Source organism: Lissotriton vulgaris, chromosome 4_1 (genome assembly GCF_964263255.1).
Source record: "Lissotriton vulgaris chromosome 4_1, aLisVul1.2, whole genome shotgun sequence".
Taxonomy (NCBI): Eukaryota; Metazoa; Chordata; class Amphibia; order Caudata; family Salamandridae; genus Lissotriton; species Lissotriton vulgaris.
The window spans coordinates 101,025,387-101,097,475 of record NC_141691.1 but is presented as its reverse complement, the minus strand read 5'-3'; the positions used below and the strand labels follow the sequence as shown (position 1 = coordinate 101,097,475).

Below are 72,089 nucleotides of genomic sequence, written 5' to 3'. Positions count from 1 at the left end.
ACCATATAGTATTGCTCTATTTGAAAGGTAAATATGCCATTTTGGAGTCAGACAATTATATGAAATTCTAGTGGCCAGAGCACACGCACTGGATCTGGGAACAGTGTCCCAGTGACAGAGAAAAAAGACCTGCAGCGTCAATCGAAAACAAATGAGGACGATCATGCCGAAAATGGCAGTCTCACAATTCTTCTGCTCCATAGTGCCATTGTTCATTGTTGGAAAGTGGGATATTGGTAGAGGTAAGTATTCCTCTACCACCAACAATGAGGCCACTAACACAATACAAGGTCCAGTAGAGGTCTCATAAATTAGTCCATTGCTCAACCCTGGGTAGCTGGCTGTGAGCAGGTATTTGAAGCATTTAAAAACATCAATATAATAAATAAGTAACACACAATTAAAATCCTTCACCAATTCATAAAAATAGGTAATATTGTTATATTTAAACTGACACCAAAACAACAAACCTCTTATGTAGGGAACTATAGATATGGATTTTTATAGACTAACCACTTTATAGTGCCTAAAAATATATATATATCGCTCACTTGGGACATCAGGTTGTGCTTGACTGCGACAAAGTCAAAATGTGTGGCCTGGTCAGAAACACTAAGTGGGAGGCCCTGATCAAAATATTACTGTCACACTTAGAAACTTTTCTGGAGCTTTTTCTCCTGACTTCAAGCAAGTCACTTCGTCAGGCTGGATTCAGTGCGGGTTCGCCAGCTTGAGTTTCTGCGAGGTCCCGGTCAAATCCTGATCTTTGGAGCTTTCGGCAGGGCGAACCTGAAATCCAGGCCTGTGGAGGTTGAAGGTTGCAGGCTTGACTCTCGCCTTCAGGTCAGACACCTTAAGGAGCTTGTTGACAAAAGTTCTCAAAACGTCTCCAACCCCATAGAAATCCTTCCAGAAGGTCTCCTAGTAGGTTTAAGGTGTCCAGAACACCATTTCAAAGGTCTAGAATCTCCTAGATGGACTCTGGGATTTCTAGACTACAATTCCAATGCACCAGGCCAAATCCTTAAAAGTCCATTGGCCTGGGGACTGTTGGTGGAGATGATGCAGGTGTGCTCTGTTAAGACAGGCAGGCAGACCACTCCTTAATCCTTGTAAGAAGGCTAAGTCCTTTGGGCTGTAGTACCTGGCAGTACAGCAGGTGCAGTCAGTCAGAATGCAGTCCTATGGGTGCAGATTCAGCTTTCAGCATGGCAGTCCTTTTTCTCCTTGTGGTTTCATGCAACAGATCTGAGAGCTATGTAGCTCTCACATATTTTATTCTCATTCTGGGGCGACAAGCTGGGGGCACCTCTGTCCAATGTGGTGTTAGGTGCCACCCAAAAGCTTCTTCCAACGTATAGCATCTTCCTGTAAAACAAAAAGCACTGCACTTCCAAAATCCAAAATGAAGGAATTCTCTCCAAAGGAGTAAGAGCTAGCTAAACCAGCCCACAGTGTGGCTCATTCCATTAGCTCTCCTCCTCCTGACCTCTGCAATTTCCTGTCCCAAGTCTGCCATCTGGCTTGGGGTACGGGATGTGGAGGTAGGTAGGCCTGGCATTCCTATACTGTCTTCCTCTCTTTGAAGCCCATGGTTTATTGCCCACCCCCTGCATAGCCTGGTCTTTGCAGCTGCAGAACTCCAGCCATCAGATAACTGCTGCTCCGGCCAGGCCACTTATCACTTCATCAAAGCGGCCTGGCTAAGCCTGTTAGAGCTGACTAATAAGGGGGACTGCTAGGAGGCAGAATTTTGACTCACAGAAAAAAAAGTCGTAGGACTTCTTTCCGGTACTAGGTATGACAAATTCAACAGTGGCAAGTTGTTGAGTTCATTAATACCAAGCTTTTAAGAACTTGAATGACGTGTTTCCTCCTTTCTTAGCAATAGTTATACTTAAATAAAATAGTGCAATGTTAGCCTTTAGAGCTAAGTATCTACAATGGTGAAAAACTAAATGGGCAGCTTCCCTCTCACCAGGGCATATAGCACATCGTTTTTAAGGCCCCTGCTTATAGTTAGAAGCCCCTCACACATGAGACACCAAGGGAAGACCTTAAAGGTGACTAATATGATACAATAAGGTAGATTATCACTTTTAGAGTGCCCATACCACCAAAGTTGAATTTACTCAGAATTTACTTTTAAAAACTGCAGAGCAAGGCTACCTTTAAAATTACATCAGGCACTTAGCAGTGCACATATGCAAGTGCAGGAAATCTACTAGTCCTCTAAACTTCCATGCCGTATTATAAATCGGGGACTTATAGGTAGTTTGAACTCCATAGCCCAATTATATACTAAGGATTTATAGAGCCTTCCAGTACCAACTGTGAGAATTTACTTTTAACGACAGGCTGCAAGGCAGGGCTACCTTACAAATGACAGCAGGCACACAGCAGTGCACGCATATATAAGTGTAGGAAATTTGCTGGGCCTCTAAACCTCCATTACCTACTAAGGATTCTCCTTGCCTTGTTATATAGCAGGGACTTACAGGGGTCTGTCATTGCTAAAGGTAAGTGTACCCAATTACATGTATATTTTTAATCAGAGCACTGGCCCTGGACCTGGTGAGCAGAGCCCAGGGAACAGTCAGAGTCAGTTACCACCAGTACCAGTCAGCACAAAAATGGGGGTGAACAGGGCAAAGATATCTTTCGTCTAACATGCATTGAAAAGAGCTCCAAAAATTAAATCTGCGGAGAAAAGTTGTACATACATTTTCAAGTGTGAGTGTATTCGATTACAGTGAAAAGTATCTCACTAAGTGGTTACAATGATACTGCTATGGGAAGAAAACTTGCAAGTGCAAAGGTGAACTAAGAAATGGTGCACTTTTTGTGAACTGTGAATATTGAGAACATTGCAAAGCCTTTTCAGCAATGTCAGCATACATTGTACACACCTTTTGCTCAAACATAATACTGTACACCAGAATCAGGTTGGTTTCCACCATGTCATGGTTTATAATGTTGACCTACAATAATATTAACTCCTCTGCATTCACCTTTACATCACAGGAAAGCAAATATAAACTATTCCTAAAACCACATCTGCTTACCTACAGTTAACTTGTGATTTGTGGGAAGGTTGCTGTTGTGGATGCATGGAGACTGAGCTTGCATTCAATGAGGATGCATATGCAGAGATTTTGAGAACACCATCGTTACTAGCAGAAACAGTGGTATCAAACACAGTCAGAAACTCGGATGAGTGGGAAACCTTAACATCTAAGAAAAAAGAACAAATACGCACAGCCCTTCATGGGGCATTCATGACTGAATATCTCAGGAAGAATGCAGCACCGATGGGCCTTGTGGTTACCAACAAACCGAGACTTTTTCTTAATAATAGAGAGTTCCGCATCAATTGGTCTGGAATCGCATGGGAATGCACTAAGGATTGGTTAGTCCTAATAATTACTACTGCAAGACAATTGGCAGATGCTTTACTTATAGAGATTCAACAAAGCGAGAATGCCCTTAAAACCAGTATTGACATAAAAATCTTCAAAAAGAAGTTAGACGACATTAATAAAGACCATTCTGAATACAGTGAATTTCTAACACAGTCAAAAATTACCAAACTCAAAAAGGATGTCCTAAAATTTAAGAGGGATATAATCTATCCATATACCACTGATGAGTATTATGACAAGGCACCAGAACCACAACCAAATAAAAGACAACAGCGGACCAGACCTACCCCTCAGAACTGGTCCTTTAGCTCCGGGGAAGATCGTAGCTCTTCTGGTAGCAGCGATGATGAGGGTGCATCATCGCCACATCAAGGACGACGACCTGGACAATACCCTAACCAACAGATGTTTGCACCACCTATGAACCCATACGGCTTCTGGCAACAACCATACTATCCTCCAGGGTTCGGTTTTCCAACAGGACCCCAGCCTTTTTTATTCAGGGGCAGGGGGAGAGGACGAGGCAAACAAAAACCACGAAGGGGACCCAGAGTACATTGGGAGGATCCCATGGAAGAAACCACAGGGGCTGTAACAAGGAGCAGAGGCAGGGGCAATGTCCCCTCAACGAGCCAGACATAACGAACATTGTTAATCTAAGTAAACATCAACTCTCTAATGATGAGGAATCTGTCCTACAAAAGGGTTTGGGTTTTGTCCCCACTCCACAGAATGACCCTTTTAATCTTCAAGCTGAGCTAGCCCAGTTTTTTTGAAAAATTAAACTTAGGGCATTCTTTGGAGATTCAGATATGAACACTACTGAAATAGATGGACACACTAATCTTAGAAACAAGTCCTGCTTTTCACCTCCAACCCAAAGCATACCATGTAATGTCCTAGCATTTGAACAGGCTGTTTTCACTGAGATTGAAATGATCAATTTCAGTGATATGAAGGGATTTCAAAATCTCAACAGAGGAGAAAGATTGGCCTTACAAAATCTCAAACAAAACCAAGGGATTGTAATAAAACTCGCGGACAAAGGCGGAGCTACGGTCATATTGGATGCAACCATGTATCAAGAGAGATCCAACCAATATCCTCTTGAATAGGATCAAAATCATCGTGCACGAAGCTCTTACTAATAACTGGATAACAAGGAATGAGACAGATTTCCTTATCAAAGAGGACCCTAGGATGCCCAGGTTTTATACCCTGCCAAAGATACACAAAAATGTATCACCACCACCTGGCCGACCTATAGTATTGGGTATAAACTCTGTGCTAGAACCTCTTTCGCAGTTCAGCGATTGGTTTCTGAAACCAATAGTTCAAACATCTAGGTCATATCTACGAGACACCAAAGATGTCCTCTGCCATTTACGAGATATGGAAGTTCATCAGGAGGAAGACATCTTTATCACTATGGATATAGAAGTGCTTTATACAAGCATTCCTCAGAGACGAACACTTGAAGTGGTTGAACAAATACTTCTCGAACAGGAATGGGCTTATGTTACACCACAACATTTTGTGATGCAATGCGCTGAAATCGCCCTTACAGAGAATTTCTTTGAATTTAATAACACCATACACCATCAGATACAAGGCACGTCAATGGGGAGCACATTTGCTCCGAGTTTGGCGTGCCTATATGTCCAACAATTCGAGGAGGACAACATCTTCAACGACAACAACCCTTTCTCTTTGAACCTGAAAACGTGGAAGAGATTTATAGATGATGTCTTCATAGTGTGGAGAGGCACCACAGAGGAAGCGCTCTTGTTTCTGAATTGTGTTAATGGAATTTACCCTCACCTGAGGTTTACCTACAAGATTGAAGAAAAACATGCCATCTTCCTAGACTTGGACATCAGTCTTACTTCTGAAGGAATACGTACCAAGGTCCACAACAAACCTACAGACAAAAATAGTCTGTTACTATACGAAAGTTTCCACCCTAAAGCCTTGAGACAAAATCTTCCAGTGGGTCAATTCCTCAGGATTCGCAGGAATTGTTCAGACCTAACAGACTTCATAATACAAGCAAATGACTTGGAGAAGAAATTGCTTAATAGACACTATCCAAAGAAACTGATAAACAAAGCTAAAAAGAGAGCTAGAAACAACCACCGTGAATCTCTACTTGAAGTTACTCAAAAAGAGAAAACAGACAGACCTGTCTGTGTAACTACATTCACTCCTGCCTCTAACAGAATTCAGAACATTATTCGAAAAAAATGGCATATTCTTAACTCAGGCCAGATGAAATGCGAACAACCACTGTTTGCCTTCAAACGGAGTCGTAACATCAAAGACGAATTTGTACACGCAAAAAGCAACACACAGGTGAGAGACAACCAAATAATGCTGTGGGGCCACCAACGACCAGTGGGCCATTTCCCTTGCGGTGGCTGTGTTGCATGCCAATTCACTGAAGTTGTGAAAGAAGTGGATATAGGTACTGACAGACCGTGGATTCTTAAGAACTTCAGCAATTGTAATACTGAATGTGTGGTATATATGTTGACCTGCCCATGCAAGAAAATATATATTGGCATGACCACAAGGAAGATTAAGATCTGGATCAGTGAGCACCGGAGTACCTTCAGAAGATGAAAGGATAACACCAAGCTCACTAGACATTTCCTGGAAAACAACCATACAGACTCAGATCTCAAATGGACTGTACTTGAAGTAATGAACAATGGAACAACTAACCGCACACATGCACTCCACATAAGAGAACAACGCTGGGTGTTCAGGCTTAATACCTCTAGATCTGGCCTGAACGATGATATTCCATGGCTACAAATGAGCCAGTGATTAGATATAACCTACAACTATGTGACACTAGTACTCCTTAAATAGGATGAGATAGCGCTGCCTCCGACCTCTTTTTAAGAAACAATTCTGTATGCTGATTTAGCTCTAACTCCACATTTTTGTAGACATCACATTAAAGAACACTGGTTCACCATCTGTGTTAAAATATAGAATCGCTATACAACAACGTGCAACTGTACATTTGATGTAGTACACCACTCCTGTCTAATACACTACTTGTGCTTAATATTCCACACTCGACTCTTGAGCTTGCCTATAGTTATGCGAGCAACACTCTGACACAGTAAAACACGATGACCTGACAAAATAGTATGTGACTGAGTACTTGACAATCCGGTTGCTGTGTTTGTAATATTAACGCCTCGTACAAACGGAGCCACATGTAGGAAGGCGCGTATAACATCTATATATAATTGTGTATGGAAATACATCTCATCGGCTTCACCGAGCATTTTCTGTCTCCATAGCGCCACCGATGGCAGCGCACTATGTCAGGCTGTCTTACCGGTCACCACGTGATCTCTTCTCCCCAATACGTATAGGGTTGAATATGTAAACAGACGCCAGATACTCAACCCCTCCGTTTTTTCATCCTTCGGAAGATATCCCTGATTTAATTGAACATTAAACATGTACCGCCCTCCTGTTTAGCAACGGATTGTACATTGATACGAGGGCCAACAACTAGAAACAATACGTATTACGTTCGGTCATTTTTCAACGCGCATTTGGGACACCGGACGCTTTTTGTGTTTACTAAACGAGTGGCACTACCTATACAGTAGGGTAAGACTGGAGCCCCCTATTTGGTCCTGACAAAAGCCATGTACCTTTGGGACACTACGGCTGAGACATGTTGACCTTTGTTTATTGAAAATTCACATGGCGGTGATTGAATGATTGTTTTCTTATTCACCGCACCTCTGGTTTTAAACCCCACATGGTTCCCTTACTAAATAAAGTTTCATGGGGGAATTCTTGATGGCTTTTTAACTCACTATTCCCCTAGGGCCCCCACTCACTTTAGAAAGGGCATCCCTGTCGTCAGGTGTATGCCCGTCCTCCACCAAACGGGGTTTCTGGAGGGCGAGGATTGGCAGATGATGAAGCATGACACCTGGTGGTGTGTGATGCCAGTCCATCACTTTTTGTGACATGCCCTAGTACTGCTTGGCAATCCACATTTACTTGGTTATTTTTCTAGAAGTGGTCTATTTTTGTGATGTATGATGCAATATCATTGTCATGAGATTTAACACATGCAGTATAGTGAACCTTTGCCCTGAATAGACTGTAGCAGCTTTTAGCAAAAAATACTCTTGTGATCCCTATGTGGTTGTGCTTCACCTGCGGTCTAGCTCTTGGAGGAATACCTCTGTGGTGATGAGCCTGCGTGTAGGCTCTGCTTGATCTTTTAAGGGTAAGCTTTGTGCAGACTATAGTGCTGTATTTAAATGCAATTTAGAGTACTTCATAACCCACTGAAAGCAGCCAATGCATGCTGAAGCATGTTACACTGTGGAAAGTGCTTGTTAGTAAGGGTGTTGAACTTGCTGTAGCCTCTGTGGGAAGTGTCTGGTATCATTCATGAGTGATCAAACTAGTGCTTTTACCACACCTGCATTAGCAAAGCTTAGTAGTGTGATGAAAGGGGATGAATGAGGGATAGATCATATGCAGGTCTCATATTAGTTGTATGATGATTACTGAAAACATTTTAATGACCTCCTGTGTTTGATTCAGCTCTTAAGATTTCCTAATTGTAAATCTCCTGGATGGTTTACAAAGGAGATACAGGACAGACATCCAAAAATAGATCAAATATCAAGTAGTTGTAATTGTTACTAGAACCAAAAGATGGCATTCCAGGAACTAGAAACAGTGTTACAAATGATGTATTCTTTGTATGTACAGTTCTCTTTGAAAACTACTGTGTGAATGCCAGTCTCTACACTAGATATTCACTGCTGTGATGTAGCAGCAGTGGGAAATAAACATTTTTCCCACGATTGCAACAGCACAAAGGAATTCAAGGCCACACTAACAGGGCCCTCAGAGAGCCTCCCAATCTGTCACAGGTTCTCTGCTTTGTTGGGGATCAGAGAGCAGAGCTTCACGTGGCACAGGGATGGAAGGTGCAGAGGGTGGACAGTGTACGGGCAGGAGAACAGATATTATTTTGATATATATAGGTAAAGGAGTCGTGGATTACACAGTGTGGGAGAGTGGCAAGAAATCATGCTTTTTCTCCAAAGTTGGGTGGTAAGCGTGGATGGTAGTGCACAAAGTACTTTGGGGGATATTATCAAGGGCATTATCGCCACTTTAGCAGGACTTTTTCCCATGAAAGCGGCGATAATTGTATCGCCCTATTAGTAAGCTGTCGCTAACAACAGTAAGTGACAGCTTGGAGGTGATAGCAACCGGTTTGGGGCCCGCTTTGCATGTCAGTGATATTTAAAGTGCAAAGTGGGCATACCCAAACTGTTAGCGACTGAAAGCAGTCGCTAACATCGCTATCGCCTATTATCAACACAGGCGAAGTGATAAAAAAATGTGGGCTAAGCGTGAATATCGCCAAAACCTAACGCCTGCTCAGACCACTTGTTAACCTGTATATCCAGTATACAGTCAAAATATCGAGTTTTTAATATTGAGTTACATTGATATCGAGTTAAAAATATAGAATGGACACAATATCGAATGGACAGGATATAGACTACAAAAATATCGCATAGAATAGCATAAATATCGAATCAAAAATATAGAATGGACAAAATATCGAATGGACAGAATATAGACAACAAAAATATAGAATGACAGAATATAGACCACAACAATATAGAATGGACAGAATATAGACAACAAAAATATAGAATGGACATAATATAATTTTAATTAATTAATAATTATGTAAATTGTATTAATGTAATTTTTGTAGCGGATTGTGGGTTTATATGGGAATAGGGTGGGAAGTAATTGAATTATAATTAATTACATTTTTAAATTTATTTATTGGTATTTATTTGGAATTAATTGATATATTCATTTTTAATTGGTAATCATTTAAAATATAATTGGTAATTAATTATAATTAATAGTTTAATTGTTAATTATGTTAATTTTATTAATTTACTTTTTGTAGCGGGTTGTAGGTTTATAGGGGAATAGGGTGGGAAGTAATTTACTTGTAAATAAATAAATATTGTTATTTATTTATTGGTTTTGTTTTGTTGTAATTTTGAATAATTTTGTAATTGTTAATTCATTAATTGTTAATTGGTAAATAATTTGTATTAATAGGTAACTATTTGTAATAATAGTTTTTTGTATTTTTAATTGATTAATTATTATATTATATTAAATTGTTAATTACTTTTAATTAATTTGTATTTGGTATTAATATTTAATTTGTTTTTATTCATATGTGAAGTATTTACTTTCCCTACTGTTGCACTCTCTGGAGTGTGAATAGTAATTTTCACCCCTACGCTATCCAACGCTTTCCCTACTGTTGCACTCACTGGAGTGGGAATAGTAATTTTTACCCCTACGCTATCCAACACTATCCCTACTGTTGCACTCTCTGGAGTGGGAATAGTGATTTTAACTCTCCCGCTATCCAACGCTTTCCCTACTGTTGCACTTTCTGGAGTGGGAATAGTAATTTTTACCCCTACGCTATCCAACACTTTCCCTACTGATGCACTCTCTAGAGTGGGAATAGTAATTTTAACCCTCCCGCTATCCAAGGCTTTCCCTACTGTTGCACTTTCTGGAGTGGGAATAATCCCTCGGCCAACTCCAACGACATCACCCCATCTCAAGCCCTCTGCGACTCCCTAGCCTCATTTTTCCACAACAAGATTGCAGACATCCACAACAGCTTTGACAACCAACCCGGAAACCAACCCACCCTACCATTTGCTGATCATCTTCCCCCCGTGAACACCCTTAACAACTGGAACCCAATCTCCACTGAGGACACCATCCGTCTGATGAATTCCATCCACTCAGGATCCCCCACAGACCCATGTCCTCACCACATATTCAACAAAGCAGACTCCGTCAAAGCACCGCACCTCCGAGACGTCATCAACTGCTCCCTCAACTCCGCCACCTTCCCGGAAGACTGGAAACACGCTGAACTCACCGCCCTCCTGAAAAAACCAACAGCAGACCCCACCGAACTCAAACATTTCCGCCCCATCTCGCTTCTTCCATTCCCGGCCAAAGTCATCGAGACGGCTGTCAACAACCAGCTCGCCGCCTTCCTCGAAGCAAACAAATCCCTCGACCCCTCACAATCTGGCTTCCGAGCAAAACACAGCACTGAGACCGCCCTCATCGCAGCAACAGACGACATTCGAACTCTACTGGACAATGGAGACACAGTCGCCCTCATCCTCCTTGACCTCTCTGCAGCATTCGACACAGTCTGCCACAGCACCCTTCTACAACGCCTCAATAACATCGGAATCCAAGGAAAAGCACTTGAATGGATCACCTCGTTCCTCACCGGAAGAACCCAGAGAGTCCGCCTTCCTCCATTCAAGTCCGAGGCCTCTGAAGTCATCTGCGGCGTACCACAAGGATCCTCACTCAGTCCCACCCTCTTCAACGTATACATGAGCCCCCTCACGGCCATCGCACGCCAACACAACCTCAACATCATCTCTTACGCGGACGACACTCAACTGATCCTTTCCCTCACCAATGACCCCAGCACCGCCAAAACTAACCTACACGAAGGAATGAAAGAAGTTGCCGAATGGATGAAACAAAGCCGTCTGAAACTGAACTCGGACAAAACAGAAGTCCTCATCTTAGGTACATCCCCTCTGCATGGGACGACTCCTGGTGGCCAGAAGCCCTCGGAAAAGCACCCATCCCGACAGACCACGCACGGAACCTAGGCGTCATCCTGGATTCTTCACTCTCAATGAACAGACAAGTCAGCGCCGTATCCTCTTCCTGCTTCAACATTCTTCGCATGCTCAGAAAAACATTTAGCTGGATCCCCTCCGAAACAAGGAAAACAGTCACCCGCGCTCTGGTCACGAGCCGACTGGACTACGGAAACACCCTCTACGCAGGTACTACCGCAAAACTCCAGAAGAAACTCCAACTAATCCAAAACGCCTCAGCCAGGCTCATATTAGACATCCCACGCAACGAACACATCTCTGGTCACCTTAAAGACCTCCACTGGCTACCCGTCAATAAGAGGATCACTTTCCGTCTGCTTACCCACGCACACAAATCACTCTACGACATCGGACCAGATTGCCTCAACTCACGACTGTCCTTCTACACCCCCTCCCGCCAACTACGTTCTTCCAGCCAAGCCCTCGCCACTGTACCTCGCATCAACAAGACCACCATGGGAGGCAGATCCTTTTCATACCTGGCTGCTAAAACATGGAACTCACTCCCCGCGTACCTTCGCCTTACCCAGAACCACCTAGCATTCAGAAAGCAACTTAAAACATGGATATTTGACAAGTAATCCTCCTCCCCTTCCTAAGCGCCTTGAAACCCTCTGGGTATGTAGTGCGCTATACAAATTCCATGACTTGACTTGACTTGACTTGACCCCTACGCTATCCAATGCTTTCCCTACTGTTGCACTCTTTGGAGTGGGAATAGTAATTTTAACCCTCCCGCTATCCAACGCTTTTCCTACTGTTGCAATTTCTGGAGTGGGAATAGTATTTCCAATACTTTCCCTACTGTTGCACTCTTTGGAGTGGGAATAGTATTTTTTACCCCTACGCTATCCAACGCTTTCCCTACTGTTGCACTCTGTGGAGTGGGAATAAAACATTTTACCCCTACGCTATCCAACGTTTTCCCTACTGTTGCACTCTCTGGAGTGGGAATAATAATTTTTACCCCTACTCTATCCAACGATTTCTCTAGTGTTGCACTCTCTGGAGTGGGAATAGTATTTTTTACCCCTACGCTATCCAACGCTTTCCTTACTGTTGCACTCCCTGGAGTTGGAATAGTAATGTTTACCCCTACGCTATCCAACGCTTTCCCTACTGTTGCACTCACTGGAGTGGTTATAGTAAATTTTCCACTTTCCGCTATTCTACGGTACAAATATTGTAATTATTTTATTAATATTACGTTTATATATATATATGTATTAACAAATTAATTTGCATTTTTTTTAACTTACATTAATTATTTAATATTTTAAGGTTATTTAAGTATTTTATGTATGTTTAAGTTAATTATATTTTTTATTTCATTAATTTTTATTTAATTTAAAGCACTTTAAAAAATTCGATATTTTTACTAACTATATTTTTTACATTGATATTTTTGATTCAATATTTTTGTACTTACCTGTTTGGATATAGGAGGTCGATATTTTGGTATTCTATATTTTTACCTCGATATTTTTGTAACTCGATATTCTTGACCTCAATATTGTTTTAGTGATCCTGTATATCCAATTGGAGGTGGATATTCAGGTTAAGACCCTATTGGCGATGATGCCTGAATATCGCTGGATTTCCAGCGATATTCACGAATTGAGCCGCTATTACCGGATATTTTATCGCATTTGAGATAAACGTTGCTAATAGCACATTATCTCTGCGATAAAATCCGGCGATGCACCGCGCTAAACAAAATATTGCTAAGCTCATTTAGCAATAAATATCGCTAGTTGTTGATAATAGGCCCATTTTTTTATATATTGATGGGAGGTAATGGGGAAGTGTTGTTAGAGAGTGGCATGATTACAGGTGTTTTAATTTGGTGAAAGTCAAGATGGCTAGAGGTTTCCTCTTGTCTCTATTCGATGTCACTCGCAACTTCTTGGTGAACAATATCTCTGCTATTCATGTTACCAGTATATCATTCTATATAAAATGCATGAAAGTATGAGATCCCAATATCTCTAATTTCTTTTTCGTAGTTGAGTTGTGATGTCACTAGTCACCTGTAGCAAGAAAATGACAGACAGTTGCTCAGTTGTATTAGCTTACATTTGTGTTCTGACATCATCATGCCTGCTGCCAGAGCCGGAAGCCACAGAGAAGGGCAGGTCATGGAACATCACAACAGTTGGATCTTAAACAAAGGAAGCAAATTGGCTTTTTATTCGTATCATCTGTTATTCCAAAAAATAAAAAAAACAGTGATCATCAGAAAGGAAACCTTTATGGCACAACGGTTATCTAGGTGCATACTCCATTCCTGGAGAAAAATAATCTGTGTGCCCGTTACTACTCATTTTGTGCTATAGCCCTTTTTTAACCTGAATCAAACTTATTCTATGTTTTTGCAACAAATTATCAACTGCTTTTTGGTGTGCTTAATTTCACATTACAGATTGCACTTTTACTCTTCATGCCTGCAACCATGCTATGTCCTTCATATGACGTAGCAAGTTTGCAAGGATTTGAGAGGTTTGTGCGAAGAGTGATGATGTGACCATGTATTATAAGTAAGAATACACTGTCCCTTTCATATGTTAACAGGATACTGCAAGTCACCTCAGAGTTTCATGAGCTTAGAAAGAAATTAGGTCTTCAGCCTTTCTCTATACAGTCACTTTACTCTCTGTAACTTTCAATGTACGGATAGTATTCTACGTGTATACTTTATCCCACATATATTACACAATTGAACAAACTGGAATTAGCATGGAATACAATTTTTTAAACCATTATTTAATGTGAAATTAAATACATGTAGTCACAAACACTTCCCGTAAGTAAGGACTTATTTCCCCTTAATAAATACAAAATATTCAAATCCAGCATGTTCGTGTGGTGTTACGTTGTATGTTTTTGTGATACATGTTAAATAGTGTATCAAACATGATGAAGTGTAGAATTGTTTTGTTTTTGTAACATGTATATGACTGTTTATCTTTCTTAATATACTATAAATCAATTTTATTTTAATTCCAGGAGACTAAAAACATTTTTAGCAGGTTTAGTGTCAGGTAGAACAGCTGAGGACCGAGCATGGTCAGGTCATTTGGCAGTGTCTGCTATGGCAAGATGGTAGCTGAATTTGAATAGACTAAAGACTTAAATGTGTGTGCTTCTGAATTCATCACTGTTTTTGCTGCTCACTCTACTGCTTGCACTGACAACAATGTCGTCAGTGTGAGCCTATCAGCAGGAGCAACATTACCTTTATAGATCGGATTTTGAATAGTGGCATTGGTGGAAAGTGTGTAAAGATATCAGGGGAGATCTTGGTAAAAAAAAACAAGTGAGCAGTGGATATACTAGTGTGATGCAGAAAAGAAGCTGGAAGAGGCAGAACCTGGATCTTCTTTCCGAAGCATAAATGTAGAAAGATATTGCGGCCGTGCAGAAGATCAAATCCACCATATCCCTCATCCACAAACACATGTTTACACATGCTGAGAATGGTGATGATGCATTTACCAATGCCCATGTGATTGTCTCTAAACATGGGCATTGGTAAATGTTGGGAGATCTTAAAATTTAAGTTACCACACCAGAATTTGCTGTTGATCATTACGAGCATTACATTTCAGCAATAGGAGCATGTTCTATATGGCTTGAGTTTGGTTGATGCTTATAAGCGAAAGCATGTACATGATGAACTAAGTCAAATAGTAGTAAAAGCATGGCAAGAAAACCAAACGAGTTTCCTGAACCTTTCTATAAGTAAAATCTTTTTCAATTTTGTGCATGAACAGGCAAGTAGCATCCCAAAGGCAGGAACTAGTAAAAGAGAAGGAACACCCCACAACAAGATCTTTTTAAGCAGAAACCGCCATAGGAAGTACAGAACTACAAAAGTGAGCTCGCTAATGTACAACAACCTGGCAGTATTTCAAAGAAGACTCTGTTAGAGAGAGGGTTTTATGTTCAATCCTTTCAATGATTGGTAAACAGTACATCTTATGTTGACCTTGGGAGGCTTTATCACATTTCAAGGGACATCTCATGAGCCCACTGGGAACTCCTTGTCAGCACCAAGCCTGAAAGAAAAGACTACCCAATATCCCTACTTAGAGATTACACGTAGCAGTGGATGGCCCTTGGCCAGGCCTCTGACGCTGACAGCTGTCAGTAGTCTCTGCTGGTTACTGTCCTTAGGAGCAGGGTTTTCTCTGGGTTGGGGGCAAAAGCCGGATCCAAGGGATGAAAAGGGCCATATCACTTTGTTGGTTATGGTGGTATTGTTTGCGTACTGGGGTGCATCTGTGAATTAGTTAAGGGTAGGTGCTGCACAGATGGGATCCACAGGTGAGGAGATATGTCAGTTCAGTGGCTCAGGAGAGTTTAGACAGAGAATGCCACCTGAATTCAGAACACCATAGTAGTCACAAGTAGCCATGCAAAAAAGGGCTATGGTCCACGTTCTATTGCCTAAGCAGAGAAGTCCATAGAATCATTGAAAAGTCTCCCCTGGCTTTTGCCCAGCAAGGGAAGAGGGATTGTGTTAGACTTGGCATTTCGGGCAGGTTCATTCCCAAATGTTTTGCCTTTATCCTTCTACTTTTTGCTCAATTTATTTTTGCTGGCCTTAGGACTCTGTGCACTTTACCACTGTTAACCTGTTCTAAAGTGCTTGTGCTCTCCACTCTAAACATGGTGGAATCGGCTAATACCTAATTGGAATATTTAATTCACTTATAAGTCCCTAGTAAATTGGCCCTACATGTTTCCAGGGCCTGTAAATTAAATGCTACTAGTGGGCCATCAGCACTGATTGTGCCATCCACTTAAATAGCAATTTAAATATGTCTTGGGCCTGCCATTGCAAAGCCTGGGTGTGCAGTCTAAACTACCATTTCAACAGTGAAATAAAAACCTTTATTACTAGATTAGCCAAGCAACACTGGCGTCCTGGACTGAGTCAGCACTAATAAAAGAATTTATTATTCAGTTTAATTCACTTTCAAAAAAAAAATATTCACATCTTTCATAAAACTTTTCATGATTTCATGATTTTCTATCATTTTTTTAACAAAAAAAGTAATGCAATGTTCCTACTCTCATACAGGGAACGAACCTGATGCTCTTTTATGACATTTATTTCATGACATTTTTTGTTACATTTAACAACAATGGATTTTTGTGTTATATTCCATTCACATACCAATACGTCTAATGCATTTCTGGATTCAATCACTTCTTCTGGGGGTTATTATTCGAAGTTGCACCTATTGAAAATGCTGAAATGAACTCTCTTCAAGAAAGCTTCAGGCACAGTCGAAGATGCGAGTACAGGTGTCTATATGGCCTCACTGTCTTTTCGTCAGAAACTCTCCACACATATCCTCATCTTCAATCACAATACGCCATATTGTTGACGCGTATCTGCAGATACCATATTGTGGACAAGATTAAGGAAATACCTAATAAGCCCCTGCAGAAGGGATTGAATCCCGAAATGCATTGGGCATATTGCTATGTGAATGGAAAATAACACAAAAATCCATTGTTGTAATATGTAAGAAAAATATCTCATGAAATCGATGTCATAAATGAGCACCAGGTTCGGTCTCTGTATTAGAGTAGGAACATTGCATTATTATTAGCTGATAAAATCATGAAAATGTAATGAAAGATATAAATGTGAAAACAGTTTATGAAAGTGAATTAAATTGAATGATTAATTAGTTTAGCAGTTCTGACCAAATCCAGGATACCAGTAGTTCTTGTCCAATCCAGTAATTTTGACATACGTATAGCAGACAGCATGTGTTTCAGTCAAGCACACAACTTACCAGAAAGTAACATTCGTTTTTCCATAAAATTGATCAGAAAAGAGTGCACATTACACTTACATATTATTGAAAAGAAACTTTTTGCCAGGTCAAAACCCTCCTTTTTTAACCAATATAAGTCACCCCTAGGGTAGGCCCTGGACAGGTCCAGAGGACAGGGTGCAATTTATTTAAAAAGTAGGACAGGAACTTTTAACTTTTACGTGTTCTCGTTATGAAACACTCATAAGTTCATTGCTCACTACTGCAAGGCCTATCTCTTGCATAGGGTAACATTGGAGTTACCTTATTACGTTTCATAAATGTAATTTCCAAATGGGATTGTCCAGTTCATGGTTGGTATCTCTTAAATCCTAATTGAAAACCCCAATTTATGGTGAAGTTGATTATTTTTAATTCTGAAAATGCCTCTTTTGGAAAGTTTATTTATGTAGAATAGGGCACCCTGGTATACCCCTGTGGGCTTGGGTGAATACTTCTCTGGTACTGGGGCATACATAGGATATATTTGGAAGTATAATTAGATGCTCTAATTATTTGCTAAATGTCCAGCCACGGCATGAAGAAGTGGGCTTAAGGTGCTTTGCCAGCCTCTGTGGTTCCAGCGGAATAGATGCATCTCCACTACTGTGTGGATAGGACCCATCGCTAAGATTCATATCACTGCTGCAGTCTCCTTTATCACAGAAAACATCACTTTGTGACTCATCCTTTCCCAAGCCCTTGCATCTCTTGCATATGGCAGCGTCAACAACTATGCCAGACTCCACATTGGAGCACTTTGGAACCGACGCATCACACTGACTGTGTGCGGCATCCTTGCCGCCGGATTTTGGTTCACAAGCCCTGTCAACAGGATTCTCAATGTCGATGCAACAGGATCTTCCACCACAACTTTTCCAAATCTCGGATCAACTGCATCACTATGGCTGCACATTGCATCTTTGGCATGGATACACGCAACTCTCCACAAATCAGAATTTTAGGTACCCTGTTCAACGGGCCCAACTGGGTCCCTGTTGCCAGCACGCACTCCATCATGGTTGGCCTGAAATTTTAACTTTGGCCCTGTTCAGCACAATCAGATATCCACAGTTGGCACTTTAAGCCTTTTGGCTCTATTTTCTCAAAATCTCCTGTACAACTAAGTGGATTTTTGTGGTTTTGGTCTCGTTTTATTTATTTTAAACCACTCTATTTCTCTAATCCTGGTGTGGGCTCCTTTTCTGGTGTGTTTACACTGTGTTACTGTTTGAAATGTTGCACAAAATCTTTACACATTGCCTCTAAGCTAATCCTGACTTCTCTGTGCTAAGCTGCAAGGGGGTTGAACACAGGTACATTTGGCATTTGCTTTTGCCTTACCCTGACAAGGATTGTGATTGCTGCTTGACTAGGGCTCACACCCCGGTCAACCCACACCCAATTTCCTACACTTATCGTTCATAGCTAGATTTACTGCCATATTCTGCACACCCTGGACCCTGCTATGAATATCTGCCTTTGAAAGTTAAGATAGTAGGTGGTTATTCAGACAAACCTAGAAATGATGGTAGCATTAACAACACAGATCTTCATTTGAAAACAACTACAACATTAATCTTGGTCGTCATATTGAGATCGCTGTTCAGCCAAACCGCCAGGTTCTTTATCTCGTCTACAGGAGAGAGCAGGTCATCTAAACAGTTAAGCCAACAGTCGGAAGACCATTGAGAATTAATTTGCAGGAGCATTACTTTGGTTTTAGAAGCACTGAGCATGAAGAAGCAGTCAGTCTTCTGATATCTTCTTGTAAACCTGCTAGGCAGGCTTACACAGGTTTATAATAAGTTATTTTGTCATCAGCATAAGATGAGACTCTGATCTCCAAGCACATGATTAGGGAGGCTAGAGGCCGTAGATTATTGTTGAGGAGAATACAAAATAAACAGGACACTTGCAAAACCCCACATTTAGCCAGATAAGATTTCAAGCAACAAGGGGAAGTATCGGTATCTAAACCCATCCTACACTCCAAATAGTTTAACTCTAAAAACTGGTGCTCCTCAAGATATTTAGAGTGCCACCAACCAAGCAACTTCTCACCAGTTTTGGAAATTGCACGCAAAAGAGTGATAGGCATATGGTTAGCTTCTCCCCTATGATACAAGTCAGGCTTTTTAACAAAGGCTTGACAACCCCATCCTCCCAGAAACTGGTGACAATGCAGAGGAAAAGAAGGTATTAAGGACAACGATCAGAGAAAGTGTGACAATAGTAGATAAAGTTTTGAGAAAGTTGGATGATCACATATCATCCTAAGAACAGGACTAGACTTTCCTTCATTAACTATTGATTGTTGACCTTGGAGTGAGAGACTTGCAAGATCCCTGATGCAGAAGGTAGTGGAAGGTTTTGTAAAGGCAGTTATTAAAGTTTTGATAAAGCTCATCAGAATCGGTAGCAGGGAGAGCAGATTCCCGTACCTGGCTAAACATGTAACCAGCTCTAATAGACTCACATTTGTTCCCTGTCCAGGCCACCCTCTGTATCCTTGCAATAGGAGTTGGAGCTATGGTGCGCTTAAAGGCTAAATCAACAGTTAGAAGCTCAAGGTAAGTCCTGGTCGAAGGTACTGAGCTGATTGATTTAACTAACTCAAGCCAGGAGAAAATACGATCACTTCATGACTTGCCAGATGTGCAGGTTTAAACACTCTCTACATTAGGCCTAAGGTTTACATGGCCTTAAAAACCTACAAGATGGATTACAGGAAGAGTGTACTGCCCAAACATTAAACTCACCTTAGATAATAGATCTTCAAGCTTTTTTTTATTTTTTTTTATTTTTTTATTTTTTGGGGGTTTTCCTCATATAACATTCTGGAAATTCCTGCAGGGAAACTGGGCAGCTCCTTCCGGTGTGGTCAACCTGATCCAGTCCTGATGTTAAAGACCAAAGTCGTAATGGAACGTGCCTGATCCCTCAAGTTGCCACTGCTTTCCCAATCCACTCCCGTTCACACCATAACTGGCACCCTGTGTTACGTAGGAGATAAGGGAGACCGACAGGGTCCAGGATAAATCCTAGGAAGACCTTTCAACTTTCACCTATCTTGCCAAGCCTCAAGAGGCGCCCATATTTTAACAGAACTTATGAGGTTGCATGCCATGTCAGATTTACTGGCGAGAATAATTTGTTTTAGGCAGTTCGAAAAGGTAGGAGGGACTGGGTCTTTCCATGCTCTACATATTTCGCGCCTTGCAAGAAGCATAACATAAAAAATAAATCTAGTGTGGGGATCATTAACACTATAGCCATGGCTCAATCCAAAAAGAATAGTTCTATTGGTAATTTCGAGCGGTGACTGGAGAACATCTCCCAAAAAATACTGGATCTTAACCCAAAAGTCTCTTATCTCGGGACAGACAGCAAACAAGTGTACATCATCTGTGGCAGGGTGTCTGCATCTTGGGCAATAATATTCTAAGTTAGAAAATTTAACTAGTTTTTTGGGAGTTATATATACCCTGCACATAGTATAGAGATGGTTTAGCTTCAATGCGGCGGGCTTGACCACTGCCTGCAAGATGGTAAAAGAGTCAGGTCTTCCGTAATTTCGCTGTCTGGTTTTGATGCATTGTTCCAGAGTTTTTGTAGCTCTAATTCTGTGATGTTCTCAGCATCTAGCATGGCTGTATACCAGTACAAAATTAGATTTTTCCATCTGCCACTCTTAAAGATTAGATCAAATTTTGGATTGGGTTTATTAAGGTTCCATGGTCTCATTGACCACCATCCAGACAGCTGGTAATAATTAAATCTGGTGAGTGTTCCCTCAGTCAGACTAGATAAGACCTCCCAGTTTAAAAGCTGCGAATCTTCCTGTAGGTCCCCCCAACTTTCTAGCCCTGCCATCCTCAGGGGCCGAGATATTTGATCATCAAGACACATCGGCGTTCCGGGGGATTCCCAGATGGGGGGCCTGTGCTGCATAGTAAGGAATATCTAGCCTCGGCCTGATAAATACCCAATTTCTTAAGGCAGCCCCTACAGTCTTGAGTCTGACTTTTTTTTAAAAAATTCGGATCCCCATACTTGAAAAGAAAATAAGCTTCACCCTGTGGTATGTGTTGCAATAGTGCTTTAAAAAATATCCCTAGAGATGATAAATCAGTTTTACCCGCAAGTGGTCTAAGATTTTTAAAGTGAAAAGCATGGCAATAGACAAGTAAATCTGGAAGAGCCAGCCCTCCTGTTTTCAAAGTCCTCCTAAGCTTTTTCCAAGATATTCTTGGCGATTTAGAGTTCCAAATGAAAGATCCAAGTGTACCCTGTAATTTTTTAATGGATGGTGTGTGAAATGATAGAGGAATAGAATTGAATAGGAATGTAATTTTTGGAAGAATGATCATCTTGATTAAATTTACTCTCCCATAGATGTTTAAAGGGAGTGATGACCATGTGGGGAAGTGTGGCTCAATGATTAGAGCAGCAGATCCTGATGCAGAAGTTTAGCCTGGGACCAGGGTTCAATTCCCCGCCTTGGTGGGTCTTGGGCTCAAAATTCCACAGACCTGATAATTCTCGCCTCGGTGCCTATTCCAATCATGGAGTCCCACTCTGCTACTCTGGGCAATAGTTTGCTTAATCTCCACAATGGCCCCCACAATGCTAAGGATTCCTGGCCTCCACCTTGGGGGTGCCCAGGAGTGGACGCCTCACAGGGAAAGCCAGGATGGGTTCCACAGCGGTATTCGTACAAGCGCCTGGAGACCCTTGCGGGTGAGTAGTGCGCTATACAAGTATCAATTTACATTTACCATCTTTGAAGGAGGGCACAAACATTCTTTGAGACTCTGTCTAGGTTGATTTTTGGAATATCTTCGATTTTTTGGGCCAGGTATATAGGATATCTCATTCTGGTCTTTGCTCCCACTGTCCCTACTTCTTGATTCCACTTTATGATCTCGGTTTTGTCTCTATTGATGGTATATGCAGAGACCTCTCCGAACTCCTTAGCTAGATCTACTAATCTGGGAAGGGCATCTCCCGGGTTTGGAGTAAACATGAGTAAATCATCTGTGTATAACGCAAATTTTAACTCTAAATCAGAGATCTTGAAAGGTTTAAATATCAAATCAGATCTAAGCAAACAAACAAAGGGCTCAATGTATAAATTAAACAACAAAGGCGATAAGGGGCAGCCCTGCCTTTTCCCACGAGCGATAGTTAACTAGTTGGTGAGGGAGCCATTTATTAGGATTTTTGCACGTGGTGAGCTGTATAAAGATCTTATTGATATAATAAAGTTGTTTGGAAAACCAAAACCAGCGAGGGCCTTCCACAAATACAGTATATGAAACAGTGGTCCCTGACTACGATTTGAACAGACACTTATGTAAATAACATTAGTTATGAGTTTATGCGATTAAATCTGCATCTATTGATTCAAGCAGAACAAAGGGAGAGAAACAATGAGGTTAGAAAAACAATCAAAATTTAACCACACCGGGGATATTTGTTATATCAAAAAATCACTTATTTATTTACAATTAGATAAAACAGTTGTCTAAACGGCGCGAAAGACTATCGAGAATATAGTCAGTGAGGAAAGGAAAGGGTGCTCAGGTGATTTAGAATGAAGGAAAGTAGACAATAGTGGTACGCTGCTATACTATTTACACAACGCAAAGCGGGATAGCCTCCGCTATCGTATAAGCCTGTCCCCTGTAACGGTCAATGGGGGGAAAAAACAATTAAACTGGGAGGGGTACAGGCAATTTAAATGATAAGCGTCGACGTTTCGAACCTGGTGCTCATGGGATATTGGGGACCTCGGCTGCGGGTCTTCTTCAGGACTGGGGTGGTAGACTGGGGGTGGGGCGGGCAAAGTAGTTGTGGCCGTTATCCAACAGTAAACTGGATATAACACCTGTAGTACAAGAATGAGGTAGGTGTTAGAGACTTAATATAATATATTTAGCAAGTGTGGTTAGTGGTGGGTATTAGGTACATTACGAGTTGTGCTGTTCTAGTATGGACCTCCGTCCACGCTTCTAGGGGGTGGGTCACCTGTTCGATAGAAAAGAATACTGGGTCAGAACCCTTCTCCCAAGGGTAAATGACTCCAGATGGTTACTGAATCTGCTTGTGACTGGACTCACCTAGTGTCTTGTTGGTGGTCAGCTGATATAACTTCACTTCCTATCAGGCTGGTATTTTCAATGGGGCCTGTGAGGGATGGGATAGGCAATCAATATCCCATCTATATGTAAAAATTGACTTGGTCTATTAAGTAAAACGTGGTTTGGACTTACCGCTAATGATGAACGGTAGTGGAATCCTACCGGTGCCCCCGCGGGCATTCCGGAGGTGTGGGTATCTGGAGGTATCGGCGATGCCTCTTAAATTAGGGTTCGCCCTTGTTATAATGTGGGTATCTCCAACAGGTACTCGAGTTACCTGATATAGAAAAAACAGGAGGAGTTGGAAATTACTCCGAATGCCCAAGTGCATAAGTTACATATAGTAAGTCTCGACAGAAGATCCGGTAAGGTATCTTCTACCACAAGATAAAGCGTGTTCTGTTCTTACCTCACACACTTTCAAGTTGGGCCAGGTACCGCATAAAGTCCTGTACCTCAGGGCAGCTTGTATCGGCGTTTATGTGAAGGGGATACCGCGTTCGGGCTGTGCTAATACTTCCGCGTTGGGAAGTCACGTGTCTCGGCGTCGGCCAATCGGGTGGATCTGGTCAAACCATAGACACTGTTGAGGGACTCATTTGAGTTAAACTTGCATTTCGCGAGTGGTTATTTCTTCCGAGTCCTAGCGACTCAATTGGTATGTGGCTAGGCTCATTCAAACTGATGCACAGAAACCTTCATACATCTTGGGTGCTAGCGGACAATCACTTATATTTTCGGCACCTCGTGCGGTTGAGTCACCCGGGGGAGGAGACATAGTCGACGGACTGATCTCGAAGGTATCATATTAAGGAATACCTGAGATATGTCGTTCCTTTAAAGCATGTGATTAAAGAGGATGGCAGATTCTTATTCGTATAAGCCCGTCTTAATTCAGGGGTGACTAGAGATCTATAAAATTTCGTTAGGTCACATATGATTTCAAAAATACATAATATACAAGGACAGTTACATTTACAATATGTGATAGAAGTGTATGAAGACACAAAGGTCATCAATGTCAGTATGGTACACAGTACCAAAATTACATTTCAGGCATGTTGTGTATAGTCAAGATACGAAAGAACAATTGACTGGATGTAATAAAACAATGGGGTGTTTTGATCAACTATTCTGAGTCATCAAAATCTTTCGATCACATATGTTTTCAAACACACATAATATACAAAGACAATTACATTTACAATATTGAATGAAACAGCTGTGTGGAAATACAACAGTCATCTATGTCAGTACAGTACAAGGTACAGTAATGCTATATCAGGCATGTCGTGTACAGTCTAGGTACAATTGTTATTCCCTTCCCTATAAGGAAATCATAGTTGTTATCGACCAAGGGTGATTAAACAAGGAAGGCATTTTGGCTGAGTGTAGTGATCAGCCATTCCGAATTGCTACCATTTGTCTCAGGACCTCCTCGCAATCATTCAGGCCGCGATTGACAGTATCCAATAAGTGCATCCAGCGGCACTCTCGGGTTCTCAGAAGTTTCGCATAATTGCCACCCCGTGGGTTTTTGGCAACCTTCTCTATTATCCACCATTTGAGACTTTCCGGATGATGATTAAATTTGAGAAAGTGATCCACCAGTGGGGCCCCTTGTTCTGCTTGAATCAATAGATGCAGATTTAATCGCATAAACTCATAACTAATGTTATTTACATAAGTGACTGTTCAAATCGTAGTCAGGGACCACTGTTTCATATACTATTCATACCCAGGTCCTTTGACTCTGTGGGCCAAACCCCATTGATTTAATGCTTCCACAAATACAGACAATCAACTTGATCAAATGCCTTGGCGGCATCGACCGCTGCCAATGTCAGGGGAAGCTTCTTGTTAATTGCAACATCTATCGCTGTGATAGCTTGAAAAGTTAACTCGTTGAGTTGCCTGTCAGAGATGAAGCCCCTCTGGTCTTGATGAATAATGGTTTTAAATATTTTAGCCAGTCTTGCTGCTAAAAACCCCCGCGAAGACTTTGTAGTCCGAATTTAAAAGAGAAATCGGTCTATAAGACTCTATTTTAGATGGATCTTTATATGGGTCAAAATTAAGGTAACGGTGGCTTCTGCCCACGAATATGGGGCCCTTTCCCCACCTTGAAGGATTTTATTAAACAAGGTTATTAGGACGGGTAATATTTGATCAAGAACAATCCTATATACTTCGACAGGCAGTCTATCGGGACCGGCTGCTTTCCCTTTAGCCATTTTCATAAGCTGAGTTCTTATTTCGCCTTCTCTGATGTCGGAGGAGAGGTAGATTTTATCTCCCTCAGACAAATACGGGAGCTGTACTTTACTTAACCAGCTATACACCCTCTGTGGGCAGTGATTAGCGTTTGCTGTATACACTGTTTGAAAGAAAGATTGAGCCTCCTCCCCGATTAGAATATCCTCATGGGTGATTGCGCCTGTACTCAACAGGAATAGACTGTTGATCTGGTTTCTAGTCCTGTCCACCCGAGATTTCCATGCAAGAAGACGTCCACATTTCTCCCCATACGAGAATTTCTGAAGCTTGCTGGTATCCCATTTATCTTTAAGAACCTTATTGTGACCTGCTTAATAGTCTGCCCGCAAGCCGTCCAGCTCCTTTTGCAGACGGAGTTTAACATTTTTGATTTGCTGAGGCCCCCTGAAGCTCCTGTTCTTTTAATTTAAGCTTGAGAAGGTCTTCCTCCTTTTTTTTACACAGTTTATTCCTTCTAATCATCAGAGCGGTCAAAGAGCCTCTCAAAAAAGCTTTAAATGTCTCCCATATCACCTGCTAGGTTGCTGAACAGTTATTATTTCTAAAAAAAATTCCTCTCTCTGTGTCAGTAAGTCCTGCCTCACCCCCTCTTCTAGTAGTAGGGCTATATCCAGGGTCCACCTCCTCTGCAATTCCTTCTGTTTAAAATGAATGAATTATTAGCTCAACAGTCGAATGATCTGATAATATAGCTGGGATATAGGGGATGGTGTTTACTGAGGCAAGGAGTGACTGATCTAAAAGGAAGAAGTTGATTCTGGAATGATGTCCATATCTGCGACTATAAAAGGAAAAATCCCTTTTTGTGCTGTTTTTTGCTCTCAAAACATCTATAAGATTGAAATCTTTAATTATGTTTTTAAGCTCCATTCGAGATCTTTGCGGAGGTGTAAATTTAACCCTGGATGGACGATCCAGTTTTTCATCAAAAATCAAATTAAAATCCCCCCCTAAAATAACAGGCCAACGTACTCCATCAAACTAGCTTTTCATTTCAAAAGTGCCGCCGGGGCATCTTGATTGGGGCCATAATAAACTGCACATATAAATGGGGTATTATGGCATGATAATAATGCCACCAACCACCTCCCTGAATGATCTGTGTCGAACTTCTCCACTCTGATCCCCTCATTTACTCTGATCACTATCGTCACTCCTCTCATGCTGCCCCTTTGGTCAGAACACAGGATATCTTGAACCCACCTTCGTTTACCCAACCCTGACTCGCACTCTCGCCTCTCTAGATGGGTCTCCTCAAGCAGGCACACATGTGCCCCGGAATTATACAAATATTCATTTAGCCTAGACATTTTCCTCCTGTCCCTCAGACCGTTGACGTTCCAGCTAATGATTTTAATTTTATTGGTCATGTAAGCCATGCCAACATTTCCTCAAATGAATCCTCACCCATCTCCCATCTATAGCCACTATACTTCTTGGTATGTATATGAGAAATATTTTTTCCCTTTTTACCCTCTGCCACCCGACTAACTGCCCACCTCCCTTGAAGAACCCCTCCCGTACCTGCATAGGCGATCTTGTCGCCTGTTTGAGGGCTCCCCTTATTCGGTCGGGATTTTCTCCGCTGTTCAAAGGAAAGTAGACACCTAATATGAATCTAGTGTCCTTATTTTTTTTAAAATTGTATTTCAAATTTTCTCCCTGCCCCTATCTAATTGTTCTCTCTCTTCTCTTAAAAGATTTTTTTTTTTAATGCTCTTTTCGACCCCTATATCTCCTACGTCCCTTTCCTCTCTCACCTCTATCCCCTTTACCCCTCCTTATTTCGCTAAATCACCCCTCTATTTCTTATGTGCATTTTTTCAAGAAAAAGACAAACCTACAGAGAAACACCCTTTCTCCTGTGATCTCCTATGATCTGCACGTCCAGGTTCAACTGGACAAATCTACTGGGGGTTTTCTTTCATTGAAAGAAGAAATGAATCAACTTCATGGGGTGATAAAAAGTTATGGGTTTTATTCCTCCAAACAACTTTTAGGAATGCAGGGAATTTCATTTGCACCTGTGCGCCCATGCTTCTCAAGCCGGGCATTCTGTTCCCCAACTCCCACTGTTTTTGCGCTGTGGCCTTCCCTACATCTGACCGGATTAGGTATTTAACAGAGTCTATCTGAAGTGTGGTGTCTGATAGAGCTCTACCCAGAATTAGCTCTTTTTGTTGTATAGGTAAGGAAGTTCACCAGGATCTTCCTTGGTGCTTTCCTCTCTTTATGTAGTCTGAAAGGGTCCCTGTGGGATTTCAGCCTCAAGATTGATATTGGGTCTATCTTTTAGAGCCCCCTCTCTGAGGAGTTTACAGATTAGCGCCTTAGCGTCCCCATTCTCGGCCCCCTCTGGGATTTTTAAGAATTTTAGGTTATTCCTTCTGGAGTGTATCTCGAGTCTCTCAACATCCATCTGTAGGGTTTTATTTTGAGGTCTGAGATCCTCTAGGGTCCTCGAAAGCAAGGAGACCTCTTCTTCTAAAACGCTGGTTCGTTTACACACATCGTCTAATTTTGCTTCTAGGTTCGAGCACTGTTCTTGGATACTTTTTTGGTTGGCTTCTGATATTTTGAATTTGGATGATAACTTGGATAATAAATCCCCCCTCATTGTATGTAGGAGAGACTCCAGCTGTGTAAACCCGGCTCCAGAGGGGTCTAATGCTGATGCTGACTCCTGAGTATGGCCATCCCCATTCTTTGCCCAATCCGTAACCTCCGAAGCAATCGAATCAACCACTAAGGCTAAAGGAGTTTGGGGCTTTGAAGATTAGATACAACCTCATCTACAGGGGGCTGCTCCGCTGTATCTGGATCACATGCCAAGGCTGCATATCTATTTTTTGAGGTCACCGGTTGAGACACTATATCTGGAGCCAAGGTTTGTGCGTCGGGAATGGGAATAGCTGAAGATAGAGGCGTATGAGGCTTACTTCCCTTGGGGCCAATTGCCTGCTCCATGATTTTAAAGAAAGATCTCAATGTGGGAGTAGGTTTACCCGGGGAGAGACCGTTTTTTGTAGTCTTCGCTTGGGTTCCCCCACCTTTAAGTTCTTTACCTTCTTTTCTTTTGCTTTCCTGGTTGAATAGGCAGTTACCCCGGGACCCGCCGTAATACTGGATACCAAAAGACCTGTTTTTTGCAGGTCTGAATTAGATCTAAGCTGGTACCTATTTTTCACAATTACCGCTGAAGGGGCAGGAGGAGGCAGTGCAGATATAACCTCCTTACTGCTTCTCAGAACTAAAGGGAAGGAGAACTCTACCACCCCAGGAAGGGCTGCTTGTAGTGAATTGGAAGCTTGTAGTATGTCAGAGCCCATTACCCTCCATAACTCCAACTTTAGAGGGGTAGGAGCAATCACAGAGCTGGGTGTCTTATCTGTGAAACTGCTTAAGCAAAGACCCAAATCATACTCGCAATCGCAATCACCTGTAGCGCCTGTGAAAGTATCCGCTCTGTGTACGACGACTCCTGGGGCTCGTATCATGCACCCCTCCCTCCTTTCACTGACCGTATAGCGTTGGCTCCAGTGGGTGTGCGGTGACTAATTCTGGCAAGCACCAACCTTGCTCTCTGCCAGAGACTTACCCGGCATCCCAGCTGATTCTCTTGCTCTTGTTCTTCTCGGGTTGCAGCACTAACGCCCTTCTCCTTCTCAGCAGCCGACTCGACTGAATCCGGAGCAGCTGCCACTACCATCGAAAGAGAGAGAAGGCGGCGGTTCCCCCGTGGTCCTACTGCCGGACTCCAAGTCTCCCAGCCTCGGCCTCACGAGCAGGCAGGTTCAAATCATGATGAAAAAGAAGACGAGGAAAGATATTAGAAAAGATATTATACATGGGAAGGGAGATCTCCGTGCATCGCTCAAGCTGCATTACGCGAGGGAAATCACTCGACCGGATCGGAGCTCCCTGCGGATGGCGTCAGCCTGCCGCCATGTTCCTCTGGCCCCTGCCCCATTGCGGATCTTCAAGCCTTAATCGAAAACTGCACAGACCTAGTTAAAAAGGGCATCAAGAAATGACGCTGGGTCATTGGTGCATTGTAAACCAGTACTAAAGAACGATTAGTGTTCTGGTACACTAGACATCTGCCTGCCAATAGCTCCAGCACAGCGAGTTTATGAAGGTAAAACAAGATGACCATAAGATGTGGTTTAGAAACTAGTGTTATAAACCCCAATGTACCCTAAAATAGGCTTAGGTAGCTGCACGATCGTTTACCTACATTTTTCCTACCTTGCTCTGCATAATGGTTCTAGCACTGACCTTTCACCCACTTGTGTGCTTAATAAATGCCGATCAGCTTCTTGGAACCAAGCCTAATTTACAATGCATGAGGATTCATAGAAAAGTCCCTGGGTCAAGCAAGCCACTCACCTGATCTCCTTGCTCTTTTATAACAACGACCGAACCCCATTCTCCCTAGAAGCTTCCCAAACAGCAGAGATAAGTGAACACTCTGAAATCTGGAAAGCCCCCAAGGGGAAAGGGGGATGGGAATCAAAAGGACAAAGAAAAGACGCTCTTTGGATGCTCGTACTTGGGACACCCTGATGATTCTTAGTTCGAGTCTTCCTGTAGTGGGTAGGTAGTCCCTGAACTGACAGCATCCAGGATGATATCTAAACATAGGAACCATTCATAAGATATGTCACCACATAAGGAATTGCCGATTTGGATACACTTTACATTAACATTCAAATATTAATGTCATTACCTAAACATAATTAGTTGTTCCTCTAAAACTTTAGAACTACTTTCTCTGGCTTGTTGTCTACATTCTATTAGTCCAGTGAAACATGAAAACCAAGAACCAAAGTGCTTTATGCCTCGTTTGACAATTAACCATGTGCTTGTCCTCATGCCTGGCAATTCCTTTTGATGAACAGGAAAAGACTGCAGCAAGTACGGTTTAGTTAACCAGTTTTACAGTACATTGTAATGCTAAACCTTTATAAACCACTTTTATCAATATGAACCTAACATGAGCATCATGACTATGATTTATTTATTTCCATATAATCAAGAGGACATATCATGAGTAGGATTTCAAGGTGCATAGCTTGAGTGGGATTTCTGGCAGTCATGACAGTTCTCCCCCGCAAAGGTTGTCCTATAGGTCGTGGTTTGTTTGGGTGAAGGGGGTAGAAGAGTCTGACTAATCTAGGAGCATTAACATTGGATGCCGGTTCCCAAGATCTTTCAGCAGCATCATAGCCTTTCCAATCAATTATATAATGACATTTTTTATTTATTCTCTTAGCGTCAAGTATTCGATTAACCTCGTACTCTAGATGATCATTTACTATAATCAGAGGAGGGAGGTTATCTTTTCTGGTTCCAGGGTTATGGTGTTTTGGTAAGGATAAATGGAAAACTGGATGGATTTTATAATCGGTTGGTAATAACAAGAGAACTGAAACTTGGTTCAAAATCTTTTCAAAGGGAAATGGGCCTATGAAATGGGATATTAATTTTCTTGGCCCATCCAAGTGGATGTTTCGGGTGGACAGCCAGACTAGGTCTCCAACTTTATATGGCGGCTCAGGGGTTCGATGTTTATCTGCCTGATTTTAGCAACGAGTTTACTTTTTGCAAAATAATTTTCCTCTGTTTCATTCTCCTGGTTAGGAGAAGCTGGGTTTTGGGATTCAGGTGGTGAACTGCTGTTTTCCAAGCACTTGTTCCACGGATTGTCCTTGAATGTACGTAGCTGCTCAGTGGGAGTGCTGTGGAACCCTTGGCTTCCGCCTCGCAGCACGTGGAAAGGTTTCCCGTTTCAAACTGCCTGCTAAGGAGATAATGGAAAGGCGGTTACTCCAGTCTGTCAACAAGCAGCGAGCAGTGATAAGAGAGATTATCACCACTGGTGCTCTACTCTGACCTTCAGTTTCCTCTTCTAACCTTTCCGGGACTCTACTTCTATCAGGTAGGAGTAAGGATTGATTCTTTTATATAAGGATTGTTCTGTTTAACATTTGCTTACATAGAGTGTGACTTCTTGGGGTTGTGGATTTTCCCTACCTAACAGGCTGTCTTTTGGTTGATGTTCTCTGATCACGGATTATTAACCCTTGGATATTTATTTGACAATAGAACTCTGCAACAAGAACAAAGGTATTGAGTGTTTCCTCAGCGGCTGGTGTGGGAACTGATGATGATTACATTTGCCCAGTGACCAACATCACTTCCGATGTTCTCAGTTGGTCAAACAGTATATTGACTATTTAGCAGACTTATAGAGCTTTTTACTTTCAATAGCATAGTTTTTACAAATACTAGGGCATATTCTTAGGGACTTCTCGCCGAGTTATCGGCACTTTATCGCAGCCAAAGTGGTGAAAATGTTTCGCCCTATTCACAAACTGGTGCTAACAGCCGATATCACCAGTTTACTTGCGATAGCAGCCGCAAAGAACATCGCAACAGATGACCCCGGCAACTAACGCTAATGATATGCAGAGTAGGCGTTCCCGTGCCAAAAGCAGCGACAACACCACTCCGCAACATTCTCAACCACCAGCCAGATCAGCGATAAGATCCCAAAACGGGCGATAAGGTGCGTAAGCAGCAGGGATTTAATGTCACGATAACCACTCACCTGAACTCCAGTTTCTTCTCTTGTGAGATGTACGAATCCAAATCCCTCCAAAAACCAGTCGAACATCAGAGACCTATAAACTCTGTAAAATTTGATGGGTCTTCCAAGCGAAAGGAGAATTGCGAGACAAAGAGACAAGAGAGAGTCTTGTTTGGGCTTGGCTTGTGCAGTGCTGTCAGTTGGTCTGTTCTCTAGCTTAGCGCTGCTTCTTCTATCTAACAGCATCAGAAAGCACCTAAGAGAGTGACTAAACAATGGAATTACACTCATGCACTCACTCCTAGAGTTAACTTAAAGTATACAAGACTCTTAAAACATGTTTACCTAAGATTACTTATTGCTGCACCCAAAGGAAGTAATCACAGCGTCTCATATCACAGCCTTTTGATTAGCACGACTCTCTTGCCCTGTAACATTAAACATCAACAATTAACTGCACTTTCCTGTTAACACACATTGGCATTCTTAAACTGCACTGTATTCAAATGCCCAACTGTTACCTTTGTTTAGTGGTAATCCTTCTTACCACCGATTGTAGTAATAAAATGCCCAAAGTCTATTTTGAAATAAACTCTTTCTGATAAATGTCTATTAGACTGTCTGTGCCCAATCACAATGCTCGACTTCCACAAAAAAACTCTTATTGTTCAAAAATCCAAACAAACGTATACATCGATGTATGCAAATAAGGCTCCAAATATTTGTTGAGTCAATTATCTGTTTTGTTGTTTTCTCTGTTGTTTCTTTTAGGATTCCCCAGCAACGCGAGACCCAGAAGCTAAAGAGTTCTCCAAGGTCGTGCCCAGGAAGTGACGAAGAAGACTTCTCCAGGAAGCAATGGGAAAATCCAATGCCGGAATTCAAGGCGCGAAGTCAGGACCGGCGGGAGCTCAGGTAAGGGTTCCTTATCCGACGAGACTAAGCGTCGGATTCAGGCGCGAGCAGCTTTAAATAGGATTTCTTCAGCCGCGTGCGCCTCGTGAATAATTATGCAGAAACGGCACGTGTCAACTGACGGATGCCGCGCCCCGATGTACATGAGAGAGAACAAGACTCAGAACAAGTCATTGCAGCTTTTAATAACAACAGTCAACCATAGCTCCACAGAATGCAATATCTCATTATCACTTTACAATATGCATTATCTGAGTATTGGATTTAAACAGTTTACTTAATATAGCATAGGAAACTAAACAATATCTTGCCATTCAATCATTCAAATGAGTTATAGGGGGGGTTCAGAACACTTAGCATGATAGGGATTCTGTGTGACCGTGACAGTTCTCCCCCGTAAAGGCCGCCTATGGGTCGTGGTTTATTTGGATTGCGGGCATAAAATAGTCTTACCAATTGTGGGGCATTAACATTAGACGCTGGTTCCCAAGACCTTCGAGCAGCGTCAGAGCCTTTCCAATCAATTAGGTAAAACAATCTTCCATGCATCCTTTTTGTGTCTAGAATTTGTTTCACCTCATATTCAAGGTGATCTTCTACAATGATCGGAGGAGGAGGAGGATTATCTTTTCGGGTTCCTGGTTGATGAGGTTTTAATAAAGAAACATGGAAGACTGGGTGCATGGTATATTCTGGGGGCAGCGAGAGCCGAATTGAAACTAGGTTTAGGATCTCTTGGATAGGGAAGGATCCTATGAAACGGGGTTGTAATTTTCTGGGTCCCTCCAGTCGGATATTCCGAGTAAATAACCAAACTAGATCACCAATCTTGTAAGAGAGTTCTGGATTTCTATACTTGTCTGTCTTTTTCTTTCACAAAGAAATTTCTGATATTTTCTTGGAAAAGGTGCAATTGGTTAATTTTTTCTGACACTGCAGATAATTCTTCTTGGTCCAATCTTAATTGTACTGGAATATTTTGAGGATAACAGACATAAAGTAGAAAGGTGAACAACCTAGGGCAGTATGTTCGCTGTTATTATAAGCAAATCCTGCTAAAGGCAAGGCCTTGTCCCATTGGGAAGTGAATGTAGCTAGAAAACATCTTAATGATTGTTACAAGAATTGGTTAACCTTTTCTCTTGGGCCATCAGTTTGTGGATGGAATGCTGATGACAATGCTACTTAAATTTCTAATTTTTGACATAAATGTTTCCAAAATTTTGAGACGAATTGCGGGCCCGTATCTGAAACAATTTTGCTAGGCAAACCATGCAGTTTAGCAACATTCTGGATAAAAACATCACTGAACTCCATTGCAGAAGTTAATTTAGACAGGGGAATAAAATTACTAATTTTAGATAATAAATCTACTACCACAAGGATTGTTGTAAAACCCTTCGATGGGGGCATATCTGTGACAAAATCGACACTAATTGTGTGCCAAGGGACTGGTGGAATGGGTAATGGTTGTAAATCACCAACCGGAGCTGTGTGTTGAGAATTATTATGAGCACAAATGGGACATTTTTTTACATAATCTTGGACGTCTCGTCCTAAGGTATTCCACCAAAAGGTTCATGAACACAATTCAACAGTCTTATGAATACCTGGGTGACCTGAAGGGCTGGAGTCATGATGCCAAGCTATAAGTGTCTGTCTCAATTCTTCTGTAGGTACATATAACCTTTATGGCTGAGATACCCGCCACCCCCTCTCAACACAATCCCCAAGAATTGGGAAACCGGAAACAGTTCTTGAACTTTTGGAAGGCGGGAAGGGAGTTACCCTTCCCGGCCGTATTTATTAAAATATGAAACAAAATCAAAACATTAAAATAACAGTTTCATATCATGTACAATTTCATATCCACATTACGATGTTTGGCTAACCTTAACATATATCTAATACAAAGGTTCTCCTAGCCGATACTAACATCCTTACAAAAAATGCATTTCAAATTGAAATTGTACATCCTAACGTTAAGGGCCAACGGCAAGGTCGTAACCGGTGTCAGATCCCTAAACCAGAACTCCCCCCTCACTTGTGAGGGGCGGCCGCACAGAGGACTTCACCTCGTGTGCCATACCAATTTCCCTTGTCTTGACGGGGGCCCCTGTTAACTCGACGCCATGTACGTGGTCGTCCGAGGACTCGTGTGAGGTGTCTAGAAGGTAGCGTAGACCCCCCTCCCCACCCTACACAACTTACCACATCTGCCGTCGCAGATGTCCTGGCCCCGGGAAATTCCCAGGAGGGGCCCGTAGCCCCTCCTATCCAGGGAGGGGCCTTGACCGCCTTCCCTTTCCTTTAGGCGTCCCGTCCTTTAGAAGGGACCGCCTCCCCGTTGAGGGGCCAATGGCCACCTCCCCCCGGGCGCTCCCATCCGTAATGGGTGACGCCCCCCCCTAGGGATCTTCCAATGACTGCTCACCGATCATGACCTTACCGCCACAGGCCGCATAGTTGACCGGCTATCCGGACCCCCCACAAAACTCCTACCTAAAGGTCATGTTGCAAACTCCTTAACCAGGCTACGAGGTCTCCTATGAGTAAAGAATTCCCCACCCGGGACAAATGGACCCCATCCTCTAGATACATATTGTCCCCCCTGATACAACCATGAGGAATCGAATGCAAAGTACTGGTACGGAACAGTCTACCAAGCTTGTTGTTAATCTTTTTCACAGAATGATTTATAGCAGACACTGAATTAGCCCCCCGCCACACCTTTCGTGGAATCATATGGGACCATGCAATTGTGCACCCTGGAACCCTCCTCGCCAACCAACTTACTGTGGATAGTATCGCCTCGAGAAGTAGTCGTCTACCAGTGGTCACCAAATCATTGCCCCCAAGATGTACTATGATTATAGCTGCCGGTGACCTTGTCCGCCCTAACAAACCCTCAAGAAAAGGTTGAAACTGGTCAATACAGAGCCCGCCCCTTCCGTAGAAGGTCACCCTGTACCCGTATTCCCCAGCTGTGTGAATCAAGTCACCTGCTTTGAATACGTCCCCGGCACGCCTCACGTATGAGTGGCCCACGACCCACGCCACTCTTTCATCAGCCGGTGATCTCTGACTGCTGGTTCCCAGGTGTCGGGCCGACTGCACAGTCCGCCCCGCCTCGTAGGTTTGCAAAACTGTAACCAAACAAAAAACAAGAAGCGTGAGTACATGATATCAGCTTCACAACATGTGCAACCGCACATACCTTTTGTAACAATTCGAGGACCAACGCCCCAACTGTTTCACTTTTTCAACACTCAGACCCCTGGCTGTAGCCTCTGTAGCAGCCCCTATCCGGAAGGAATGAGTCCCAAACTCGCCCGGGTTCAGGCCCGCGGCCGAGATTGCCATTGCAAGCACCCGCTGGAACTGAAACTTCGTCAGTGGGGTGGCATCTGCATGCCTCAGCAAGGTCCCTCCCCATGATGCCGCCCTCTGCGCCAAATATTCCTCGACGCATGCAACCGGGCACATGGGAGATCCGGGGATCCGCTGGACTACTACACTATCCCCGATCGCGCCTTGATCGGTCTTGGACCTGACAAACGAGACAATCATCGTCTCCCCCTTTACTTGAATGTGCTCTCGGCACAGTCCACCCCCCGTATCCTGCTTATTCTTTGCCACCAATTCGCTTACCCGCATAGCCCCATGAAATGCTAATGCAAAAGCGGCCCGGAATAACACTGTTTCCGCCTGGGATGAACAAGTAGCAGGGAGTACGGACAGTAATAGGGCCAACCTATCCAGACCTATCGGGTGCCTTTCATCTACTCTGCGACCCTCAAGGCGTTGCCACCCACGCAGCGCTTTCTGTACCACGAAAGACGCTGTAGGGTCCTGGATACCATGAGCCCGCGCCATGAAGGAAATGGCGGCCCGATGCCTCTGGGCCGTGGCCACCGATTTGCCTGCCCTGCGTAGAGACAATAAAAACTTTATGCCAAATTCTTCCTGACCCCAAAGCTCTCCCCTAGCAGAACCCAAAAAGGACCAATAGGAACGGAACGCCCCTTCATATGCCTTCCTTGTCCTGGGTGCTAAACTCTCTCCCACGAGGTTTTGTAGTTCGGGGCACCGAGAGACCAGAGAGCTTCGGGAAATGGTGCCGCCACCGGGTCCGCTGTGGGCAGAAAACCCCAGAAGGCCTGCATGCGGAAACGAGAAAGCGCATCAGCAGCTTGATTCAGTACCCCTGGCACATGCCTCGCTCTAAAGAGCACGTTCAATTGCATACATAGTAAAACAATTTCCTTGAGCAACCTCAGGATCCACTTGCATCGTGCTGCCTGACTATTGATACACTCGACGACGGTCATGTTATCAGACCAGAACACCACAGAGCGATCCCTCAACCCCTCAGGCCATGTTTTCAAAGCCACCAAAATAGGGAACAATTCAAGAAAAGCAATGTTACTCGTAAGTCCACACTCGAGCCACCATGACGGCCATGTTTGAGCCGACCAGTGATTGCCAAAGATGGCGCCAAAACCTATACTCCCCGCCGAATCTGTCCACAGCCCCAACTCATCGGAGGACACCGCCGGCTTCGTCCAGACAACCCGACCATTGAAGTCCGCCAGAAATGCCAACCAAATGCGCATGTCCTGGCGAATCTCGGCCGAGAGCCTCGTGCGGTGATGCCCTTCTTTAAGACCGACCATGGCTTGTGCAATCGAGCGGGAAAAGGGGCGGGCCATTGGCATCACTCTAAGGGCGAAATTCAACTGCCCCACAGTCTGCTGTAATTGATGCAAGTTCACCTTAGTTTCTTTAATACATGCTTCGAGCGAAGCCATGAATTTCCGCACTTTTCCGTCTGGCAAGCGGAAGCAACCTTCTTTGGAATCGAGTTCTATTCCAAGAAACTCGAGCGAAGTTGAGGGCCCCACAGTCTTACCTGGCGCCAATGGCACACCAAACTGTCTCATCAAATCACAAAATTCATTCAGAGCCTGAGCACATTCTGTGTCCCCGGCTGCCCCTAGAAACAGAAAATCGTCTAGATAATGCATGACATGCTGGAAACCCGTAATCCTTGTGAATGCCCATTGCAGAAAACAACTGAATTTTTCAAAATAAGCACACGATATGGAACAGCCCATTGGCATACATTTATCCATGTAATAGCGCCCCTGAAACATGAAGCCCAGGAGACGCTGATCGTCCGGGTGTACCGGGAGCAACCGGAAAGCAGACTCGATGTCAGATTTGGCCATCAGCGCTCCGGGCCCCAGGCGATTCAACATGGCGACTGCATCATCGAAGGATGCGTACTTCACCGAACAAAGCCCTGGGTCTATTGCATCATTAACTGACAAATCCCTCGGGGCTGACAAATTATGTATCAGTCTAAACTCACCCGGGTCCTTCTTGGGGACCACTCCCAAAGGTGAACAAACGAAATTAGGAACTGGTGGCGTGTTGAATGGTCCTGCCACCCAACCCCGGGCTACTTCTTTCCCAATCTTTGCTTGCACCACTGCCGTATTATGCAGGACCGAGAGTTGGTTCCTACACTGTGCTTTCCCCTGAAAATTCCCCACCGGGATGCGGAAACCGTAAGAAAACCCATCTCGCAGCACCCCAGCGGAGACATGATCAGGGTATTCGCTGAGCCAAGGAATCATTGCCATGGTATCAACCGGTGTAGGTAAAGCCGCCCCTTGGACTTTGTCAGACCTGTTTGGCGCTTCCCCTACTGCCGTTATCACCCGTTTTGGCTCTGCACATGGTCTCGGGATGCGAAGACTGTCCACACCCCCCACATTCATGTCTAAACTTGCATGACCCGTGGGGCCTCGTACACTTTCCCCTGTTAAAGTTCCAGCATACCCCTTTTTTACCTGTATTGCCGTTCGGCTTTGGGTGATGCTCGTTACTTGCTCCTGTCCGAAAGGGCGCCCCGGATGGTTGGCGGGAAAGTTCACCCCCACCCCCCCCCAACAATGGCGCCTTTAACATGCCTGATTGTTCCATCTTTTGCCAAGAAATGTAGTCATAACAATCCCACGTCAGAGACGCATCGAACTCTTTGGCCTTACGAAAAATATTATCATAACAAAACCACTCATTGCCACCATATGTCTGCGAATATTCCATAATACGTGACTGGTACACAGGTAACTCGGTCAACAAATCGGGTCTCCGTTCCCCCATAATTGAAGTGAATATGCCAAATGCTCTACCCCAGTTACCTATCGTCTCATCGACTCTAAAGGCGGCCATTTTTGCGCGCCAAACACTCGGATGCATGAGTTCCTTCTGAACTTTCAGATGCTCGATCTCATAGTGGTCGGTTAGTAAGGAGAACATGTTTACGTATTTCTCAGCCCATATCCGTTCTTTGACCTCCATCGGGATATGCTGAGCCAATTTCTCCCTTCTCGAGGGTACCGACCCCTTCCCCGCAATCGGCATTAGCTGCTTACCTGAGCTAGAAGCTGTAACCGCCGTTGCTGCCGAACTCGTGCCCGCTGCGGGTTGCTCTACTGGAGCCTGCGGGGAAACAAACGGACAAGGAGGTTTCGCGGCCTCTCGAGACTGCCGCAACTGCCTCATTAATTGCTTGGCCTCCTCAGCCGTGTCCCCCGGAGCCACGGAACGCCCGCTGCTATTACCCAGCCATGCCGCCAACTGGGCGGCCGACTCCGGGGGCATGTCCCCTTCGTCCACTGGGATAACCACAACGGGGATCTGCTGGCCCTCGGCAGGAGCCGGCGCGGGAATCTCCGCTGGTCTAGGAGGGCTCATCGGGGGAGCCTCCGGAACTGGGACCTCGTCCTCGTTTGACCCATTCCTGGCCCTCTTCCTTCTGCCGGCCGGGGCCTCCGTCGGGTTGGGTCTTTTTGGCCTTCCCGCATCGTCCCTGGCCGCCATTTTCCTTTTCATCTCTGCCATGTCCTTCACCAACATCCGGAGCATCTGGTCGGTGCTGACCTTCTTTGCGACTCTCTTGCCCGGCATGATTTGCAGTGCTAGAAGAGAAAAGAGAGAAATTACAAATTTCAAAAATGGCTCTTCGTTCCGTCTCGAGCTCACGTGCAGCGAGGAGGTGCAGCTTCAGAGCACAGGAACAAGAGGATGCTTTCTTGGCTTGTGGCTCCTTTTATTCTTCTCGGGGCGGGCGTGAACCCGCCCCCTTCCGCCTCCCTGGGCGTGGCGGACGGCTTCGGTGTCTAGGACAACCCACTCTTGGGCGGGAAAAAGCGCGCCCCGGCTACGCCGCTTCGGGCATACCAGCCGAGACGCGCCTCCCGCCCAAAATGGCTTCCCGGGGGGATCGGGGTACTCCACCATACGTTCGGGGGGACCGATTGGTCGCCCCTTTCCATTCTTATAAAAAATATAACCCGTCAGAGGACGAACAATGTCTTTTGCGATTCCATGATTCAGGATCAATTTCTTTCAATTCTCTTTTAACCTGTTGTAAGAAAGTGTCAGATTGCGTTACAGCTACAATCCTGCTGATCGAAATTATGTTTTGAGCACTCTTTTTTGGATCTTGTGATTCTTTCTCATGTAGACGAGAGAAAGTGTCAGATAACAACTGTCTTTGACCTGGTCTATAAATTATCAAAAAATCGAATTCACTAAAGAAATGCAACCATCTCATTTGCTTCGGTGTTAATGCCTTGATGGAAGCAAGGAACTGTAAGTTCCTATGGTCAGTGTTGATTGTGACAGTATGTTTCGCTCCTAAGAGATGATGTCTCCATTCTGCAAAAATGTCTTTTATAGCCAATAGTTCTCGTTCAGATATTGTGTAGTTCTGTTCTGCGGGTAGGAGTTTTCATGAAAAATATGTTAAGGGATGAAGATGTCAGGGGGGCTCGCTATAATCCATAAGGAGTCCCTGACCTGTAGATTGCAGGAGGGTGGAATCTCAGACGCAGAAAGCGCAAGCTTTAATATTCAGCTTTCACCCACTCACTCTCTGTCAGGTCTTCTTATCTATAGACCTCCGGGGAGCCTAAAACACTTTTCTGACTCCCTACTAGAAACTACCTTAGCAGCAGCTGCCCAGGCCCCTAATTTCCTGATCCTGGGAGACCCGAATCTACATTTTGACGACCCCAAGGACAACTTAGCTGTGGATTTGATCACTAACCTTAACTCCTTTGACCTTGAGCTGGCAAGCAAGGAAGCCACCCACAACAAAGGCCACCTGTTGGACCCGATCTTTTCAAACATCCCCCAGCTTGTAGCCAAACCCCCACTGCCCCTCCTATGGTCAGACCATTTTGTAGTGCCATTTTCGTGGGAATTCTATACTGAAAAAACCAAGGCATCCTGTCCCCGTATACTTCAAAGGCCGTGGCCGAGGTTATCAGTAGAGAACCTGACAATTGCTCTCGAACAATCGGCACCCCCTGCAGAATCCGATGTCCTACAAGCAGATATAAATTTTCACGACTGGCTCACTAAGTCCTTGGACTCGGTTCTGCCCCTTAAACCTAGCACTAAAAAGAGCAATACTTTTAAATCCCCTTGGTTCTCGCCCGAACTAAGAGAACTCAGAAAAGATTGTAAGAGAGCGGAGCGCTTGTGGCGGAAAGACTGGGCACCTACTAACAAAACCGCATATAAAGCCGCCCTAAGACTCTACAAATCGGCACGGCATAAATCTAAAGCTGTTTTTTTGAGGAAAAAATTAGACTTTCGGCCAACTCCGCCAGAAAAACATTTAAAGTTGTTAACCAGCTCCTCAAAGTTCTGGCTCCAACTTTGGTTCATAACGACCCTGTACTAAAATGCAACCAGCTAGCAGAATTTTTCGATGCAAAAATACGGAAAATCCTTGATAGCCTCCCTCAATCCTCTGTTACAGTACCCATCGAGGCTCCTTCCCCTGGCCCTTCCTGCCCTCAGTTTGAGGCATTCAGCTGTATTTCCAGGGAAGACTTCTGTAACATCCTATCTAATATAAAAAGTGGTTCTCCCTCTGACCCAGTCCCGATGCACATTCTAAAACAAATCACGAATACTATTGCCCCAGTAGCCACCGAGCTACTTAATGCGTCACTATCTACGGGCATAGTGCCCCCGAGCTGGAAGCAGGCCAGAGTCAAAACGCTCTTAAAGAAACCGGGACTAGACACCTCCGATTTGGCCAACTTTCGCCCAATCTCCCTTCTACCTGGATTGAGCAAAGTAGCCGAAAAAGTTGTGAATAGGCAGATCTCAGAGTTCCTGGAGTCTAACCACCTCCTAAGTGACTCCCAAACGGGCTTTCGCCCTGGTCAGGGCACAGACACCGCCCTCTTAGCGGTGACTGAAGAGGTAAGATGCATCTTGGATTCAGGGGGATCAGTAGCCCTGATCCTCCTGGATCTAAGCGCTGCATTCGATACCGTAGACCATGCAGTTCTGGCTCAACGCCTTGCCAAGCTGGGCATTACAGGGTCAGCCCTTAGATGGATGCAGTCCTTCCTGGACAATCGATCCTTCAGGATATGGGAAAATGGCTCTATGTCCAACTCCACCCCCCTCCAGTGTGGGGTGCCGCAGGGCTCCTCCCTTAGCCCCACACTGTTTAATGTCTATATGGCCCCGTTAGAGAAGGTAGTAGCCCCATTTGGGATCAAATCTATCAGCTACGCAGACGACACTCAGCTTGTCGTCTCGCTGTCACAACAAGGGGGCCACCCGGATGACCTCCCGGATTGCCTCATGGCCATTTCCTCCTGGATGTCTAGCTCAAAACTTAAATTGAATGGAACTAAGACCGAGATCATGTTTTTGGGCAATCAAATCACCTCCCTGCCCCCTGAGTTGTGGCCCCCCTGCATGGGGGACCTTCCTCCCCCCAAGGAGCAAATTAAAAGCCTGGGGATCTGGTTCGAACCCCAACTAACCTTTAAGACCCACGCGCAGAAGGTTGCAGGAGGTTGCTTCGGTCTGTTACGAGCAGCCCGGAAGGTTCTCCCCCTCCTTCCTTTTCAATCCAGAAAGCTGCTAATCCAGGGCCTGATTCTGTCCAAACTGGATTATGGCAATGCCCTCTTCCTGGCTGCTCCCCGTGCCACTATCAATACTCTCCAGCGAGCCCAGAACGCTGCAGCCAGGTTGCTTATGGGGGCGCCTAGACGAGCATCAGCCAAACCATTGTTAAAGGCCCTTCACTGGCTCCCTATTCAAGAGCGGATCACTTTTAAGTCACTCTGTATTGCCCATAAAACATTGCAGGGCAAAGGCCCTCCGGCCTTGAGAGGACTGATTCGCCCCTACAAGTCGGCCAGGGCCCTCCGCTCAGATAGGGAAAATTTGGCAATCATACCAAGAGTGAGGAAGGCATGCACTGGAGGCCGCCGGTTTTCGCTGAATGCATCAAACAAATGGAACGCCCTTCCTAGAGATCTCCGGATGGAACCCGTTCACCTTAAATTCAGAAAAGCTCTCAAAACTTTTCTCTTCCCTTCCACTCCCTAAATCCGTCCCTTCTTGAGTTCACTATGTTCAGGTCATTTTCAGCGCTGGGACGCTCCAGGGCAGCCATGCGCTCTATAAATCTAAATCTAATCTAATCTAATCTAATCCTGTCCCTGGATCTTTTTGCATTAATTTTCCTCCTACTGCAGTTTGAGAAGCATCGGCTTCAACTATAAAGGGTTGATCAGGATCTGGGTGTCTTAATACTGGAGCTGAAATAAAAGCCTCTTTTAATTCTTGGAATGCTTCTTTAGCTGCCTCATTCCCCTGAAAGACCTGTCCTTTTTTTAGTAATTGTGTGATGGGAGAAACTATCTTTGAAATAGTGAGCTATAAATCGTCGATAAAACTTAGCAAATCCTAAGAACCTTTGAATTTCCTTTACCGAAGTGGGAGTTGGCCAACTAGTAATTGCTTCCACTTCTCTCGGGTCCATTTCTATTCCTTTGGGTGAAGGCACGTAACCTAGGAAGTCCACTGAATGAGCATGAAATACACATTTTTCCAATTTTTCAAACAATGAGTACTCCCTTATTCTCTGAAGCCCTGTCCTGACATGTACCACGTGTTCTTCATTCTTTGAAAAAATCAAGATATCGTCTATATAGACAATAACAAAAATATCTAGTAGGTCATGAAAAACTTTGTTTATAAAATACTGGAATTCCGCTGGGGCATTACACAGTCCAAACGGCATAACAGTATATTCGAAGAGCCTAAACTTGGTACGAAATGCTGTTTTCCACTCATCACTTTCACGCATTTGTATCAGGAGATCCAGTTTTGTGTAAATGGTGGAGCCTTTTACCTGATCTAGCAAGACAGGGATCAATGGCAAGGGGCATCGATTTTTGATAGTGGCCTTGTTAACAATGCGATAGTCGATACAAGCCCTCAAATCTATGATTGTATGGGCGTGCGCGAAGAAAAGAAGTCCAAGGATCACCGAGTAGATTTAATAAAGTTCCTTTTTTTCATGTTCAAAACAAATTCTTTACAGTCCAACCAACGCGTTTCGTTCTCCATCTGAGTACTTCATCAGGGCTGAAAGTACATAAAAGATCATACCCATTTAGATCACATTTATTGACACATGAAGAGAGAAATACAAAACAAAAGGATACATTATTCAAAAAAGGACACATCATTGTAACTAAAAACTTGTGAGAAATGGTATAATGTGCATTTGAAAGTGAACAAAAGGGAAAAAGGGAAAAAAGACAATAAAGGATTAATTATATCTTGATATACAAAACAAACCAATCTTTAATTTCCAGGCACAATGCTTATGTCAATGATATGCCCAATTATTTGATGCAGCCGATGCGCCAGAGAGCAATGGCACCACTTCTGCGGCAAAAACAAGAGAAAAATTATTAATGCCTAAATCATATACATACAATAATCAACCTCTAAAATCTACTTGCCAGGTTTTTCGCAATAATGTACTGTCAGTACAGAACTATAAGAGAAATTTCAAAAAAATATATATATATGCTACGAATAAATCCCTCAATACTAGGTAAGTACTTCAGGTTCACAGCATGCTCAAATATTTTGCATAGAGTTATTCTAGAACATGTACATAAATCCAACAAATACACACAGTGCTGCTATTAAAAGTGCAATTATTTATTATTTCCTGGAGTTTGTTTGAGTTCCCAATATCTAATATGAGATATTGGGGCATGGTTAGTATGTATATACACCATTGATCATCTGGACTTGACTGGGCCTGCTTCATAGTGCTTAGGCCAAAGCTGTGGAAAGGAAGTTCGCTATGTACCCAAAGGAAAAAAGAGAAGAAAAAACAGAGAGCAGCATCCATGACCATGGACAACATTGCAGGAGCAGCAACCTCTTTTATGGTGTTACCTGGCACTAAGGTCGGTGCCCCTGCTGATGATATCCGCCTCGTCATTCCAGCCCCAACTTGTCCTCCTGCGTCCGCCTTAGGGACCTGCAATATACTACAGAATTTGTTAGAAGGCCAGCCCCCCCACTAGCTTCCGGCTCCTCTTCCCAGAGCTCGCCCTCCTCCAAGCTGTCCTCCTCGCAGTCCACCGTAACCCCACTCAGCAAGTCCTCAACACACTCCAGTTCACTGCACCGCACCTCCAGTGCCTTACATTCTGCAAACTTCAAAGTGATGCCATGATGCCCAGCATTTGATAGGCCAAAGCGACCCGACCCTGCCGGTTCACTGCTGCCCTACACGTCCATTCGCGTCCTACCCGCTGTTGGGGCCAACAAGGTCTTTCCAGGCCTTCTTGGGTTGGCCGCATCGGGATTCCTTGACGGTTTTGGGTGGACCGTGTGGGGCTCATCCCCTTTCTGCACCTCGGTGTGAGGGAGCAGTCCCTTACTCTACTGAGTCCGCTCCTATGCCACATTCCTGTCCCTTAAACATAGAAGACAGGACTGGTGTGTTGGCACCCCGAAACCTGCTTCTTTCCGCCTCTAGACCCCTGGACTTAAGTCCTTTGGGACCTGCCACCTGAATGTCTGAGGGCACCCCCCTCAGGCCCCACCTCAATGGACCAGCCCCTGATGGGGTGTCCCTTGAGTATGCCAAAATCCTCATCCCCTAGGTCCTGCCTCCCTGAGTCCTCCTCCCTACTCCAGTTCAACATTGCCACCACTATGGCAGAAGCTGAGCCCTTCACCACCACCACCACCTCCACCACCCAGGGTGATCCCAACCTTATATGTGCCTGTCCTGGCTCCCCCGCTCCCAAGGACTCACCTCTGCTCATATATTTGTCCAGGCAAGACACTGAATTCCCCCTTCTCTCTGCCTGTGCCCCCTCTAGTCACCAGTCACCAAAAAAACATCTAAGCCAGCCCAGTCCCTGCTGGCATCTCCTTTTTTGTCCCTCCCTCACGCTCCCCTTTGTCTCAATCCAGCTCCATACCCTCACTCTTGTCCTCCAACTCCTGGGCATTACCCCTTCTCTCCCCCTTGCCTTCCTCAATACAGCATGCCTCGCAGAGCAGCGCATGCATGGTGACTGTAGGCTCAAACTAACAAGGACTCCACACCAGTTTGAAAAAATAAAGAATCTTTTTATCTTACCAGAGCCAGGCCAAAATGAGAAAAATCCAATCAGTATATATACAGTTATGCAAGTGGTCGAGTTAATAGTTCATTATTTTTTCAATACTTCCAAAACAGTGCAGTGACATTTGGCTCCTCTTAGAGCCTTTAGGGTCAGAGACATCCAAAGGATTTGAACATATATTCCAATTACATCTTTTTTATGTCCTCTTTGGCTGAGTCACGGACAGTGCGCAGGCACTGGTCCAAATTTTAAATCTGTTTCCATCATATATTCAGGAACTGTAATGTGGGTTTCCAATAGTGTAATGCGGCAGTAGCGCACTAAAGTCATTGCAAATAATCACTGTGATGTCCCACCCATTTTTCATATGTGAGGTCCTGTTTCGATCTAAAAGACACTGTTTATGGATGCTACATGGTGGTGAAACACTCAAACATACCATTTCGCTGCGAAATGGGAGTAATAAACTCTCACAGATTACCCGTATTAAAAATAGATTTAAGGAAAATGTAGTTAAAACTATGTACGTTTAAGAATAATTCAAGGTCATCAGGACAAGACTTTGTGTAGAACAGAGTCGGCTCCATCAAGGGCCCCCTGAAAGGCTGGGCCAGTGCCCACTTTGCCCATGCCTTAAAACGTCTCTGTTTATGTTAATAAAAAATAATCCCCACCACAGCTGTCCTTGCCTCGGAATCCTGGGAGGTTTCTAATCAGACTCAAAGAGAGATAAATGTAACAAAGTAATTTCCCCCCAACTGCCCTCGGTGTTGTGGGGACGTGAACGGATCTTCCGGACCCTGCAGGCCTAGGACCTTGGTTGAGACCACCACTCTGGATAACAGCGGCCCGCACTCATGGGGCCTGCATTGGCAGCTGCTGCACGGCTCAGAGGTGCTGGTGCAGGTGGGGTTAGGGAAGGGCGATGTCGAGTGATCCGTGCAGTTCTATGGCCCTGTGGAGTTTGGTGAGTGCGCGCCCAGTCCATTGCGGGTACTAAGCTTGAGACTCCGATCGGGGCTGGCTGTGGGACGAGCTAATCCTCTGCACTCAGACCCCAGAAAGTGGTGCTCTTCCCTGGCACATGAAAAACTGGAGCGCTGGGTCAAGCCGGGAAATAAATACAGGCTCACTATCATTAGGGCAGTGCGGGGCTGAATAAAGCACTGCACCTGATCCTGTAGCAAAGAACAAGTATGCCCTTGTAACTTGTTGCTCACAGGGCGCATTGGGCTGGGACACCAAGGCCGTTGACGTCCCGGAGACCTCTAAGAGAACCAGGGCAAGCATTTAAATTTCATGGCTGCAACAGAGGTTTTAGAGGGCAGGTTAAGTCCTCCCTTACTGTAGAGGCAGCAGGCCAACACAGCAGAGCATAGTGCAAAGTAGCAGTCTCTCCTGGCAGCACAGCCATCAGCTGGCAACAGGCCAACACTGTAAAGCAAGTGGCAAAGTGGCAGTTCCTCCTGGCAGCATAGCACCTCTTTGATGCAGCCCTCAATGTGAACTAACTTGAGGGTGTTTAGGTCCACTACTTATACCAAAATGTGTTGTTTCAGTGGGGGATAACAAAAGAGGCCTATGGGTGGACAAGGTTCCTGCCCTTCCTTTCCTGGCTCTTGATGCACTACAGGGGAGCATGCATCTCTTTGTGTGCGGACAGGCACAGCCCTATTCAGGTTCACGTGTCAAACCCTCCTTCATAACTCACCACAAAAAGGCCCATCAGCTTGGTGATGGGCCATCAGAATGCAATTGTCACAGCCAAGCTCCCTCTGTGTGACTGTCTTGAGGGAATGCATAGAAGCCCAGCTGTCACCCTGACCCAGACGTGTATTCAGAGACAGACAGAAGGATAGGATGGTAAAAGTAAAAAATGTGCAATCTTCTTTTCAGACCTGCAATTTAAAAAAACAGCTTTACTGCAAGATGTGCTTTTAAATTGTGTGTCCAGAGACACCAAACTCAACTTTTCTATCTGCTCCCACTGGGAAAATACACTAAAAGGATGTTTCAAGGCAATCCCCATGTTAATTTAGCCGTTTTTCACTACCAAGACAGTAAAACTCACAAATACATGTCCTACCTTCTAAATACACTGAACCCTTCATTTGAGGCTACCTAGCCTAAGGGGTGCCTTACTTGTAATAAAAGGAAGGTTTGAGCCTAGAAAGTAGGTTAACTAGCCAGGTCGAAATGGCAGTTTAAAACTTCACACACAGGCTCTGCAATGGCAGGCCTGAGCCATGTTTAAAAGGCTTCTGGGTGAGTGGCAACATCACTACTGCAGGCCCACTAGTAGCATTTAATTTACAGACTCTGAGCACATAGAGTGCACTTTACTAGGGACTTATAAAGAAATGTAATTTGCCAATTGTGTGTAAGTCAATGTTACCATGCTTAGAGTGCGGATCATATGCACTTAAGCACTGGTTGTTAGGGGTAAAGTATCCAGAATTCTAAAGCCAACAAATAGAGAGTCAGAAAAATAGGAGCAGGGAGGTAGAGCCTTTGGCATAACCATGAAGTAAGGGTTCAACAGTTAATAAAAGAACATCTTTACCAATGGAGCAATATGTTTATAAATATTATTTCAGCTATGATATTTATGTCATATGAAATTCTTGCAATTAATATTTTGTTATACACCCAAATCATTTCCAGACACAAGCAGGAGAGAGGCTTTGGCATTCCATTGAAAGCCACTAAAGAATTCCATCAAATTGTTTTGGGAAGGTTTAGAAAATAATTGTCCTTTTAATTAGACCTGCATCTGGCTCTGCTTTCTCGTGTGGATCTATTTATCAGTAGAATCTATGTATCTACAGTCCCTCGGGTGGTTGACTCACATACTGTAAAACAACTGCCTGGTTGGAAGCACAGCACTTTCCAATATAACTGACCTGCCGTGACTTCCACTGGTGAAAGATTAAACAATGGTTGAAGTAGCGCATAACCCACCCATCTGTGCGAGAATCCCAGGGGCCCTGGCATTCACTTTCCTCTTCCATAATGGTCACAAAGACCTTTGTGGTGTTAGAACAGCTGAAGTTTATTTTCATCACAAGCTGGTATAGAATTTATTAAGATGGCATCGCTCATGAGGATAGTCAGCTCTGCGCTTATCCTACTTTTCAATATAAAGGGTTCAGTTTATAACAGCTCCCACAGTGTACAACCTTATCTTTATTGTATATTAATAACCATAACTCTCTTAACCTGCAATGCATCATCCTTAAAGCCATAGCGTCTCTTTAATGGTTGTCATAAATCACTGTTTATCAACTGCCAAGACAGCTCTCCTTTTGTAAATGTAAATTGATACTTGTAAATTGATACTTGTAAATTGATACTTGTATAGCGCACTACTCACCCGCAAGGGCCTCAAATGTTGTCAATTACTTGGCACAGCGGGTCAGCTTCGAGGCTTCACTTGTTACCAAATGTCTGGCGTTTGTGGCCCTGTGGCCAAGCGTGGGCTAAAAGTGCCAAGTACGCCCACACCTGACCATTTCTTACCCTTTTTTGCCCTCAAGTGCCCCTGCTGTGAAGCATCCCAATGACCTTGTTTCTGCATGCTTGTTGTGCCTTGTTGCTGCTGTTCACGCAGGTAAGCCACCATCCCTTGAGGGTCGGCTGTGCCTCCCAGTCCAGTGGGACAAAGTCAAGATCATGGATGCCATTGTACAGCATAGTGTCATGCAACAAGTCGACTGAAAGAGGCGCCAGATCACCACTTTCAGTGGAAGGGCATTATACAGTTGACAACTGTGGAGCAGGAGATGCATCCGGAGGTGAGCCAATTGCATCTTGTTACTCTCTCAAGGTCAACTGAGTTTGAATGCCATCAAAAGGTCTGCCTGATCGAAGTGTCACCTCCCTCCTCCCTCAACCCATTCATGTCTTCAGCTGCCATCACATGGGCAGTTTCAGTGCTTAATTTGTAGAATAATGAGTGCCCTGTCCCTTCACCTCACTTTTGCAGGTTCCTGCTTTACCCCTTGGTGATGGATTTTCCATCTTTCCCTCCCTTCTTTTTTCCAGTTTGTGAGATTTTCCCTCTTGCTCTCAGGAAATATTTGATAAGGAAAATGAGTGTCGGTCCACAAACATGAATGCCCGTGGCCCCCACTGACACCCTCAGCTCAAAGTTAAGTTAAGCACTGAGTATTTTAAGGTTGAACATGCAGAAATAATCATCACCATCTGAGTGTGTGTGTTTGTGTCTGTGTCTGTGTGGTGCAGGTTTAATGATGAGTCCTTGACAAGGTATTGCTCCTTTGTCCATACTACTGTGAGATACAGAAAATATAATATCCTGAAAATGGCAAAAGAGAAATCAAATCATAGGGTGAGTCCATTTACTAGATAGCCTTCTTTCCTTTTATTTTCTGCAATTGTTGCTATCTTTCTCTTCCATCTTTCTAACTTTCCTGTCCTACCATTATTTTGCTTTATTTTCACCTTTCCGTTTGTCTCTTTACCCTTTTTTTCTCTGTGCTCTACATGGATTTTTCCTTGTTCTGCCCTTTTAACATTATCTCTCCTCCCTTCTATCTGCTCCTTGCTCTTGGTCTATATAAAAATACAATGATAACACTCATCACATAGCAAGCACAATTCGATTTGAGTTGAGTTTACGTCAATAAGCTGCCCCACCACAGTACCGAGATGGCCCCACCGAACAAAAAACACTGGAACAACAGCTGAATGTTCAATATCCATGAAGGCATGTGACTCAAAACAGCATAGTGACAATCAAGATTCCAGATGGTCATATTCAACATTCCAATAAATAGAAAATATGCACTTCAATCAATACACTAAAGATATAGAAATGTGTGTGTGTAAATATATATAATATATGTATATGCATGTGTATGTGCACATAAACATATCTATCTACATCTATATAAATGCACACACACACATATATATATATATATATATATATATATATATAGATATAGATATTACCTACTGATGATCACCAATAGGTAGTTATAGATAATACCATGTTTCTATAGGAAAAGCATTTTTTGATTTGCCTATACCTTTGGTGCTGCTTGATGAAAACTTCATGAAGTTTTCCAAAGAAAGTGTCAAATTAGATCTTGGAGTGCATGGAAAGTTTTGGGGTGATCTGTCAAGTGGGGCTGAGTAAATGGGGGGTAAAACAAAGTATGTTTTCCCATGTTAATTTTCCTAGACTCTTTCAAAACACCTGCAGCCCGGACCAATAGACAGGAGTACACCAAATTTGTCAGAAAGCTAGATTTTGTTCCACAGATTGTTCTTTTTGTTATTTGGTGTAAATCCATTCCGTCTGTGTGTGGTTCAGTGAGTGGTGGTATGGGTATGTGAGTGGGTGTATGAATGGCTTTGTTGGACTGTGAGTGGGTGAATGAGTGGTGCTATGGGTCTGTGAGTGCCTGTATAGGTCTGTGATTTTGTTCCACAGATTGTGCTTTTTGTTATTTGGTGTAAATCCATTCAGTAGTTGTTGAGAAATGTAAGGAAATCAAAATGTGTAAATCTGTGGCCATCAAGTATTTGTGATTATTTTGTGGCGAATCTCGAATATGCATGCCTACAGGAAAGATGTAAAGGGCTGGCCGCAATCTGAGGAGAAAGTTACGGCTGCCTTTGTAGTTTGTCGGCAAAGACCTGCGGGCTGCAGTGAAATCGGAGAAGCTGGCATAAGGGGCCTGGTTGGATGTACCCTGACCCCATAGGTGGGATATAGGGTTGTTTCTGGGACAGAGTATGGGTACAGAACAATGAAGAAAATGTTTTTCTGTGCCACACATGATATACGTGAATATGCCAAGACACTCAGCATGGCCCCTCATGTAACATCATTACCAATTAGTGAATATCGACAAAAAAACAGAATAGCCCCATTTGTACACTCACTGACATACTAATGCTCTTACTCACAGACCCACTGAAGCACTCATTGGTAAAGCTACTCAGACACTCATGCACCCAATCAGAGTCCACCAAAGATACTCACACACCCACTCAGAGACCCACTGCAATAACTTGCAGGTCTAATCAGACACCAATGCAACCACTCACAGACCCACTCAGATACTCATGCACCCACTTGGACAGTCATGCACCCATTCAAAGACCTACTCGTGGACTACTCATACTCATGCACATACTCACTGATCCACACAGGCACTCATACACCTACTCAGACCCATAGTGCCACTCAACCCCACTCACAGACCTACACAGGCACTCACAGACCCATAGCACCACTCACTCACCCACTCACAGTCCAACACAGCCATTCATACACCCACTCACATACCCATACCACCACTCACAGAACCACACACAGACCCATAAAGGCACATGTACATATTCTCACAGACCCACACAGGCTTACGCACACCCAGTTCCAGACCCATTGCACCACTCACACACCCACTCACAGACACACAGGCACTCACACACCTACTCACACACCCACTCACTGACCCATAATGCCACTCACAGACTCAGTCACATACCCACACAGGCACTCACACACCCACACAGAGACCCACACAGGCACACAAAGACCCAGACAGTCACTAACACATCCACACACAGACCCCAGCAGCCACTCACACGCCCATTCACAGACCCATATAGCCACTCACATACCCACTCACGGACCCATGCATCAACTCAGACATTCATTTTCAAAGTGTACAGGTTATAATTGGGAAAAGTAGAAATTCACTGGAAAAAAACAAAGATTACAAGGACATTATAGTTAGGAAATAGAATTTAAAAAAACTTAGAAATGCACTGCAAAAATCTAAGGTTACAGGGAAGTTCTATTTAGCCTCAGATATCCCTTGTACAAAACCATAGAAATTCACCAGTGATAGTGACCTGTGCTAACTATAACTTAATTCCCCGCAGTGTACTGCTTATACCCTCACACATTATATCACTCATGACATGGCAATGTGATGGCATCCCAAATGAAATCACTAATGACAGAACCACTCGCACACACACTCACACCCCCAAAGAATGCCTCATACACCCTCTTCCCACTCCCACACATCTACTCACATACCCATTCAGAGACCCATACAAGCACACACACACCCACTCACTGATCCATAGAGCCACTCACACATCCACAAAGATCCACTCACGTACTCACTCACAGATACAACCACTCATATATACAGTCATACAGACCAAGACACACCCACCATAGAACTCAACACACACCTATGCACTCACTCATACAGTCACTCATACAGCCAATCACCCATACAGTTACTCACACACCCACTAACTTACTCATGCATATACTAACCCATGTACTCACTTGCCTATAGAGTTACTGACACAAGCACAAACTCACCCATACAGCAGTCACTCTCGCATTTACTCATTCACCCATCTAGTCACTCACCCACCCACTTACTCGCCCATACAACACTAATGCACCCACCCACTCACCCTACAGTCAGTCAAATGCCCCACTCACAGCCTCTCACATACCACTCACTCACCCATACATCGCTGACACACCCATTCACTCATCCACACAGTAACTCACTCACCTATACAGCCACTCGCATAGACACTCACGCCAATACAGCCATTCACTCACCCATACAACCACTCGTACACCCATAGAGCCAATCACACACCTACTCACACATGGATACACACAGTGGCATAGCCACCCACATAATGAGTGCTTCAAATAGTATCACTCTTTTGTAGTACACAAAGTATACTCAGTTATCTTTTGTAGTATCTTAGTATATAGCTTTAACACTCTGAAAATTTTAGAAACACTCACAATCATTGCATGATTTCATCAGTGATGCCAATTGAGAAGACATGAGTGAGGACATCCGTGATGTCACTGACCATGTCATTAGTGATGTAATATGTGAGGTGTAGGAAGCTGGCTTCTATATAGTGCACTAACATGAAGTACATTGTGGAGAGAGTCCAGTGAGACTCAGATTGTTATACAGATGCAAAAGTAGATAATACTAATGCGAGTAGTTAGGCTTATCAGAGGGTAGTGCTAAGCATTTTTTGTTCTCCCAGAGGCAATAAATGATACATACACTCAACAATAAATCCAAGACCAATTTTAAAAATAGCACCAATTTTTATAGAATTTATCAGAACAAGAACTTCTTTCTTTAGTAAGTACTTTTCAAGATATTAATTTTTTAGGTTTGCAAAATAAATTACTTGGTGCACAATTGCGCACCATTGAATTCAATTGGAAAAAATAGAAAATTGCATATAAAATCATCCAGTTGCATTTCGAGGATCACCCTTAAAATGTAGGTAAGTTGCAAGGCTAGACACAATGTTCCACCAGCAGACTCTCTGAAGCGTCCCAGATTCGGCCGGTAGAAGGGTGCTGAGGTTTTTGGCAGCTGGTGCTTTTCAAAGAAGGGGGCCACCTGAAAACACAATGCAAAAGTGGACTTAAAGGTACGTCTGTGGGTTCCACTCGAGGAAGCAGGTCGCAAGGGCCTCAAAACCATGGGAGCACAGCTGGTTAATCAGTAGCTAGGCCAGGCCGGCTGGGTGCAGAGCAGATAGGGTAGCTGGGCGGCATGCCTGGACAGGCAGGCTGTTATGGTTATTGCAGCATAGCTGGGCCACTCACAAAGTGGGTCTCAGAGTTCTCAACGTCCCTTGGAGGGTGCTTGCTTTCTGGGTGTTGAAGTCTGGAATGGACTCTTTGTGTCAGTGTAGGTCGCAAGGGATCTGGTACCCTGGTTATTGGTGCAGCACGGCTCTGGTAGGTCCTGGTATCTCCAATCTTGGTGGGGAGACAGACCTGACCCTCTGGAACTGATGTACCTATTTTTGCTTGGATACTCTTTCTGAGTCACCACGGAGCAGCAAGGCAGTCAACCGGACTTTATGGGTTCACTGCCTGCAGTCTGCAGTCTGCAGTGGAATAGTTCCTCAATCCACTGCAGTGGTCTGTTGATTGGCATATGGCGGAGGGTGATCCAGGGTTCTTGGAGTCCTCATAGCAGTAGGATGAGACAGCACACCTCGATTGTCGATTGTTGAGATTGTTGAAAGCAGCAGGCAGAGTTTTGCACCAAAATTGTACAGCAGGTCGTCTCTGAATATATCTTGTTTATGTTCATTGAATCTACAGTTCAGGGTCTACGGATGCTGCCTAAATACTAACTTTAGGGGTGTTAAAAGGGTTGACAAGTAATAGGAAATGGGCTACCTAAATTTAGGATGAAACAATGCTTATTGCTTGGTGGCTGATTTTTCAAAACATAATTTCCGCTCCCAGCATGCAGGAGCTTTAAAAATGCTCAGTAATGAGGGTAAAAGGGTCCAGAGTCCTCTTCCTATGGATTCAAATTCATCAGTGATGAGGCGGGTGTTCACTCCAACAGTGTTTGGACCCAATGTTCAGGATAAGGTAGGAGTGTTTCCCATGAAATAATGAGTCAAGGTCATATCAGTTGGTGGGTGATTTCCATTCTATTATTAGAAGGTAGATGTTTTAGTATGCAATGTGGTTAAAGAACAGCAACACATGTTTCACCCCTTCAGGCTGATAAGCCTGGGGCTTTCTCAAGGCTTTGAAACAAACAGATTAGTCTCTTCACGTGCTCAGTTAGTATTAAGTTACATTTCTGTAAGCATCTTATTGTTCGGGTTAAATCCCCCCTCCGAGTGTCATTGCAGTTTACCACTAGGTTGATAATAGTTAGGCCTGTTTTTCTATAGAAAGAAAATTTTTTGGTTTGCAGATACCTTTGGCACTGTTTGACAAATGTTCATAAAACTTTCCTAAACAAATGTTCATCCACCTCAGCTCCTTTCTGGAAAGTTTCAAGACGATCCGTCAAGCATGGGCTGAGAAAAAAAAGAGGATCTCAAAAAACAAACTCACCGTGCATTTTCCATAGACATCTTTAGAAAAGCCTACAGCAAATACTGTGGAACGGAAATACACTAATTTAGGCGGGAAGCTAGATCTTTGTCCGCAGATTGTGCTTTTTGTGATTTGGTGTAAATTTATTCAGTAGTTGTTGAGAAATTTATGATAAAAAAGAATTGTCTATTTGGCAGTTGGGTCCACAAGTGTCTCGGGAGACTCTTGCAGAAGCACCAGTTTAAATATAGAGCATTCTGTTTGGCCCTAAGGAAAATTTAGAATCATGTTTTGTATTAATGCATCAGTCCATTTGCTGTACGACTTTTAAAGACCTTTGCTGCCTGACAGTGGGTTGTGCCTGGGCGGGGCTTGTGGAGTTCTGCTACACGGAACTCTGTGAAATGCTGAAGAAACTCCGCTGTGCTCCATGGAGCTCTGAAAGCGGTGGAGTCATGTAAGTCATACTGCTCACGCTGATTTGTAGTGCTGGCCGCTTGTCCCACACTGTAAAATCAGTGCAAACTGTACAATGTGCAGCACAAGAGAGTACTTCTTATTTCTTCCCCTCAAGCAGCTGTCCTACTCAGGCGGCAGATTCCTCAAAACGAGCAGCAGATTTCTCAAAACAAGGGGTAGTGACTTGACGAGGCAGCCCATGTTGAGAAATATCTCTCTGAGGTGGCCTAGCGTGTGATTTCCCTTGCTTGTGCTCACCAACTTAACGTTGGAGAGCCGCGCAAGAGGAAAAACTCCACTATGTGCAGTTCACTAAACACCACTCTCTGTGTGGAGAGTGGAGTGGCCGAAACTTTGCAAACTCGACGAGTGAAACAACATTTTACACCTAGGCCTAGTTATGCCCCCCTCCATGTTATAAATGGCTTAATATCACTGCATCAGTCCATTAGCTGTGTGACTTTTGGAGTTCTTTGCTACTTGTCAGGGGATTGCAGGCTTGATCTTCTGCAGCCTGCAAAATGTAGGTTAATATTGTGAAAAAAATCAGTGAATGAAATGAAAAATACATTTATTTAGCATATGGCTACCCTAGGGTATCCCAGCACTGATAGCAGAAAGCAGCAGAGAAACGACCAACTAGGGAAATAGCCAGGTTTTTAACAACCTACGTAAGGCACTGTGATTGGATTCCTTGCGCATTTGGAGAGGGAGGGTGTCCTATAACTTAAAGGCATTGTAGGAGAACAGACGACCCCCTCTTCTTGCTTTCCATATCCTAGGAATAGCTGCAAAATGTAAATCATCTGAGCGAAGGAGTCTGTTAACACGGTAGGTACAGACAATCAAATGATTAATAAGAGGGCCCTTTCCTGTTAAGGATTTGTGTACTATGCACATAGCCTTGAAATAAAATCTGTCTCTGATAGGTAGCCAGTGGAGAAGTTTCAAGGCAGGTTTTGCCGATTGGTGTTTCGGGTTATCCAAAAGGATACTGGCTGCCCAGTTTTGTACTGTCTGGAGTTTTGCAAATGTGGTGCAAGGGGCCCCAAGATAAAGGGCATTCCTATAGTTCAGACGTGATAAAATAGGTAAAACCAAAGGGGATGATAGACAGAGTGTTGAACATTGCAAGCACTCATCCCCAGTCAACTGATCTGGGTTTAATCCATCACCATTCTTTAGCTCACTCCGCCACCCCAGTTCAGACATGGTCATATGCAAATCAGTCTGACCCTGTGCCTCATAGGAAGAGTCCAGCCCGAACTGCCAAGCCATGTCTTGCCTGGACCAGAAACAAGGATCCTGGGACCGGTTTATGGCTAATCAGTTGTCATCAGCCAGACTAGCTTGTATCCAGTGGCAAAGTGAGCAAGGGACCCACGTCTGGGCATACCCTGCCAACTTAAGGGCGAACAAAGCAAACCCAAAGGGGATGATGGACGGAGGGTTGAACATTGCAAGCACTCACCCCCAGTCAACTGAACTGGGTTTAATCCATCATCATTCTGTAGCTCACTCCGCCACCCCAGTTCAGACATGGCCATATGCAAACCAGTCTGACCCTGTGCCTCATGGGAACAGTCAGGCTGTACTTTTCCCATGAGGCACATGGTAAAGGCTGATTTGCAGATGGCTGGGTTCAAACTGGAATGGCATGGTAAGCAAAAGAAACGATGGATTTAGACCCAGATCGCTGTACTGGGGTGAATGTATGACATTATTTTTCATTCTGTCCATCAACTGTTGTTTTTGCATTTGTCATCCCGAGTGGGACGGTTATGCCCAGACGTGGGTCCTGTGCTCTCCATGCCACTGGAATCAAGCTATCCTGGCTGAAGAGGGATGAAACCCCGAAACCAGTCCTAGATTGCTTGTTTCCAGTCCATGGAGGACCTGGTTTGGCAGTTCGGGCTGGACTACTCCCATGCGGCACTAAGGTCCAAGAGGATGATGACAGTAGTGCCTCCTGCATCTAAGACTCTTCTAGACTCTTCAACTACGGATAGTAGTGTGGTTTTGGTTCCTTGCACTGGACGGAAGCCGGTCTGTGATGGGTGGAGGAGATTCGGGTTTCTGAAAAAGTACACAACACCGAGTTGACATATTTTTCAGCTATTTTACCGATCCCTGGGAGGAGTGAAATAGGACGATAATTGACCAGGGAGTCAGGATCGAGGTTAGGTTTTTTTAAAAGTGCCTTCACAACTGTTTTATTCCTATAATCAGGGACCACTACAGTGGTAAGAGAGTCATTGATCAGATTCAGTATAGATGGGGAGATGGTTGTGGCTACTTCTTTCAGGATGTGAAGCAGTGCTGGGTCGCTGGGCGAGCCACTCTTTACCTTCGAGGAGATGCTTTCTAACGCCTCATAATTCATCAGGGGAATTACCGCAAGATGAAAGTCTAGGCTAAAGAGACTGGGATCCCCTGTTTGAATGTCAATCGATAAAAAAGACATATAGATGTCTTGTATTTTATTAGAGAAGAAATCTGCTAATTTATTACAATGGGAGCCTGATATGTCCGAGGCCACAGTGGGTGGGGGAACTCTGAGCAAGGTTTCTGATATGCAAAAATTCTCACTTGCGGAGTTGCCGGCAAAGCATATTTTTTCTTTGTAATATGCCATTTGAGTAGATTTAGGACCATATGTATCAAGCCATTTTTCATTCGCAAACGCTGCGAATCGCAAAAAACAGCGTTTGCGAATGAAAAATCGCAATTTCTAATTAATGAAGCAAAATCGCATCGCAATTTGAGAATTCGCAAAAATAGTGATTTCTTAATTTGCGAGCCTCAGAATGCTGCAAATTCACTTGCGAATACTATATTTGTGAATTCTTAATTTCCGAAAATCACAAACGAGAAATTGCACATTAAGAAATCGCAGGGGAATGTATGAAAAATTTGCAATTAGCGAATTAACAACGTTCGCAATTTTGAGAATCGCAATTAACACCAAGTAGGAGCAGGTGGTAACCAGGTGCAAACTATTAACGGAGTCCCACAATGCAACAGACTTTTCACCACAGTGGCTGGGCTGAACGTGATAGCCAGGAGGCTGCGACTCAGAGCTGCTGCACAGAGGAGAGGATATACCTTGCGCGCATTACCCTGTTCCATCACACTGTGGAGGACATCCATATACACTACAGGCTGGATGAGGAGAGCATCCTTAATTTAATAGAGGAACTCAAACCCATTCTTGAACACCTCACATGCAGGACACAGTCCATCCCCACCCACATCCAGGTACTGTGCTCACTGCACCGCTTGGCATCAGGCAGCTTCCAGGGGGGGATAGCCTCAGTAGGAGGGGTGTCACAGAGTGCATTATCGCGTTTTTCCCACGCATTCCTTGATGCCATGGTACAGAGGATGCAACACCACATTCACTTCCCAAACACCCCACAGGCACTAGACCAGACCAATCAGGGGTTCTATCAAATCGCACAATTTCCCCACGTCATAGGATGCATAGATGGGACACATGTTGCCATATCCCCTCCCTCCCACAATGAGTATGTGTTCATGAATCGCAAGTCATACCATTCCCTGAATATACAAGTGGTGTGTGATGCCAAGCACATTACCACTGACATCGTAGCTAAATACCCAGGCAACACACACGACTCGTTCATCTTTCGCCATAGTGGGATCCACCGTCGACTCACTAATGGGGAGTTTGGAGAGGGCTACCTTCTAGGTAATTGCATAAGAAACAGTGACACAACAGTAAAGCACAGCAGTGGCAGGACAGTGAGTAACCTATTTTCCCTTACCTCACAGGCGACAGTGCGCATGCAGTCCGGGACTTCATATTGACCTAATACCTGAATCCTGCAAACGCAAGGGAGCGGAGGTACAACAGTGCACACATTGCCACCTGCAGTACCATTGAACGGACCTTTGGCATCCTCAAGAGCCATTTCAGATGCCTGCATAAGAGAGGAGGAGCCCCGCAATACAGCCCTGAGACCTGCTGCAAGATGGTAGTTGTGTGTGCCATGCTGCATAACATTGCCACAAGGAAAGGCACCCCAGTGGAGCTCAGCAAATCAGACATATCAGATGAGGAGGGGCCAGCTCCAGGACACAGGCCAGCCGGTGTGATTGGAGCAGCAGCTGGGCGACAGAGGCGAGATGACATTACACAGAACAATTTCTAGGTGAGAAATGATGACACAATGCTATGTATTCAGGATTAACTGTGTTTAATATCCTTAAAATCAGGAATCATACCACATCACACAGCCTGTGTTGCACACAATGTGTATAGTGTAATCACGCACATGTTCCATTCACAGTGCTTTTAAAAAAATAGTCACTGATCCGTGCACTAGGTTGATCTACCCATTGGCATTTGTAAGTCCTGGCACCTCAACGGCGGCGCTGACGTCCCATTGCCCTGCGTGCACATTCTCCCCATAATTGGCTCCTGCAGCCCTGTCATGTCGCTCACTACGGCGCCGTTCCTGTTGGGGGGGGTGGGGTGAGGCTGCTGCGGCTTGACTGTGCATCCTCCTCTAGGGAACTGAGGACTCCTGTTTCAGCTGTGGCAACTGCGTACGGCTGATCTACAGCGCATGTCACCTGTAGTAAACCCCTGGCCATGTCCTGACGGCTGTGAGCTACCTCCCGCTGCATGCTAATGCTGCGCCTGGTCTGGATTGAGGTGGCTGAGGCCAGTTGGTTTACAGCCCTTGTGAAGAGTTCAAGGCGTGTGTGGAGGCGCTGAGTTTCACCGCGCCTAGCAGCACGGTCCGCACGTATCTCCCCACAGAGTGCCTCCAGGCCACTCATAATGCCCCTGAAGCCCATCCTAAGCTGTTTTTGCATTTGACATACTCCTCTCCCCTGCAGGAGCTGTGCCTGAAGCATGTTTCCCTCGAGGTCGAGGAACACTGACTCCTCTCCTTCCACAGATTTATCTGGGGATGGACGGACCCTGCGCCTAGATGGAATGACAGGTGTGGGACTTTGTACAGCTCGTGGTCTTGATTGTGGCATAGACTGTCCCTGTAAGCATTGGTCTCTTCATCTGTGTCACCCAGTTCATCTTCCAGAGATTGGCAATGGAGCCACTGCAATATGCCGGGGGCGTTTAGGTGATATGACTGGGCTGCCCTCAACATCATCCTCCTCCACTTGCCCTCGTCCTGCAATGCTGTGGGACTCTTCCTCCCCTCCACGCCTCTGGCCCTGTCTTTCCTGTGGTGCTGTGGACGTTAATGCACACATTAAATTACTGTCCAGTCTTGCATTGGTAATGCAATAAATTACACTTTTTGCTTTATTGCATGGGGACTGACTGTCTGTACAATGACTTTACTCATACACACATAATGCTTGAGACTAGCTGGGATTAACTGTTCCACTGTTTGCTTCATGTGACTACGTCTCCCATAATGCATTGCTGTGGTTGTGTGTGTGCCAGCACTGTTTTAGGATTTGGGATGTGTCCCTGGGTCTCTCATGGGGATGGGGGTGGGGTAGGGCAGTAACAGGGGTGTGATGGCATACTTCTTACCTTGTCTTGGTCCTGTTGGGTCGGAGCTGTCTAGCTCAGCCACGCCGCTCACACTCTCCAGTTGTAAGGTAGCCTCCACCAGTTCCTCCATTGGTGTTGACGCAGGGGCAGTGGATGTCCCTCCACCTGTCTCTTTTGCCTCCTGCAGCCTGGCAGCAACCCTTTCCTTCGAACGCTGGGGCATATCGTACCAGCGTTTCCGCAAATCCTCGACGATTCGGTGGGTCACTCCGATGGAGTTCACTTTTTCTTGAATCTCCACCCATATCCTCCTTTTCCTGGTCTCTGGCACTCTGAGTGATTTTTTTGCCAAACAACAGCTCGTGACTGTGCATCAATTCCTGAATGAGCACCTCCTGCTCCCTTTCAGAATACTTCTGCTTCCTCTTTCTCTGGCTTTCACTCTGCTGCTCCTGTGTTGCCATTTCTCCACTCTCTGTAGCACTGCACTGCTGCCTCAGCCCTCCTTCCAGCCTCTCACTCTGATTCTGGAATTCAGGTGCAGCATGGGTAGTCACACTTCCTGCTTGTGATGTCATCAAGCTGCACCTGAGTTTCAGTTCCCGTTTTTGCGATTCCTCAATTGCGAATTCGCAAAAAAATCGCAGTTAAGGAATCGCAAATCGGGTATTCGCATTAAATTCTGCAAATTTTAAGAAATCGCTAAATGTTAGCGATATTTTATATACATACCGATTTACGATTCTCAAATAGCGATTCGCTATAAATCGCTATTTGGAAATCGCAAATTAGGTTTTTGATATTTATGGCCCTTAATTTCCATTTCATATAGCTTAATGGCATCCCGATTTTCTAATTTCTTACTAGGAAAGAAGTCCTTCCTCCAGGTTCTCTCTATTTTCTTTCAAGTTTGCTTCAATGCCCGAAGCTTTGGGGAATGCCATGGCCTTCTATTAATTCCCGATTTTATCTGGATAGGTTTCCTAAGGAGGACTTGGTCTAAGTTACCTTCTATCCATGTGTTGAAGTTTTCATTAGCAATTATCGCACCTGGATCAGAGACTGGCTTAGATTTTTTAAATTCTGCAATCCAAAGTCTATCGAAAGTTTGGGCCAAGGACAAGCCTTTTTGATAGTCGACTTGATGGGAGGCATGGCAGAATTAGGGGACCAAGTGAATTGAATAAGAAAATGGGCAGACCAAGCTACTGGGATGGGTATTCTTCCTTCCAAGTCCTCCAGATTAGAGAAAATGGGGTCTGATAGGTGTCCTTTTATATGTGTTGAGTAAGCACCTTTTTGAAAAGCTGGAAGCCTTCTAGATCCTCTGTTATCTCTGCTGCGGACAGCTGAGAGGGATTGTCAAAACGGAGATTAAAATCACCCAGCAGAATAAAGTCTGGGATGGGTATTCTTCCTTCCAAGTCCTCCAGATTAGAGAAAATGGGGTCTGATAGGTGTCCTTTTATATGTGTTGAGTAAGCACCTTTTTGAAAAGCTGGAAGCCTTCTAGATCCTCTGTTATCTCTGCTGCGGACAGCTGAGAGGGATTGTCAAAATGGAGATTAAAATCACCCAGCAGAATAAAGTTAGCTGGAGTACTAGCCAGATTAGCAGCTATATCGGGTACAGATTTACAGAATTGACCCATGGTGACGATAAATTAAAATTCCCGACAGGGTGAGCGTGGGTGAGAAGCTAATAGAAAATGCCAGATTTTCACAATCTGGTAAGGGGCTTCTGGCAGTACGACAGGTCAGGTGATTTGTAAATATAATAGCGATCCCGCCACTCTTGTTAGAAGTCCAATCTAACCTCTGGATACTGTAGCCCATAGGAAGGGCCCGGATAATGTTGGGGTCTGAATTTGAGATGAGCAAGGTTTCTGTTAAAATCAGCACCTGCAGTTAAGAAGGAACATTTTATAAGATATAAGGCATGTGGCAATGGCTGTTGACGCTTTGAAAGAACAGTGGAAGCACTGTATGGGGTTACTATTAGGGCCTTTGGTATGAAGACAACTATCCCTAATAGCTCCCTTTACTTGGAGCAGCTCTTCCGCTTCATAAACATGATGTGCTGGGGGGGTAGACACAGGGGTTATGGCCCCTGGCCCCGCCCGGTGGTGGACAGGCGCAAAAGGACTCGCCTTTGGCGTGTCTTTGGCGCGCCAGTGGCACGCACGCTGCGAGTGTCCAGGTCAACATGCCTTTAAAGACAATTCAGTCCCCAGAAATTATGCGGCTGAAGGGAGGAGCCACGTCCCTCTGCAACAATTGCAGGAAGACTGTGGCGGACCGGGGACCAGAAAAGAAAAGTGCAAGTGCTTACTGTGGATCTTACTTTAGAATGGAATGCCCTGAACAGTTGTGGCGCGAGTTTAAAATTGTTAAAAGTGCAAACAGTTGATGATGCGAGTTCCCCAGAGTACAACAAACAATTTCTAAAAAAAAATTCCCTGCTGCCTACCACCCTGGAAGCGAGCTAACTGTAGTGTGAGCTCGCCTTTCAGGCAGCAGAGCATCACCTTCTCGTAAATGTGAATGTTAACTGCCTGCAAGAGGGGATACATCCAAAATCTCCTATATGGGACCAGATTATGTGGGGGGCGTGGCTTGGGCGCCGGACCGGATGGCCGTGTGAGCGTGTAGCTCCGCGCCGAGTCCCGCAATAATCCTGTGAATTTGGCCTTTTGTGCCCCCGGAGGTACGATTTTGCTGCCTGAGGTGCTGCCAGACCGGGGGGGAATCTGGAATCCAGCGAGACCCCGGGAGCAGCGAGCCGATCGGACTTCGGAGCTCGAAGGGACCTGGCTGCAGACATAGGGAAAATGGCAGCGCTCTGAGCTCGGGAGACTTAGGAGCTGCACTCCCGGACGGCGTTGAGGTCTCGGAGCCTGATAGAGGGAGTGACTGGAGTGGGGACCCGAGGCTGGGGCCACTGGAGCCGGCGCGGTGCGGCGGAGGTGTTGGACACCCATGATCCGGTGAGAGCGGAGCGCCTCCCCCTCCCGCCTCCCCGCTTCCCAACGAAGGGGCTTTGGGACTGACTGATTGCTCCTGGGCGGAGGAGCCGACGGCAGCGGTGGCCGCTCACCCGAGGAGCTGGTTGGGCTTTGGCGGAGGGGGCCACGATGGGAGAGGGGCGCAGTCACTCAAATGAGAACCGCTGGGGGCAGTCGGCTGACAGCGTAACAGCAGCGTGAATGAACCCGGACCCGTGCTCCTCCGGCCCCCGCATGCCCCTATGAGCGGCTGAGCAACTGGAGCTGGCTGAGACATTCTGTATACCTCGGGGCCAGGGGCGGGGGTCACCCACCTGGAGTTCTCGAGGCATAGTCAAGGCGGCAAAGTGAACAGTGAGCTGGGAAGGTTGCCTTAGAGACTGCGGTGTGCTGGTTCAGACAGCGGGCGCGATCGGCCCTGGACAGCACCCGCCTGCCCTTTTGAAGGTGTGCTGGGGGTTTGCTGCCTTGGACCTTGAGGCTCCTGGAGGTGCTGTGGAAGTGCTGGTGGCCCTATGCAGCACACAGCCGCGGATCAGTGATAGAAGGCTGCGAACAGGAGGGTGCTCGAGGGTGCTGTGAGGGCAGAATGGACCAGAGATTGTGAATATTGACCCTTGGGTACTCTACCACTGAGCGACGCGGGGAGGTGCCTGGAACCGAAGGGCCTGCAGAGTGAGCACGGTGAACTGGAGTGGCCCATAGCAGCGGCCCGAGTGGCGCACATTTCACAGTCAAGATGGCCGCTCTGGGTGATGGCTTAAACGCGCCACATGGGCGGGAAGGCGCAACTGCTCTAGCCCAAGATGGCGGTGCTCAGCCCCCTTCGGAGGCTTCGCTGCAAGAACAGAGGTTGAACCAGCGCCTTGACACCATCCTGGAGGCGATCACCGCGACAAAGGCGTCGCTGCATCAGGACATTGCGCAGGTCGCGACGGGGCTGGGCCTACTGAGGGCGGACCACGCTAAGCTCTCTGATAGAGTAAAAACGAATGAACAACTGCTTCAAGACCTGAAACCAGCGGTGGTCACCGCAGAACATAAACTGAAGGATATCCTCTGCCGTCTGGCGATTCTGGAGTGACAAGCGGAGGATGCGGAAAGTCGTAACCGGAGGAATAACGTGCGGGTAGTGGGTCTTCCGGAAAAAATTGAGAAAGGGGACGCGGTGTCCTATATGGAGAACTGGTTTTAAAACGGTTGTGGCGCTGGAGGGTTTGTCTCCCTTCTTCTCCCTGGAAAGAGCGCACAGGGTCCCTGCCAAACCGCCCCTGGAGGGCCGACCGCCTCGGCCGATGGTGGTCAAATTGCTGCACTATAAGGACCGTGATCTGTTGATACAGAGAGCACGATCCCAAGGCCCCTTCCAGATGGACAACAACAAAGTCACGGTCTTCCCGGATTACACGCAGGACGTTCAGAAAAGCAGAGCATTCTTCTTGTCGGTGAAAAAGGAACTGAGAGAGGAGGGGATTCAATACTCCTTGCTCTTTCCTGCCAAACTGAGAGTGACGACAGGACCCACTTCTTTCAGACTCCTGACGAGGCATGGTCGTGGCTTGAACTGTATCGTGCAGGGACGGATCGTGCGCACAAAAGCGGAAGAAAACGGCAGAAGCCAGTCAGAGTCAGAAAGTCACAACGCATCGGCTCCCGGAATAAGCTCAAAAGAGCCGAGCGGGAAGCACAAATGCCAGCTGACAGGAGGGGAGCGCTGGCTGCAATGGCGACCATTACAGGGTCGCAGCAGGAGAAAACATCCGGAGGATCGGAATCGGAGGAGGAGGGAGAGAAATCCGGAGGCGACGAATCAGACATCGGGAATGCGAGGGGACCGGCGGTCACGCCACAAACTGCGGATGGCTTGTTGCTCTGCCCACCCTGGATCAGCGCTCCATCGACCCCTTGAGGCCCTTAAGGTCTTCTGTGGTGACGACCACAGGTTAGAATAATGTGTGGGGTGTTGAAGGTTTGGAACGGGGCTGAAGCTGGGTTATTAGGTCCTGTCCTGGGGAGTGGGGGTTGGGGAGTTGTGGGGCATGTTTTGAAGGGGGGATACAATTGCTGCAATGCGGGGGACCTTTATTGGCTAGAGCCACTGTGCAGGAAAGTACTTCTTGGAGACGTTACCTAATTTAAAATGTGTTACATGGAATGTCCGGGGTATTCGCACGATGGCGAAACGTCATAAGGTGCATGCCTATTTGGTGAGGAGGGGCGTACAGATTGCAATGCTTCAGGAAACTCATCTGACCAAGAAAGAGTGTGGGGCTTTACAGAAGAGGTGGAGGGGTCAGGTCTTTGGTACGGCATACTCAGCATTTGCCAGAGGGGTGCTAATATGGATACGGGCGGGTACGCCATTCCAGGCAACGAGTCAGAGGGTGGATTCGGAGGGTAGATATGTAGCGGTTGAGGGGCGACTCAATGGCAGGGAAGTGGTACTGTGTAATATATATGCCCCCAACTCCGATCAGGCCCATTTCTTTGAGGGTTTAACGCGTTCGCTGGCTTATTTTTTGGCAGGCCCTATCCTATTGGCGGGAGATTTTAATTCAATATCTGATGTGCAGCTGGATAGGTCGCACCCGCCACTGGTATACTCCCCGGTGCGCAGGCTAGCAGCCCACAGGAAGGAATGGCAGGAAAGGTGGGGATTGGTGGATGTGTGGAGGGAACAGCATCCGGAGATCAGGGATTACTCCTACTTTTCCACACTCCACGACTTACATGTGAGACTGGACTCGGTGTTGTGTAATGGCCCCTTGGCAGCTGAGGTGACTCATTCTGAATATTTGACTAGGACCATTTCGGATCATAACCCCTTGCTAATCTCGATGCAGTGGCAACAGGTGAGATCGGCGGTTCCATCCTGGCGACTGCGCCCGGATACACTGGAAGATCCGGTGTTTAGCAACACGGTCCGACAGGGCATTGACTGCTACTTTGAGGAAAACGGAGGCTCTGCCACGACCAGGTCGATAGAATGGGATGCGATGAAAGTGGTGGTGAGAGGGGTATGCATGGGTAGGTTTTCGAATGCGAGAAAGACAGTTTTGAATGACCTTACAAAAGCGGAAGAGGCGTTGAGGGGGATCGAGCAGCGAAGGCCTGAGCGGACGGATTTACAGGAGCAACTGCTGCAGGCTAAAGAGGTGGTGGCGACCGAGACGGAACGGCTGCGGTGCTATGATTATAAGTTGTATGTTGTCAAGGTACATGAGGAGCGAGATAAAGTGGGCACGCTTCTTGCCAAGCTAGCTAATCCAGAGCCTAGGGGGTGCCCGGTCCTGAGTATAAGACGAGGGATGGGGAAGTGGTCTACTCTCAATCAGCGGTCCTAGCGCGCTTTCAGTCCTATTACATGGGACTGTATGAATGCCACCTAGAGGCGGAGATCTCGGAGATAGGCGAATACTTAGATCCGATCCCACTACCGGTGATGGAAAGCGAAGAGGCAATAGAACTGGGGGGACCCATCACGTTAGCAGAGATAAGGGGGGCAATTAAACATATGGCACAGAACAAAACCCCAGGGGTGGACGGGTTACCGATAGAATTTTATGTGAAATTTGTTGATGCACTGGCGCCCAGACTACTGGCGGTGTACGCGGAAGCAAAACAAGTGGGGTGCTTTCCTGAATCCATGAGGGAGGCACTAGTGGTGCCGCTGCTGAAGCCGGGCAGAGATGCGCTGGATGTGACTTCTTACCGACCATTGTCTATGCTAACGGTGGACTACAAGATCTTGAGTCGCATTCTGGCTACCAGGCTACTGCCGCACATGACCACTCTGGTGCATAGGGATCAGGCGGGATTTATCCCGACTAGGAGCACTTCGATGAACATACGTCGTCTGATCCGAGTAATAGATGGCGCTGAAGCATCGGCTCTTGATCCCGTGGTATTGGCAGTTGATATCGAAAAGGCCTTCGATAGCCTCAAATGGGAATACCTGGATGGGGTGCTGTTGAAGTTTGGGGTTGGGGAGGGCTTTCGGAGATGGACGAGAGTGCTTTATTCGTCGGCAAAGGCGCGAGTACGACTGGGGCCTATTGTATCTTCGGCTTATCCGGTTTGTAGGGGAACGAGACAGGGCTGTTCACTGTCCCCTCTGTTGTTTGCTTTGGCGATGAATCCAATGGCGGCACAGGCACGATCAGGCGCCGTGTATAACGGGATAGCAACAGGGCCAGAGTCGCATTATATATCTCTCTACGCCGATGATCTGTTATTGTATCTGGCGGATCCTGGGCGGTCACTAGAGGGTGCAGTGGAAATGCTGGGTAGATTCGGGCAGCTGTCAGGCCTTAGGGTGAACTGGTCTAAGACCTGTGTATTCCCATTGCGGAAGAGCACCCTCTGTCCACAGCTGACGAGAGAGGTGGTTTGGGAGCCCTCCTGCTTCACCTATTTGGGGGTGCGCATCTATCATGAGGCCGCGGACCTCTTGGAGGGGAACGTGGAGCGTTGCATTCGCGCGCTGAAGGGTTGCATGGATTTCTGGGCCTCCCTCCCTCTATCTGTGCTGGGTCGAGTGGCATTGTTGAAGATGGTGGCACTCCCGCGACTACTCTATTATTTCCGAACGCTACCGGTGTGGATCCCGCAGAGGATCTTTAAGGAACTGAAGACGTTGGTGACCGGCTTCCTCTGGGGCCACGGACGGCGCAGGGTGGCATTAGATACCCTGACTAGACCCCAGCACGAAGGGGGGATGGCCGTTCCCGACTTTGAATTATATTATCTGGCGGCACAACTCCAGGTGTTAACACAGAATGTGGCCAGAGAATTCAGGGGTCCTGAACATGAACGGGGGACTGGCATCCAGAGGTGTGTATTGTCATATATAATTATGCAGCAGAAACTGGTCACGAAGGAGCTTACAATAGAGGAAAGGACGCTTAAATTATGTTGGAATAGGAGCTTAAAGAGAGCAAAAAGAAACCGGCCGTATGCACCGGAGATACCGCTGGGAATGCTGACCGCACTGCCTCACGGGGGCGATTGGTCCCAACTATTGACATGGGAGGAGCTGGGCTTGCAGGTGGTGGGGGATCTATATATCGATGGGACGCTAGTCCCATATCAGACGCTACAGGAGCAATTTGGCTTGCCGGACGGAACTTTCCTACTGCACGCGGTGGTGGTGGCAGCGATGCAGCGACATTGGAGGGGAGGGCTGGCAGAGCCGGAGGTGACAATGGCATGCCAATATGTGGTGATGGCAGCGGGCACCGTCAAAGCAGTGACTTGCCTCCATAACAGAATGCTGAACGAGGGACTGGCGCCCCTGCTGGCGCTAAAGTCGCGATGGGAGGCCAGCATAGGCAAGTCCATACCGGACACTATCTGGAGCCAGGTGTTGCGTCGGACGTGGAAGGGAACGAGGAACGCACGATTTCAACAGGTGCATTTTTTCATTGTCCATAGGGCGTACTTGACCCCGGAGAGGTTGAGACGGCATTTCCAGGTGCTCGATGCCATGTGCCCGAGATGCTTGGCACCAGAGGTGGATCTGCATCACCTACTGTGGGGATGCCCGAAGTTGGGGGCGTACTGGCCGGAAGTAGGGGAACTCCTGAATGCTGTAACGGATAGGGAGGTAGACTTTGATATGGCAGCGTGTCTGCTCCTCTGGTTCCCTCACACCAAAAAGACAAAAATAACGAGTAAATTTATTGATCTGGGAATCATGCTGGCACAACGAGAGATAACTTGGCATTGGAAGTCTGCAGAAGGCCCATCAGTGAGGAGATGGATGAATGAGCTGTTGAAGTGGTCGGGATGCGAGAGTGTAATCAGGATGCGACAGGCCACTAGGACTGGCAATGAGAAATGCCTGGAGCTGGCGAGGGCCTGGGAGATGGTGGTGCAAGCGCTGCGTGATTATATGACGGACGATGAAGAGGGAGAGTAGAGATAGGACAGTACTCCATGTAGATCGAATGATTGAGTATGGATCCTGATGGGTGACGTTCCTCTGCACTAGGACGGATTATGGGTGCCCGCATTAGCAGCAGTTGAGGGGGGGTGGGTGTTTTTTGAGGGAGGTAGTTAAGCACCGCAACATAGCTTAGTAGATCCAGATGGATCTGGAATGATGTGGACAGGAACTGTTGGAAACAACCCAGGGTGCAATTTGGGGCCTGATGGTGCAAGGGGGGGCAGGCTTTCAGGGGGTAAAAGCAGATACTACACGATGCAACTGACCTGACGCCCGTGAAGGGCACACACTGAGGCATCTTTCAGGGAACGGAAATTTGGCGCGCCGCCCAGCCTCCGGGATGTGGGCTAAATGGCTGTGTAGTGTATTTATGTCACTTGAATCGTCGTGATGCCATAAGTGTAATGGTTGGTCTATTTTAAGGTCTTGTTTCTAATTCTGCAATAAAAATATATATAAAAAAAAAAAAAATGGGACCAGATTATGTGAATTCATGACTTGTCTTCCGTTTCTCACAATCTACAAAGTCTGCTTTTGTCCTTTCTCATCTCCTATACCAGTAAGCTTTGAGAGGGATCAGGCCGAATCTAAATTTCATTAAATTTGTTCTCATTTCGTTGGACAGTGTTTGGGATAGATAGGTTGGCAGTTCTCCTGGGTTGAATACCTTAGGAACTCAATTGCTGTGGGCCTTTGTTCTCAAAGTTTCATATCTTGATCTCGGGTTATTATTTTTGCTTGTGTGAGAAGCAGTTTGGCTGCATGTCTGGCCAGAAGGTCGACAGCCTATATATCATCCGTTTCTA

At 45.2% G+C, this 72,089-nt stretch overlaps 1 long non-coding RNA gene across 1 annotated transcript; it reads left to right on the top strand.

Moving 5' to 3' along the window:
- Positions 1 to 31,132: 31,132 nt before the first annotated feature.
- Positions 31,133 to 61,010, top strand: LOC147718430 (uncharacterized). The gene is made up of 3 exons (XR_015309976.1): positions 31,133 to 31,398; positions 32,821 to 32,964; positions 60,631 to 61,010. It is a non-coding gene; the product is annotated as an uncharacterized LOC147718430 (long non-coding RNA).
- Positions 61,011 to 72,089: the final 11,079 nt, after the last annotated feature.